The following is a 72089-nucleotide window of genomic DNA, read 5'->3' as shown; positions in this document are numbered from 1 at the left end:
CTTGGTAAGTTCTCGGTGAACGTAGGTGCTAAGTAAAAGAAGGGTAGCCGCCTGTTAGACACAGGGTCGGCCAGGCCCTAATCTTTTTAGCTAAGTATTGTGAGTAAAATACTCAATGGAGAGTAGCCGACTGTAAAGGTACAGACGGCATGCCCCTCTGAAGTTAGAGTGAAAAACTCAATGGAGAGTAGCCGACTGTAAAGGTACAGACGGCATGCCCCTCGTAATACAAATTTGAATAGTAAGTGCAAACTTTATTAAGTAGCTCTTTACTTTACATCATTCAGAAGAAATATTTTTTAAGGTTATCTACATTCCAAGTTCGAGGCAACGGTTGTTCGTCTGGTGTTTCCAGACGGTAGGTACCGTCCCTGACTTCCTCATAGATTCGGTAGGGTCCTTCCCAGTTGGGAGTTAGTTTGCCAGACTCATTAGCCCTACCAACTGCTTCCATTTTTCTAAGTACAAAGTCCCCTACTTTGAGTGGACGCCTGTGTACTTTTTTGTTGTATGATCTAGTCATTCTCAGGCGATAGATCTCATGGCGCAAAACAGCATTGCCCCTCTTTTCAGGAAGTGAGTCTAATGCCAGGCGCATGGCTTCCCAGTTTGCCTCTTCGTCATATAGCATTACTCGAAGAGTCGGCTCGTAGTGTTCTATTGGAAGAACAGCTTCCGCACCATAAGTTAGGAGGAATGGAGTTTCTCCAGTCGCCCCTTTTTCAGTCGTCCTAATGGCCCAGAGAACATGTGGTAGTTCATCCGCCCATAGGCCGCCTGCTCGTTCAATCTTTTTCTTGAGACCGTCCGAGATGATTTTATTAAAGGCTTCTACCTGGCCGTTTGCTTGTGGACGGCCGACAGATGCAAAGTAGTGTGCAATTCCTTGGTCTCCCAACCAGCTTTTGAGAACAGGCGTCTCAAATTGGGGACCATTATCAAAAACCATAGACATGGGAACCCCGAACCGAGTGATGACGTTTTTCCAAATGAATGAAATTACATCTTTCGTCTTGATTCCCTTTACAGCCTCCGCCTCTACCCATTTAGTGAAGTAGTCAACGGCAACAAGTATATACCTTCTGCCGCCTGTAGCAGGCATATATGGACCCAGAATGTCCATGCCCCACTTAGCAAACGGTAGTGGGCTGTGAATGGTAGTGAGGTCAGTAGCCGGACGGTGAATTAATTTGCCAAACCTTTGGCACTTGTCACATTTTTTCACCATCTCCATTGCATCTGCTTCCAAAGTAGGCCAAAAGTAGCCCTGCCGCCTTGCCCTTTGAGCAAGCATCCTACCACCTATATGAGAAGCACAGTAACCAGAGTGAAGATCATCTAGTATCTCTCGTCCCTTTTCAGGAGTAACACACTTTAAGAAGGGTTGAAGGTACCCCCTCTTGTGAAGTTCTCCCTGTATCATTTCAAAATAGGAGGCTCGTTTTTTCAGTGCTGCCGCCTGTTGAGGATCATACGGCAGTGTACCATTTGTCAGATATGCCCTGATTGAATCCATCCAGGTTGAGCTTCTGTCTAGGATTCCAATAGGGTTTTCCTCGATGCTTCTCTTCTCCATTACTTCCCAAAAAACAGTTCGAGGAGTATCGGAGGAGGCGGATGATGCTAATTTTGACAGTGCATCTGCCTGGTTGTTTTCTGATCTCGGCACTTGGATCAAATGGAAATCCTCAAGGGAGCCGACTGCTTGTCGGACCGCCTGTAAATACTTGATCATGGCCGGATGGGTTGCTTCGTATTCGCCATTGTACTGACTCACTATCAATTGTGAATCAGAACAGGCGTCTATTTTTCTTGCCCCTGCCGCCTTGCACATGCGGATCCCGGCTAGTAAAGCTTCATATTCTGCCTCATTGTTTGAAGCCTGAAAACTGAAGCGTAGAGCATACTCGAACCTGTCGCCCTCTGGAGATTGACATTCGACGCCTGCTCCACAACCATTTGAAGTAGAGCTTCCGTCCACATATACCTTCCAGACTTGGTCTGGAACTTGAGAGTCAGGAGGACGAGTCATCTCTACAATAAAGTCAGCAAAGGCTTGCCCCTTCACTGCTTTTCTAGGCTCGAAAGTAACTTCGAGGCTCTGTATTTCTATGGCCCATTTGATCATTCGTCCTGACGACTCCATGATGGTAAGGGGCCGCTTGATTGGTTGGTCGGTATACACGACGACTGCATGTGCCAAAAAGTAGGGCTTCAATTTTTTAACAGCCATAAAGAGTGCAAGACCAAATTTCTCCACTAGGGGATACCTCAACTCGGCATTTTTCAGTACGTGACTGACAAAGTAGACCGGGAGCTGACAGCCGTCCCTTTCAGCAAGGAGCACAACGCTTAACGCATGATCAGAGACGGCCAGGTACATGTAGAGATCCTCTTTGGGCAAAGGGCTGACCAGCCTCGGCAAGGAATGCAAGTGGACTTTTAATTTCTGGAAGGCGGCCTCAGCATCCGGCCCCCATTCAAACCTTGCCTTTTTCTTAATTGCCTGGAAAAAGTATAGGCATTTGTCGCCTGATCGGCTTAGGAATCTCCCCAAGGCCGCCAGACAACCTGTTAACTTCTGAACCTCTCGGATGGTACGAGGCGACTGCATGTCAATGACCGCCTGCACCTTCTCAGGGTTCGCCTCTATTCCTCTCTGATTGATAAGGAATCCGAGAAATTTCCCAGACTCAACTCCAAATACACATTTCTTGGGATTGAGCATGACATGGTGCCGCCTGAGTGTGGCGAAAGTTTCTCGGAGGTCCGTCAGATGATCTTTCTGAAGTTTAGTCTTGACAATCATATCATCAATATATGCCTCGACGTTTCTCCCAATCTGATCAAAGAACACTGTGTTTATCATTCGTTGGAAGGTAGCCGGGGCATTCTTAAGACCAAACGGCATGACCGTGTAACAGTATAACCCCTGATCAGTGACGAAGGCCGTCTTCTCCTGATCTTTATTCCATAAGGGAATTTGATGGAAACCAGAATAGGCGTCCATAAAACTCATCAAGGCATGACCCGCTGTTGAGTCGACCAGGTTATCAATTTTAGGCAGAGGGTAACTGTCTTTGGGGCACGCCTTGTTTAAGTCTGTGTAGTCTACACACATTCGCCAGGTGCCATTCGGCTTTTTAACAAGCACCACATTTGCAACCCAGTCTGGGAAGTAACATTGCCGAATGAACCCTGCATCAATTAATTTTTTAACTTCGGCGGCTGCTGCCTGACTTCTTTCTTCGCCATGGTTCCGCTTCTTTTGCCGTACCGGCTTCTTTTTTGGATCCACAGCGAGTTTATGTACTGCCAGATCAGGACTAATGCCTGGCATTTCATGGACTTCAAATGCAAAGATGTCCTTGTATTCTTTCAATAGGTTGTGAAAGTCGTCACCAAGGTTTCTCAGAGCAGTCGTCCCAACTTTGACTGTTCGGTCAGGACGTGAGTCGTCTAAGATCAGGTCCGCATGCTCACCAGCCGGCTGAGGGCGGAACTCATCCAGCCGCTCCTCTGCCAATGATTGCTATTTTCTTGCTTTTCTTGCGGACTCTGTCTGGGACGCCTTTCTCTTTTTGTCGCCTGTTTCTTGAACAGGCGCACTCTCCTTGACATTGTCAAGGTCTGTTTTTTCTCCACTTGACCCAGTGGCCATAACAGTGGGCTTGACATCCGAGAGATAGCACTCTCGGGCCATCCTCTGATCTCCCCTTAGGGAGCCGACTGTTCCATTATCCCTCTCAAACTTAAGCAGCATAAGAGACGGGATTATAACAGCCTTGGAATTATTCAGGGTTGGTCGACCCAGAATCATGTTGTAGGCCGAGAGTTCCTCTACTACTAGGAACCGGACTACCATGTGTCATCCTTCCCCTTTTTCGCCCAGGCGAATGGGTAAATCTACTCGTCCCAATGGGTGGACTCCTCCTCCTCCAAACCCTATTAAAGGGTGGGAGGCCGGATGTATGCAGTCCGTCTGATATTTCAGTTTTGACAGACATTTGCTGCTGATGAGACCTGAGGAGCTCCCGGTATCTATGAGGATTCGGCCAACTCTCTGGTTGGCCACTTTACATTCAATAACGAGAGGGTCGTCATGCGGCCCCCTTACCCCTCCTAGATCCTCTTCAGTGATGACAATCTCAGGAAATGTATATTTGGACCGCCGTTCTTGGTGAACGGAATTTACATCTAACCGCCTTATATTATCTTTGTTGCCCCTAATAGTGGGGCCGCCTCCTGAGAAGCCGCCTGCAATGGTGTAGACGACTGCATCATCTGTATCGGAACTGTCGGCCTGTTGATTCTTTTTGGCCGACTGCTTTTTTGAGGAAGTGTTCCCCGTAGATTTCTTGACATAAGTGTCAAGATCACCTTGCTCAGCCAAGCGGTCTAGGTACCGCATGAGACTGATGCAGTCATTGGTGTGATGACCAACGTCATCATGATAAGCACAGATTTTGTCTTGGTTCCGGTTGTTTGCAGAACCCTTCATGGGGACCGGCTTCTCAATTGAGAACCGTCCCTTTATTTCTTTTAGGATAAACTGGTTATCCTTGTTAAACACATACTTTGGGGAGTATGGTTTGAATTCTTTTTTCTTTTTCTGGGCCGGCTGTCTAGAGGAATCAACCGCGCAGACCTCTTTTCTTTTCTCATCTTTGTTAGACGACTGTTTCTGTCGTCCTTCTCTTTTGTCGAACCTTTTCCCGTCCGACTGTTTTATCGTACACAGATCAGTCGCCTGTATATAGGCTTCTGCTTCAATCAAGGCCTCTTGAAGAGTCGCCACCCTTTTTCGAACTAAATCAAATTTGAAGGTAGACCCGTCTTTGAGACCTCTAAAAAAGTCAGTATAAGCTACCTCATCCGGTAACCCTTGAATCTGTATTCTCATCAGGTTGAACCGCCTGATGTAAGAACGAAGCCCCTCCTTCTCGCCCTGCTGAATTGTTCCCAAATCAAGGGTCGTTTTCTTCGCAGGGATGTTCATGGCGAAGTTGGAGGCAAATAAGTAAGCAAGCGTCCTGAAGCTGTTTACACAACCAGTCGGCAGGTTGCCGAACCATTGCTGTGCGATTCCCTTGAGAGTCGCTGGGAAACACTTGCACCAAGTGGGATCATCCAACCCTTGAAGGTACATCAGGTTGGTGAATGCCATCAGATGGTCTTCTGGGTTAGTAGTGCCGTCATAGGCGCCTACTAGTACATTTTTTACTTTGGCCGGCTGAGCGGCTTCAGTAATTTCCTTGGAGAAGGCCGACGGCTGTTCACCAAGTCTAAGCAACCGTAGCTGCCAGTCCATAGGTTGGACGTTTTTTGCTGCAGGTCCACCAAATGGAGGTGGCTGCATAAAATACTGTTGTTGCGGCACAAATGGTAAGTTTGGTACCGCCTGGGCACTATGAAAGCCGGACTGACGGGAGGTGCCGCCCGACTGACTCTCATGGTACGACTGAGTATGCCTCATCGAGGCATTTCGCAAACTGTCTTGAAAATTTGAAGTAGAAGCCGACTCTGACAATCGGTCACTCTTCTTCTGCTCTAGCAGTAGCCGAGCATCTGTGAACGTTTGCTTTGACCCGTCCGCCTGAATATGACGAACCGGTTTCCTATTTCCCGTAGGATAACGGAATTTTGTGAAATCAAGAGCAGGTGGCTCCCGCTTCTTGGATTTAGGGTGAGGAGTCGCCTCTCGCCCTTGAACTGGCTTCCTCTTCAGTGAAGTGGAAGGTTTTTTGGCCGACTGCTCTTTGACTGAAGCAGGCGGCTTTTTGTTGATCAACTCTTGAATCTCTCCCTTGAAGTCCCTCATGAAGGTCATGAGTTCGTTCCTTGTGATGGGAGCAGACCCATCAGTCGGCTGTTGCCGAGCAGGCGGTGCGCCTGCTGGCTCGCTTCCTGTTTGAAGATGCTCCCGTTCCCTCCTTTCGGTATGACGGGTACGTCGGGCCCTTAGGGTCCCGTCTGGAGCTGTATGAGTTTCCACTTCAAATTCACTTTCGGTATCATGGTCCGACTGAACTTGAGGGTCGTTTAGGGGACGCCTCTCTTCAGGAGTCGGTACAGACTTGGATGCCATCTCTGAAGTACTCTCCCCACAGACGGCGCCAAATATTTCGGGGTTTTCTGATGTCCTGCGGGAGAGTTACAATTCCGAGACTGGAACCGGACGCCTGTACCTGCAAAATAACGGAGACTCCTGAGAGCTCCGCCTCCAACGGTCAAGTTAGTACCTGATTAAGGAGTAATTAATACGGAAATTAAAGTAACAAGACCTCTCTAGGTGAGAGTGTTTAATGTTGGTAATCTGCTTTGTTAGCGAGATTAGCCGGTTATTAGTGTTCCGTAATGTTTCTGTTCTTCTCTGTTCTTCAGGTGAGATTAATTGCTTGATCAATTGCCTCTCAATTGCTTGATTGCCTGATGTTTTCTTGACTGCTTAATTAATGAGGATTAATTAAGTATTTATAGTCTTGAGAAGCGTGCCACTCTCTAGGTTTAGGGTAAACCTAGGGCTGACCGGGCCTCTAGACAGGATTGGGCCTTGTTGGCCGATTTTCCCATTTGGCATGGGTGGACACGTGGCGTGCCTCGATTGGTCCGTAGAGGACGTATCTGTGATTGACACGTGGCAGGCTCCTATTGGCCTTCGTGAAGGACACGTGGCGGAACCTGGTTGGTCCACTTGTCAGACGGTGATTGGTGGATAAAAATCCCCTAATCACATAGTACTGTATTAAAAGTGTACACGTTGCAATATTTATAAAACAGAAATAATATATCATTTATATTTTTATATGATATATCTAGAATTTTTATTACTTGGTCTTGTATTTAAGGAAACCAACTTGAAAATGGGAGAGCAAAAGCTATTAGAATAAAAAGTACATATATTTACTTAGCCTTGAATTTCATTATTTTTTTGCAAATTGGGATGTAAGTGCTCCCCATCAAGACCATATGCATCCGCCATTAATTACTAGAGAGAATGATTAAAATTTTTGTGTATGGTAAAAGTGTTAAATTGAGGTAAAATTAATTATTTTTATACTCACTCACAATTTTGTATTAGTCTCATAAAATTCCACGCATCACCAAGTGATGCAAATAAAAAAAGAACAGAAGGAATAATAAGGATAAATATGTAATTTTAGGTTATTTTGCTAGCGTTAGTTGAAGATTCGAAGGCGACAGACGCGAGGTTTAGCTTTCCAGTTCTTAAACCCTATTCCTCCTGTCCACTTTCTATTCAACCATGAAATCAAATTAATAATCTCTCTAAACTTTCATATCCTACTCAAATTTCTCACTTGCATTCTTGCTACAGTCTCCCATTTCCAAAACTCCAATCAATCTCAAAAATGCTAAGAAAACGACTTCAATCACTCTTTTCCACTTCAATCCGCTCTTTCTCCAACCCCAATATCCCCTCTTTTCCTGCTAAATCCGCAATACCCATCTCAAATTTTATCTTGAAAAGCTCAAATTCTTCGAATATTTGCTCAAATGGAGCGTTTTGGGGAAATGGGTTTTCAACTACAAGGACATTTAGTAGTTTATTATTAAGCTTGAATGATCTGAGAGATAACCGCGGTGCAACAAAGCAGAAGAAGAGGAAAGGTCGTGGTATTGGGTCTGGTTTGGGGAAGACTGCTGGGCGTGGTCATAAGGGTCAGAAGGCTCGTGGGACGATGAAGTTTGGGTTCGAAGGTGGTCAAACCCCGTTGCGCCGCCGCCTTCCGAAGCGAGGGTTTAAGAACCCCTTTAGCCTTACTTTTCAGGTGATGTGAGTTTCAATCATTTCTTTAAATTTGTGTTCTAATTGGGTTTATTTGGTTATGCTAGATCTGGGGTTTTGCTTTCTTTTGAGTAATTGTTGAATCTTATTGTATTGCTTTTGTTTGGTTTGATAAATGAGAGGGAATTTTGGAATGTAAGTTAGAGATCAAGCATTTGTGAGGTTTGAATGATATTCGAGTTCAAATGTGATTGCGGCTTATGCTTGTTAAAATGTGTGTGAGCTGATTAGTTGCGATGGCATGGAAGCTATATATGATATGCCCTTGATTGCAGTGGAAAAATATTGAGCCATGTCTATAAAGTGGAATGTGGCTAGGACACCTTGTGTTTGGCCTGTGTGCAACTAATAATGTTAGTGGATTTCTGTTGTGATTCATTAAATTCCAATATTGAGTAGGACTATCCCAGTGCTGAATGTTCATCCAATTAATTTGAATTTTTGTTGCTGTTTTCATGTGAAAGCTATATATTGGCAATTAATAATGTAATATGATTTGTATGGCTGAATTGTCAATTTGTAATTTTTGTAATTTCTTGATACCTGTTAATGTTGAGATTTTCTTGTCGACTTGCTAATGTTTAGGATAGGGATTGGACCTTTAAAAGATAAAGGGAGGGCATTTTAATCAAGACATCAAGTAATGGGTTTTGTTAAGTCTTCGGATATAGAATACAACATTTCAATTAATAGTAAACAGAGGTTCGATAAATGTTTATATAGTAAAAACTAAGGTGGTGTAAATGCAAAACCAGTAAGAACTATGATTTTCTATGAAAATGGGGTCTTTGTGGGATTTTTTTACTCTACGTCAATTGGCTTTTTGAGAACATTAAAGAGCATTTGAGAGTAATGGGGTCTTTGAGGGATAGTTTTATTATACGTCAATTGGCTTTTGGAGAAAATTGAAGAACATTTGAGAGTACGATCAAAATAAATGACTATCGAGTTTGGTAGTTTTCATCATTGTTCATATTTTTTTACATTAGGAATCTTTTGGAGTACTCTTAAACTTGACACCTAGCCATTTTGAACCAGCAAAATATAGATCAATAGTCTGAAAATAGGGCTAAATATGCTGGTAATGGGCACTGTCACTGTCATTTTCTGTCAGTTAGGTGGTTGTAATGTTGTTATATGTTCTTTTGAATCAATCATGTAACATGATAACATAATTAAGCATTTCCATGTTCATTGATCTTTGATGAAGATTACTATGAAACACTTCTTATGGATTAGAACTAGCAGTTTGCATGGAAATTATGGTTTGTAGGATTATGGATGACATGAATTGATGTTGATTTTGCCCTGTTTTGTGAATGGCACCATCACACCAATGCTGAGTGTGTAGATCTAGAATTGTTCTTGAATATATAGGAAGAAATAGCTTTCAAGCGGGTTTCTTGAAGACTACCTTTCTTACTTATTATAGCTATCACTTTTAAGTATTTAAAGATACATTTTCCTTCAGAAATTATTTACGTTAAACAAACTTTTGAGACAGACATGTCTTAGGCATACCTTTATTTTCTCAAATGGGGATGTGCTTATGAAGATGTTTGCTTGGATGATTAAAAAATAATGAGGAGTTTTGGTTCTAATCATTGCCATATGCGGCTTGCCCCAATCAAAGTATCCATGTTTAGTCACTATCTCCAAATAATACATTTACAAAATGGGACAGTGAACAAGTTGGAAACAAAATCAATGAATGCACTTGTTGAATTTTTTAAAATTATTATTATCTTGTTATAATAACAGTTTATATGCAATTCAAAATTGAAATGGTAATTACATAAATTTATATAAAAAGATAATATTTGTAAGCAAAATGGAAAAAACAGAGGGACAGAGGAGTGGATTGTAGCAGACTAGCAGCTACATCCCTCCCTTTGTATTGTCAATTTTCTGGGCTTTATCAACTGGCCTGTTGCCAATCCAATTACTGGCCACTTGCCAACATAAGATGTGATGAAATTTGATGTCATAGCATCTGTTACTCTAGGGGGTTGATTTTGTGGTTGAGATGAGATGTGTATTGCTTCTAGTTGCTCTCAAAATTGAGATTGGTCAAGCAGAGACCATGTATGAGGAGAATTAAAAAAGAATTTAGAAATATGGAAGGTTGATGGTGGTTGTTGTATAGAGGGTTGGTGGTTGCCTGGTATACTTAGAATCATGTTATGAGAAAATTGAGAACTGGAATTGCTCATTCCCATGAAATGTGCCTCTATAGGTTAGCTGGATACAGCTTGTATAATAATGGACTAAAAATGTTTAAGAACCAGGTTAAATGTCTTGATAAAAATTTGTATATATATGGGTTTGTATATCTTGTGGATATTACTTTTTTGTCTGCTTGAATGTTCTATTATGAATTGCTTAATTTCTATCATATGATACTATGGGCCTTAGAAATCCACATTAACTGTAAATTTTATATGAAGCTGTAGATTTTTAATGTTTACTTTAATTAAAATATTTCTGGTGTCTTTGTGGCAGCCAGTCGGGTTGGGGAAGATTGCTAAGCTTATAAATATGGGAAAAATTGATTCATCTGAGTTGATCACAATGAAAACTCTCAAGGTTCGTACGCTCTATTCCTTTTCCCTACTGTTGATTCTCATTGTCTTTACATTTCAAGCATTTTCTTCCAATAGGAGGCTGGAGCTATAGGGAAGCAGGTAGAGGATGGAGTGAGACTGATGGGACGTGGTTCAGAACAAATAATATGGCCGATCCATCTTGAGGTAAATCATGCTCAAAGCATCTCTTCTATGTTGACAAATAATGCTGTTTCTGCAGTACTCTCTCCTATCTGCCTGGCCTTTCTGCATCATTCTTTGTGTCAGCTATATAGATTTACATGTTTATTAAGTTCATATTGAGAGGATCTTCATTTCTTAGCTAGCATGGTAATCCCTGTGTCTTGTCTTCTTTTTTTTTTTTTTTTTTTTTTTTTTTTTTTTTTTTTTTTTGTTCCACATTGACTCTTACACAAATGACTTGTCTTACGTCGACCATATATAGTATTCTATTATATAAGACCGAATATTATCTAATCTAATAAACTTGTAGCAAGATTATATCGAAGTGTTAAAGCACACCACCTAACTTTCATTCAAGAAAATTTAATAAAAAATAATTTTATTGATATTATTATGATAAATGATGTAGTTATAGCATATCGTAGTACCCATAATCAGCTATAACTTTATTTTATTTTTAACTTCTATATTTTTTTTTTGATGCGATAACTTCTATATCATTTTATCAATATTGAAAACTATGAAAAGTATTTTACAAGATCCATTTATGATATTGTATAAATTATTGTTACTATAGGTATTGTTTACAAAAAATCAATGCAAAACAATTTTAAATTAATAAGATATTAGAGTGTTGTATTTACATGTTATTAATACAACATAGTTGTGATATGTTACTTGGACTCTTCATTTCACCTTAAGTACCCCGGACACTCAGACATGGGTGTGTAATAAAATAGTAACATAATAGAGTTTAGGGTGCTAATAAGTTACTATTATTCTAAATAAACTTAACCAATTATGTAACTCCGTTAAAAAAAAAAATTTACCCACAATTTTTTTAATTCTACCACCTCAATTACAAATCTCTTTTATCTCAATCATATTTTGCTGTTTTTACATCCCTATCAAAATAATCGCAACAATTTTGACTTTTGTACTAAAAAATAAATAGCATTAACCACGTACCCCATAGATTAATGGAATGGTTTCAATTGTGCTTTTGTGAATTCCTATTATAAGTATGTAATTTAGTATAGGGAATTTTTTTTTTATTTTTTTTTTTTATTTTTTTTTTTTTGGCCAAAAGAATTCTAGGTGTTAACTGAGTACAAAATTGATATTACTCCATCCGTTAACGAAAGCTCAGCTCACTCTTCATTTTGAGGGGTTTCATTAAGTTCGATTTACTTGTATATATAAATTCAATTTTGGCAAACCCTTTACTACCCTATGCCTCTTACCCTACACTATTCTTACCTTTCCTCTTATTTTCTCTTACTTTATTTATCTCTTTCTTACACTTCTTCACTGATAAGCACTGCTGTAATAATACGTAAGCTATTCTGTTATTATGTGCCACGTCAGAATTCTATAACAGAATTCTGTTAGAAGATTCCCTGTACTTGTATATATACTTGGGAGTTGTAATAATTATTCAGATTTTGGAGATCAAATCATTAATTGAATTTCTCTCAGTTTTTCCCCAAGTTCTCTCTTCTTTTCTCTGCTTTCTGTTCTAATTGTTCTTCATTTTCAGAACTCGGATTTACTTGAGCTAATAGAATTCAGTTCTTGCAGCTGAATTCATACTTACCTTTGTTCTCACATTCCTGCAGCTTTTACTCTTTCTAGTTTATTCACTTATCTGACATCCACTCGCTTTTGACAAACTTTCCTTGAAACGAGATTCTATATTAATTGAGTCGAACTTTGACCATTTTAATTCAAATACCAAAATAAAAGTCAATGTATTTGGTGGCAGAGGTAGAATATTTAATAATAGCCTTTCGTCTTGCATATTGTAAAAATAAAAAAATATATAAAATATAAAAAATAAAAACTAAACCACCTTTGATGTCAACTGAAAATTACTATGCTAAAGTAACTTTTAGTTTTTATACCATTATGTTTGTTTAGAAAATACCTTAACATTGGATCAATAATGATAGTGATCAGTTTTCAATGTTATTAAGATATAGGCCAATATGAAATACAAATATGATACATTTTTTTATCAATCAATCAAAGCCTTAATCCCACAAGTGGGGTCGGTTATATGAACTAAAAGTGATTATTCCGTGTAGTCATCGACAATAATCTTCCTCCATCCCTTACGATCTAATGCCTCATCATCATGCAAATCCATTTACTTCATATTTTTCTAACTCCTTCCAACCAAGTCATTTTCGGTCTCCCTCTCCCTCATTTAACCCCTCCATGGCCCCATTCTTCCACTCTTCGTACTGGTGCACCCTCGGGTCTCCGTCTTACATGTCCAAACCAACATTGACGATTTTCCCTTAGTTTGTTTGCAATGCCTGCCACTTTCTTCGAATAACCTGATTTCTGATTCTATCTCTTAGAGTGTTCCCGCACATCCACCTTACCATGCGCATTTTTGTAACCTCCATCTTTTTAATGTGCTCCTTCTTAGAAGCCCAACATTCTGTACCATAGAGCAACATTGGTCTTATGCAGTCTTGTAGAACTTTTCCTTGTACTGAAAGGGAATGCTTCGGTCACATAACACTCCCGTGGCCGCTCTCCACTTAAGCCACCTCGACTTAATCATGTGGGCCACGACTTGATCAATGCCATTTTCTGGATGATTGACCCAAGGTATTTAAAACATTCACTCATGGTCAAGTCCTTTCCATCCGTACTCACCACATCATCACTTGTCCCCCACTCAGTACCAAAGCGGCATACCAAATATTCAGTCTTACTCCGACTTAGCTTAAACCCACTAGATTCCAACCTTTGTCTCCATTGCTCCAATTTGGCATTAACCCTATCTTTAGTTTCATCTACCAAAACAACATCATCCGCAAACTGCATACACCATGGAACCTCATCTTGAATTGGTCACCTTTGCAAAAAGAAAAGGGCTTTATGCAAGGGAATAAAAAAAAGAGGATTGTATAATCAATTTTGCAAATTTACTTTGTCGTTTCCAAAGGTCATAATTGTTGATTATGTAACAACTTAGGCATGTCCTGGCTGATAACTAGTTTAAAATTTTATTGTATTTGTCTTAATGTGTATATTCAAGCACTTAAGATGGTTAGATATGCTAATGTTCTAAGTTGTACTTGTACATTGACAAGTATGAAAGCCAATGTAATTATCAGATATTGAGCATTTCCCTTATGGATGTGCAGCAAACTACTAATGCACAATCAAACTAAATCAAGCTTGTTAACACTCTTTAAGATTTCACTCTTAAGTTAATACTTTGGTTGAATCTGCTGCTGCAGGTGTCTAGGGTGACAGTAAGAGCAAAGGCCGCTGTGGAGGCTGCTGGAGGCTCTGTGAGGAAAGTGCATTACAATAAGTTGGGCTTGAAAGCATTGCTTAAGCCTGAGTGGTTTGCCAAGAAAGGAAGGCTGCTCCCAAAAGCAGCTCGGCCTCCACCAAAACTTGCGGATAAAGTTGATAGTATAGGGCGTTTACCTGCCCCAACAAAGCCAATACCTTTTGTTGTCGATGAAAACGTGGCAGCTGCTCCCTCGCCTTGCTGAAGATCAAAGTCACAACCTGTATTTCTTTTGGTTCAGTTGAGAACAAGTTAGCAATTATAAATCGGTCAAAATATGATTCATGGTCCTGTTTTATTCTCTTCTAGCCATTTTTTTAGTTTTTACAGATGGTCTTTTTATGGACCATTAGTACTGTGTTAAATTGGCAGCTGATTTTTCTTTTACAAGTCAGAGTATCCCTTACAGAAGAATAAGTCTATTTGAAGTATACCTAGATAAAGAAGTGGAACGAGTTTATTCATAAATATTGGCATATCAGATACGGAACAATGCGACGGTCAATTTCTATTTGATTATGATTGTCCTTTAGTCGTTTGATCAACAAGTGTGGCATATAACCCATTTTTTAGAATCATGTGAGCTCAACCAAGGAGCACCAACAAAGATGATATATGGTCCTTCGAGCAGAGTAGGAATACCACACACATTAGCTCAAACTCCCCTAAATTAAATGTTGAGTTTAATGTCACAAGACGAGCGCAGATTGTCCTTGTAGCAACTAAATCCCGAGGCTTAATTCATGCCAGCCTTACCCATATGCACAACAAGCATTATGAGAGTGTAAAGTAGATAAAACAACATGCAATGACACCAGCTTGCACCAAGACACATGCATCAGTAAAGGCATCTATGTATAGGGTGGTTACCTTATATGGGAGTATGGGACATGCTGTACTGAGGCACTGGGGAAATTGTCAGCTATAAGGGTTAGGGGTGAAATATGTATTGAATGCTGGTTTGATAATGTACAATTAAATATTCAACTTTGCAAAATATTTCCTAAGGTTTCGTTGTTTCTATATTTATTTTGTAAATATTTTTTGTATTAATGAAGAATTATGTATCTAATACAGAGTAGTGTCGTATGACAATTTGTATAATTGTATGACTATTTGGATTGTATATTTGGATAATTATAGCTTTTCATTAGTAATTGTTAATGTGAATAGTTGTGTTATTTCATTAACTCTTCATTAGTTATAATGAATAGTAGTGTCATTTCATTACTTGCACCTTTTCATCCATGTTTCTTTTTCTATAAATACTTGTTGGTTGTTCTAATTCATGGATACTTGATGATTAATTTTAATTACTCTCTCTATATATACATGCATATAGTTGCGGTTACTCTAATCTAGTTTGTTCGCTGGTTTCTTATAATAACAATACCATTTTATAAGAAACGAAACCCGTTCTATTATAGGAGAGAATTGCTTAATAACCTTGGGTATCATAGACGGGGAAAAATTGTCTAGGACACAACGTGATTTGTTGGGCTCAGGTCATAATAATTTACCTTTTGAATCAATTATAAAGGTATGTGTTATGTTTTATTTATTTTATATATAATAGATATATAATTGTTTGATTTTTAATACTAATTTTCGTATAACTAAGATAACAATCATAAGAAAATTTTAGTAATAACATTGTACTTTGTTCCGTTTTATGTTTGATGCAACTTGTGATTTGCATGTGGTCAATTATAAAGAGTTTTGAAGTGTATGTTTTGTGCGTAAAACTTCATTTTATTACTCTGTTTCGTTTTATTGTTTCATTTTATAATTCTTTTGTGCGTAAAACTTCAACTATTATCTTGGTTAGGTGAAGTTTGTATTTTTTAATTAACTTTGTTATAGTGTGGTGCATGTGATTATCTATTTAATTATATTTTCTATTTTTGTGATAGAAATGGCTATAAACACCAATTTGGTTACTCCTTTGCCTACTGTCAACCATGGGGAAAAGCTAGAAAAATTCAATGGGATTGATTTTAAGAGATGTCAACAAAAAATGTAGTTTTATCTAACTACATTGAACTTGGCAAGGTTCCTCACAGAGGAAGCCCCCCTAAATTGAAGGATGGAGAGGCTGATAAAGACATGGTTTCCGCCATAGATGCTTGGAAGCATTCCGACCTTTTGTGTCGGAATTATGTACTTAATGGTCTTGATAACACACTTTATTATAGTATGTAGTCCGATAAAAACGACAAAAGAATTGTGGGAAAGTCTAGATCATAAGTACAAGATAGAAGATGCTGGTTCAAAGAAATTCATTGTTGGTAAATTTTTGGAGTTCAAGATGGTGGATAGTAAGACTGTAATGAGTCAAGTCCAAGAACTCTAATTAATTGTCCATGAAATACATGCTAAAAGTATGACTTTAAGTGAGTCTTTCCAAGTGGCTTCTTGTATAGAAAAAATTCCACCATCTTGGAAAGATTTTAAAAATTATCTTAAACATAAGAGAAAGGATATGTCACTTGAAGATCTTATTGTTCGGTTAAGAATCGAAGAGGGATAACCGATAAGCCGGTGGCAACACTATCATGTCTTCCAAGGCCAATGTGGTTGAAGGTTCTTCGAAAACCAAGAAAAGGAAGCTTACTGATGATGGCTCCAACCAAAGCCACAAAAAGAAGTTTAAGGGTAAATGTTATGGGTGTGGTAAACTTGGTCACAAGGCCAAAGATTGGAGAAATCCCAATAAGAAAAAGAAGAATGTCCAAGCTAGTTTTGTGGAGGTTGATAAGATCTCTGAAGAACTTGATGATGTACATCTTTCGGTAGTGATATCGGAGTGCAACATGGTAGGTAATCCAAAAGAATAGTGGATTGATACAGGTGCAACCTGTCATGTTTGTGCAAACAAGTCAATGTTCTCATCTTATACCCCTGCATCGGAAGGAGAAAAATTGTACATGGGAAATTCTTCAACTTCTATAGTTGAAGGAGTCGGAAAAATAGCATTAAAAATGACTTCTGGCAAGACGGTGACGCTAAATAATATGCTCCATGTGCCCGACCTTCGTAAGAATTTAATGTCTGGATCATTACTTAGTAGAAATGGTTTTAAATTGGTCTTTGTATATGATAAGTTTGTACTTTCTAAGAATGATATGTATGTAGGCAAAGGCTATCTTAGTGATGGCTTATTTAAATTAAATGTAATGACTATTGTATCAAAGGATGACAATATTAATAAGACTGCTACTTTTGTTTATTTGCTTGAGTCTTCTTATTTATGGCACTCAAGATTAGGCCATGTTAATTATAACTCATTAAAGAAATTAATTAGCATGGATGTATTACCATATTTTGATTGTTCAAAAAGGAAATGTCAAGTATGTATTGAATCTAAATTTACTAGACAACCTTTTCATTCAATTGATGGAAGAAATACCGAACCTTTAGATTTAATACATACTGATTTATGTGACATGAAATCACTGCCATCTAGAGGAGGTAAAAAGTATTTTGTAACCTTCATAGATGATTGCAGTAGATATTGTTATGTTTATCTTTTGAGTAGTAAAGATGAGGCTATTGGTGCCTTCAAAAACTACAAAAATGAAGTTGAAAATCAATTGGGTAAGAAGATTTAAATAATCAGAAGTGATAGGGGTGGTGAGTATGAATTTCCTTTTGAGGAAATTTGTTCAGAATTTGGTATTATACATCAAACCACTGCTCCTTATGCACTACAATCTAATGGAGTTGCGGAAAGAAAAAAATAGGACATTAAAAGAAATGATGAGTGCTATGTCCAATAGTTCTAGTTTACCAAAAAATTTGTGGGGGGAGGCTATTCTAACTGCAAATTATTTACTTAATAGAGCGCCTCATAAAAAGACACAACAAACACCCTATGAATTATGGAAAGGAAAGAAGCCATCCTTGAAATATTTTCGAGTGTGGGGGTGTTTAGCTAAAGTTTCGGTTCCTAAGCCTAAAAAGGTGAAAATAGGACTGAAAACTATAGATTGTGTTATTATTAGATATGCACTAAATAGTAGTGCATATCGGTTTTTGGTATACAAATCAGAAATAGAAGATATACACTCTAATACAATTATTGAGTCAAGGGATGCTGTGTTCTTTGAAGACATCTTTCCGTATAAAACAGAAAAGGGTGACAATAGTGATGAAGATGGGTCAAATAGGAAAAATAAAGACCTCGAGATATTAAGGGTCTCGAAATAAAGGAGCCTAGACGTAGTAAACAACAAAGGACTTCTACATCATTTGGTCCAGATTTTCTATCTTTCATGTTAGAAGATGAGCCTAAAACTTTTAAAGAGGCCATGTCGTCTCTAGAATCCTTTCATTGGAAAGAAGTTGTCAATAGTGAAATTGAATCCATAATGCACAATAATACTTGGGAATTAACAAATTTTCCATCTGGTATTAAGCCCTTGAGTTGTAAATGGATTTTTACGAAAAAGAGAAAAGTTAATGGATCTATTGACAAATACAAGGCAAGATTGGTTGTAAGGGGTAATAACCAACGAGAGGGACTTGATTATTTTGATACCTATTCTCCAGTTACCCGAATAACATCCATTAGAATGTTAATTGCTTTTGCGTCATTAAATGGCCTTGAAATACATTAAATGGATGTCAAAACTGCATTTTTTTGAATGGCGATCTAGAAGAAGAGATTTATATACAACAACTGGAAGGGTTTGTTGTTCCTGGAAAATAAAGTTTGTCGTCTTGTTAAATCTCTATGGTTTAAAACAAGCACCGAAACAATGGCATAAAAAGTTTGATGATGTAATGCTGTCAAATGGGTTTAAAATCAATGAGTGTGATAAATGTGTCTATATTAAGACTACTCATAATGGATATGTTATTGTGTGCTTGTATGTTGATGACATGCTTATAATAGGTAGTGATATTAATCATATTAATGTCACTAAGCGCATGTTAACTAATAGATTTGAAATGAAAGATATGGGTGTTGCAGATGTAATTTTAGGGATTAAAATTCATAGGAAATCTTATGGTTTAGCTCTTTCTCAATCTCATTACATTGAGAAAGTTTTGAGCAAGTTTAAGGGTTTAGGCATAAATCCTATGAGGACACCCGTAGTTATTAATTTACACCTTGCCAAGAACAACGGCCAAAGTGTATCTCAGAAAGAATTTGCTCGTATTTTAGGTAGTTTAATGTATATCATGAACTGTACTAGACCTGACATAGCTTTTGCTGTTAGCAAATTAAGCCGTTTTACGAGTAATCCAAATGGAGATCATTGGAAAGTGCTAAAACGTGTATTGGGTTATCTAAAGCAAACTCAAAATTTTGGTTTGCATTACGAGTAATCCAAATGGAGATCATTAGAAAGTGCTAAAACGTGTATTGGGTTATCTAAAGCAAACTCAAAATTTTGGTTTGCATTACACTAAATATCCTGCTGTACTTGAAGGTTATAGTGATGCAAATTGGACAACTTGCTCCAAGGATACGAAATCTACTTGTGGATATTTATTTACACTAGGTGGAGGGGCAGTGTCTTGGAAGTCATCTAAGAAAACTTGTATTGCTCGATCTACCATGGAGTTTGAATTTATTACTTTAGATAAAGCTGGTGAAGAAGCTGAAGCTGGTGAAGAAGCTGAGTGGCTTCAAAATTTTCTAGAAGATATTCCTAATTGGCCAAAACCTATGCCTGCTATTTGCATACATTGTGATAGTCAAGCAGTTATTGGAAGGGCAAGGAATGTCATGTATAATGGAAAGTCTAGACATATACATCGTAGGCATGATACCATTAGACAACTACTCTCTAGTGGAATTATCACGATGGACTTTGTAAGGTCAAAGGGTAATATTGCCGATCCGTTAACAAAAGGCTTAACTAGAGAGTTAGTGGATAAGTCATCACAGGGAATGGGGTTAAGACCTATCAATTAAGTTATTGTAGCGGCTACCCAACCTAGTTGAATGGAGATCCCAAGATCTAGGTTCGAAGGGACAAGTGGACAACCAAGTTATGGTAACTATAAAAGCACAATAGAGTACAAAACTCTAACCCATTCCTATATGTGACATTGATGCTTATACGAGAAAGGTTAAGTTTAAGCTTAATAATAAGCTTAGATTTTTAATGATTTCTATTGGAAGATATAGAAGTCACCTATGTGAGTGTGAAGACGGGCCGCCTCATTGAGAATTTTGAGGTCGAATTCTCTAGGGGTAGTTGTGTGATATAGAAGTCACCAAAATGGACACGAACATGAGAACAAACTACTTTAGAGAAATAGTTGTGTGATTTCTATTGTCTAAGCTTACATTTCAAAGTTAGCTGTTCAAAGTTGAAAAATACTACATATCGACTGAGTAAGCTCAATAGACTTCACTAGGGGTAGTTCAAAGTCTTTGACTACTAATCCCGATGCACATATTTTTTTTTGTTGAGTAACTGCAATTTGCTTAACATACAATGATGTTTCATAATGAGTCTTTCTCATTAATGTGGGGGATGATTGTTAGATTTCAATTGTTTGTGAATAAGAAATTCTTCATTAATGTGGGGGATTGTTGGATATTTATTTTGTAAATATATTTTGTATTAATGAAGAATTATGTATCTAATACAGAGTAGTGTCGTATGACAATTTGTATGACAATTTGAATTTTATATTTGGATAATTGTAACTTTTCATTAGGAATTGCTAATGTGAATAGTTGTGTTATTTCATTAACTCTTCATTAGTTATAATGAATAGTTTTGTCATTTCATTACTGGCACCTTTTCATCCATGTTTCTTTTTCTATAAATACTTGTTGGTTGTTCTGATTTATGGATACTTGATGATTAATTTTAATTACTCTCTCTAAATATACATGCATATAGTTGCGGTTACTCTAATCTAGTTTGTTCTCTAGTTTCTTATAATTACAATACCATTTTATAAGAAACAAAATCCATTCTATCATGGGAGACAATTGCTTAATAACCTTGGGTATCATAGAGGGAGCAAAATTGTCTTAAGGCCACAACTTGATTTGTTGGGCTCCGGGTCATAATAATTAAGTTTTGAATCAATAATAAAGGTATGTGTTATGTTTTATTTATTTTATATATAATAGATATATAATTGTTTGATTTTTAATACTAATTTTCGTATAACTAAGATAACAGTTTCTGCGGACAAACTTATTCATACGGAACGCATACAAAATATGGAGAGCAAACAGCTAAACACTTGCAAATATATTTTCAGTACATTAGAAATCTGTTGCACTTGAAACAGATAGCCTCTAGAGGCAACTACAGGCATCCCTATACATAATCAATTATTAAGGTATATATGATACACCATCTAACAACCACATCCCAATCTAAAAATCCCAGATAATAAGTGTTTGGGTCCAATTTACTTCAATTGAGCCGGTCACCAAATAACTCAAATAAAATCCCAAAGAAGGTTCAACCCTCCTAAAGCATGCTAAGTCAGTCAAAGGCCCAGTCAACATGGTAAGCCCATTTGGCTTCAAGGCCCATTTAATCTATTTGAGCAAGGTATAAAAGCCTTCACTTCTCTCTCTCTACATTGATTCACATTAAGCCTCAAGCAATTAATTCTCTTGCATAGCTTTCTATCTCTAGAAACACTGTACTGACTTCGGCATCGGAGGGGCCTTCCTCGGCACAACCCCCTAGGCCAGTTTACGTGTGTTTGCTGTGCAAGAAACCCACATCCATGTCATCACTTGGGCGTAGTCTAGTCTTCAGCCCACAAGAAAGGTCCAGACGAAAGACCCATTGTTTTAACACGAAACAATTTGGCACCGTCTGTGGGGAAGACAATAAAAAACAAGTCAAAAATTAATCATCTTAGCAACTTGACTAAGAGCGCGAAGAAAACTAACCCTTCTTCCTCGAAGAAAGGTCCTTCTTCATCTACATCTTTGGAGGCCGCCTCATCTGAGAAAGCCACGCCGGAGAGACCATCTCACAACTCTGGTCAACCGTCAAGCTCTCGTCGGCCGAGCCAGTCAAACACTAAGAGTCCAACTCCTAGCCGTCATTCCCAATCTCATCCAAGGGGGACGCCCCAAATGGGTCCCACTACGGAGGAGATGGCAAGAGCCCTTGCAGTGTTCATGGACTTCATGAAGGCCCAAGCGACCCAGCAACTCCCACCTCCTGTTCCCACGATGCACGCTGACACCAGTGAGCAGCCGAGAATCTAGAGAAGGAGGATCGACCAAGGAGAGGGAGAACGAGTTCCATCCCATAGGGAACTCGGAGAAAATTGGGAGGAGGATACATGGAGAACTGAACGGGAAAGAAAATGAAACCCCCACTTCTTCGAGGAGTCTGAGCCCCGAAGTTTCAAAAGCGGCAACACCGCTTCCACGCGGCAAGAAACTGCTTGCCGAAACGTTCACGATTGTATCGGCTCAAGGGAAGTGAGCATCCACAACTGCCTCACCTACCCTGACGGAACTCAACCCTACGCTTCACGGTCCTAGCCGAGGACAAAAACCACTTCCGCCTCTCACAGGGGAGGAAACGAGGTCCCAACGGCCGAGACCAAAGGGAAGGCCGTGATGGTTCCCTCCAGTTCCCCATTCCAAAAATGGATTCTGGAAGAAAGAGTGCCAACAATGAAAATTCCGGCACACATCACATACGACAGAACTTCGGACCCGAAGGACCATATTGCCTCATACGAGGGGCACATGTATCTGAACCCCAGGTTCGAAGTAACTTGGTGCAAATATTTCCCAACCACCCTGAAAGGTGTCGCGCAAGCATGTATCACTAAGGGGGTGAAGGAAGGCTCGATAACCGGTTGGAAAGACCTCTCCAACAAGTTCAAGATTAAATTTTCCACGGCAAACCGCCGAGAGAGCACAACTGTAGAGCTCATGGGTCTGCAGCAAGGGGAGGACGAAAGCCTCCGAGACTACCTGACCCGCTTTAGCAACGAGTCCTCCAGAACCACAATTCTAGACCAAGGGCTGGCCGTTTTCGGGCTGCTGAACGGGCTGCAAGCTGGAAAATTCCTTAACTTCTTGGTCATGCACACCCCGCAGACCTTAGAGAAAGCCCTCGACGCTTCAGATAAGTACATTCAAGCCGAGGAATGGAACAAGTGTAATACCCCGTATTTTTATACGTATTTTAATTCAAATAAGTATTTCTTAAAGTATTTAAATAATTCGAAATGAATTATTTATGGTGTTTCATTAATTTAAAAAGAATTATTTAATTAAAAGTTTAATTATTTAACAATCTTGAAAATATTTTTATTTCATGATTTGGAAACTTTGGGGCATATTATTTTATAAAAGGAAATTTTAAAGTCAACAAGTTTTTAAGGAAAGTTGAAATACTAGCTTGAATAGGAAAGGGATCATTATGGGTATAAAGGGAATTTAAGTCTAGGAGGGTTTTAGAAAGGGAGTATAAATATCCATTACATGGGCAAATTAAACTTTGCCCAAGGTGGAGAATACCCAAGGTAACACTCTCTTTCTCTCTCCTCTTATTTTCTCTCTTTTTCTCTTATTTTCCCCTTCCCCTTTATTTTATTTTGTTTCATCACCACCCACACACACCACCACCGACCGGCACCACCACAACCACCACCAACCGGTGGCCACCACCACCAGCACTCGCCGGCAGTAGCCCGACGTTGTGGTCGTGCGCCGATGGTCGAACACAAAAAAAAATTCTTTCTTTTTGATTTTTAATTAAATCCACCGTTGATCTAATTATTGTTTTTGGGTTTTGTGATGATTTTTATGATGTTTGATAATAAGTATTTTGTATATAAATTTTCAGATTTGGTTTTGAATTAAAAAGCCTCCAAATTATAAACCCTAGGTTTCTAAGTTTATGTATATTGATAGAAATTGTTTATGGGTGATTTAAATTATTGAAATAAGTGTTCTAAAACACAATTACAGCAATTTTAGATGATTTAATAAAGTTGGAATTTTTATATATAAGCTATAATTATATTCTTGAAAGGATTTTTAATTACCCATTAATTGGGAATAATAGTAAGGTTTTAAATTAAATTTTAGCTTGTTTTAAAGGATTTATGAGTGATTTAAGGAGTGTATATATTGCTGGAAATTTATATTGAATAGGTATTAATGCCTCTTTGTAATTTTGGTTGTAGGAGGTTTCCAAGTGAGTAATTTTATTTAGTCGTGGCAATTTTGAGATAGTATTCAAGGTACGTTCGCGTACTTGGTAATTATTTGAATATGTAGAAGCATGCTAGGCTTTGATAAATTAATTCCAAGTAGTATCATGATAGGTGTTAATTGGAATATGTTGATTGGATTGATGTTGGTAAATGATTTGTGATGCGTGAATTATTTATGATAAATTGGTGGTTGGAATTAATTATGTTGGCATGTTAATTATGAACTACACTTTTATTATTGACATGATAAAGGGCATGTTTAATTAAACTAAATGTTTAATTTGGTTTGGAATATGAAAAGGAAATTTTATTATGGTTCATATAATTTTTTTTGATGCTACAAGCATGAGGAAGGAGCTATTTAAGTGTCTATGTACATGAGGATTAAATTATATTTTGGTGCCTAAGTCCACTTAAGGTGTTCGGTGCCTAAGTCCACTTAAGGTGTTCTAAACACCGAGGGATATGATTTGTGGTGTTTTATACGCTTAAGGTGTTATTTAACACCGAGGTAGTTTAAAAAGGATTCAACATTAAATTTATGTGGTCACTAATTATTCAAGAATTAAATTGGTATGTTTGATTGCTTGAATGAATTATAATGTTTGATTGTGTTATGGTTCGAGAGTCATCGCCAAGTATAATAATATGTAAAGCAACGTAAAGTGAAAGAGATTACACACCAAAACTCTTGGAACGTATATACCTTGAGTATGAACATATGGGGGGAGTTATGCGACTTTAAATTTGACCATAACTTCTACTGGGAGTACAGGACGCTATATATTCCTTTTTATTATGCGTAGGAATTCCGCCACTTACGAGTGGTTCTTTTATACTGGCACAATTAGCTCCCGTGTTAGTACCCCTTTATTGGGGTAGGTTAAGGGGAAACCCGTTCGATGCGTAATCAAATTAAATGGACATTGGTATTTTCTAGTTAAGTGTTGAATGTCTTGTATGCTTGTTTATAGGTGCAACAAGGTAAGTTGTGTGATGATAGGATGAAAGCATGATAGTGTGTTTTATTACGCTTATGTACTTAGCATTGCTGATTGTGTGTTGTATATTTGTTTGGCCTTGTCTTTACCTTGGCCCTACTACGACCCATTTCTAATGGCGAGTAGTGGGGGCAAGTAGAGAGAAGTTTTTTAGGTGATGAAGCATTTTCATGACGGGCATGAGTGAAGAGAGAATCATGCTTAGTTTCCATAGGAATATGATGTGTTTAAATTGCTTTGAATATTATTTATTTTATTATGCTCACGAGACTAACGTAAAGGTTTTTAGTATTGTTTGGTTTTAAGGGCCTACAATGGTTCCAAGTTGTAGGTTGACTTTGTTTGACTTTACTTTCGTTTGGTTTGACTTTTAAGTTAACTTGTTTTGAATGGATTAAAGGAAAGTCTTCCGCTGTGTGTCTTTGATATTTGCCTTAGCCGTTTTCACGGTGGCGGTAATGTCTTAGATTTTCCAATTTCGTATTTTAAAAACGGCAAAACAAGTATTTTAAAGGAAAAGAATTTCTAGGGTGTTACAACAAGACCAAGTCTTAATCTCAAACTGGGACTGGTAAGGCAAAAGGACAACCGTCCGAAGGCTAGAGCCAAAGGAAAGGGAAGGCAAAAGTCTCATAACCCACTTCGACCGTTGAGCCGAAGAAAGAAAAGACCTCATTCGTAGGGAAATACGAATCCTACACTCCTCTTGCTCTTCCACGTGATAAAATCTACAGCATAACGAAGAACGATGAGAAGTGGAAAAAACCGAGGGCGCTACCTTTGTGGCACCAAAATAAAAATAAAGACAAATGGTGTGAGTTCCATGAGTCTCCTGGACATCACAGCGAAGACTGTATCCAGCTAAAGGACCAGATCAAGGATATAGTCCTAAAAGGATACCTACAAAAATATCTAGCGGACCGCCGCGAGGAAAAAAAAGTCGAGCTAGACTGTCGGCAGCATATAGACTTCAACCGAAAGAAAGACAAGTTGCAAGATAAGGAGAATCCTAACATTCTTGTCATATCCGGGGGGACGAGCTCCCGCAACGCTCGCAAATGCCACTTGAGGAGTTTAACCCATCAAGTCAACCATGCCTCCATCCGAGGTCCAAAATCTTCGGTGCCAAATATCACGTTCAAAGCCGAAGACTCACGGGGGGTGGCATACCCCCATGACGACCCCCTGGTGATCATCACGGGGATTGCAAACCACAACGTCTGGCGAACCCTCGTCGACGGTGACAGCGGGGCAAACATCCTATTCCGGGATGCCTATGACCAGCTGAAGCTATAAACTAAGGACCTGAGTCCGGTACAGTAGGGAGTATTTCAAACATCAACTTTGAGCCCCACCGTGATCATGCACTTAAGCATGGTGGCGTCCAAAGGGAAAGATGCGAGAGCAAAAGAGTCGCCAAAAAGTTTTAGGAACTTGTAAACCGTCCACGGGTGTGAAGGTTACACCCCATTCACGATCAAGGAGATCGCTAACTCCATAGTGGTCCGGATCCATGACTGGATATTCGGGGATGATGGTACGAATCCAACCTAAAAGAGATTGAACCCGCCCTAAATCGGCCTCTACTTAATTCTTATGATATTCACGTGCGCTTTTCGATCAACATACATGCAACAAATTAATCCTAAACCTGTTTAATCTACGTTGGTTGATTATTAATGCACCAATAAATCTATTATTGGCAATCACTTGAGTTAAATTCATATTAGCCTAAAACAAATTATTAATTATTGTATTAGGCGTGATTTCAAGTACAAATTCCCTTTAAACCTGCAAAAAAGGCGTGATCAAGCAATAACAATAATAAAAATAATCAAGCAACATATAATTATTGACACAACATTCATCATCATAATAATAAAGTAATATCTCTAAAAAACTATTAGCAAGATCCTAGGTATGATACTAAACGAATTAATAACAAAGATCAAAGCATTAGCCTAAACATGACACTAGAAAGCATGATATTAGGAGTATTAATTAACACCCTAAACAAGATACTAGGAAGCATTATATTAGAAATATATGAACATCCTAACATGATAATAGGAATTAAAATAATATTCTAATCATGATTTCTATATCAAAAGCAAGGAATAAAGATAGATCTATTCACTTTGATGCCCCGTATCTCTTTTTATCAAAACAATACACACGTTAGTAAGTTCAAGAAGGATATAAATCAACAAAGTAAATAAATCAAATAATTGAAATAGAGATTAGGGACAAAACCCTCAGAATTATCAACCTTTCACGTCGAGGGCGAAGGAAACTTCGAGCTTGGCTAGGTGTATTAGAGTCTCGCAAAGGACGTATGGTGTGTGTTTGTGATGTGTTTAGGCTAAGGTTAAGAAAATCAAGGGAGAAAGAGAAAGAATAAGCTTTAGCTTAGAGAGAGAGAAGGATGTTTATTGTTGGTGAAAGAAAACAGAGGAAATATTCCCCTATTTACAGAGAAAAAACGACCGAAAAGATCAGAAAACGATCCAAATTCTATCCGGAATAAAACGGTTTCGTCGCGTGGCGATGGATTCATCGCGTCGCGATATTTTCATCGCTGTGCGATGGATCCATTGCTGCGCGATGCTTTCAGAAGATAAGACTCGTACAGAATCCAACTTCCAATAAGATTGGGTTAGTCGAATATCCGTACTTATCCTTATTTTATCAGAATTAAATCTATTAAAAACACTCGTTTTATTCGAAATAAAATCCTTAATCATTATCTTTTCTAAATAGGATACATAGAATCTAAAACAATTTTCTAGAAGATTCTAGAAGATTAAGATAAATCCTAATGGTTTTAGAAATATAATGGACCCTCTACATGATCATTGGGTCCGCATATAAAGCTCGGTTTGGGCCCAATTTAGTATTTTGGCCATAACTTCCTCGTTATAATTCAGATTAGGGCTTATAATATATCGTTCGAAAGCTCTTTTAAACCCCATCCAACTACAGAATTATTGGACCCAGATTATGGACCAAACTAAACTGGAATGGACGTTTTTCATAAATAGGATACGAAATGAACAATTTTGGAAATACGAAATGAATTAAAACATTTTAGAAAAGAGATTAGAAAAGGAGAAATTCACGGGACTCTTCAACATTTCACCTTACTCGATAATCAAAGTCGTGAAAGATACTCATCACTAGGTTTGGTTTTTGTGGAGATACAAACAGGTGTCTACAGGTACCCTACCCGGTATCTGGATTCATCGATTCTGCAACATATCCAGATGGGAAGATCACCCTTCCCGTCACCATCGGCAGAGACTTAGCAGCTTGGAACGTTATGGCCGATTTTTTGGTCATGGACGTTCCAACTATTTACAATGTGATCATGGGGAGACCCATGATTCACCAAATCCAAGGAGTGGTCTTCACGTATCATCAAATGATGATATATGTGTCAGACGAAGGCCGCTCGGAAAGAATTCAAGGGAGCCAACAAGCTGCCCACGAATGCAACTACCTCAAGCCATCTAAGTCTCGTCGTGAAGACAAGGATGATGAGGAGAATGAAAGAAAGAAGGACCGAAGCACCAAGAAGCAGAAAGGCTTAAGTGCTTCAGCCTAGAGGACCCCCTCCCAAGAAAAAACAAAGGGGAAAGGAAAGGCTAGCTCCTCATCCGAAGCAACAGATTCGGGAGACCAACCAAAGTCTAGGAAGCCCGCTGACATCAATAGCAATCCGGATAATGAAGAATCTGGTTCCAAATCAATGGAGCTAGACCAACAGACTGAATCGATTGAGTTGACCAAAGGAAACCTAGAAAATTGTGTGAGCATCGGGCTCAGACTTGATCCGAATATACGAGTGGAGCTTATCCAACTCCTTCGGGACAACCAAGATGTGTTCTCTTTCTCAGCCGCAGACATGTCTGGGATTGACCCGAACCTCATCTCTCATAAGCTGAACGTCAACCCCACCTATCCACCTGTCAAGCAAAAGAAGCGGAGTTAATCTGCCAGTAAGAACCGCGACATCGCAACCAAAGTAAATTTTTTTTTAAAATGCAGGCTTTGTTGAACCCATATCCGGAATGGCTGGCTAATGTGGTGATGGTTCAGAAGGCTAATGGCACCTGGAGAATGTGCGCTGAATTCATGATCCTAAATAGGGCCTGTCCAAAGAACTTTTATCCCTTGCCGAGGATTGATCAGCTAGTCAACTCGACAAATTGCCATGCTCTACTTAGTTTCATAGACGTATTCTCGGGGTATCATCAGATCTTCATGCACCCCGACAACCGAGAAAAAACGGCATTGGTTACGAATGCCGAGGTGTACAATTATAAAATAATGCCCTTCAGATTGAAAAATGTTGGGGCAACATATCAAAGGCGGGTCGACCAAGTCTTCAACGAGCAGAAAGCCCGCAACATTGAAGTCTATGTTGATGATTCTATCGTCAAAAGCAAAGAGGACAAAGACCATGTTATGGACCTGGCCGAGACATTCGCCACTTTATAGAAACATCAAATGAAGCTAAATCCGAAGAAGTGTGTTTTCGGCATGAATTCAGGCAAGTTTCTGGGCTTCATGGTCAGCAAGAGGAGGATTGATGCCAATCCCGCCAAAGTACAAGCTCTGCTCGATCTTGCCGAACCGAAAACAAAGAGAGATGTACAGCGGCTGACTAGGAGAATGGCAGCCTTGTCCAGATTCATCTCCAGAGCTTCGGACAAGTGCTTACCATTCTTCAAGGCCCTAAAGCTGCCCAAAACGAAGGAACTCATCTAGGAAGACGAGCAAAAAGAGGCCTTCAAGCAGCTCCATGAGCACCTGACTCAACTCCCAACGTTGGCACGACCAGCCGAAGGGGAAACCTTATAATTATACGTGGTAGTGGGCCTTTGAGCAAAGTGGAAAAATTCGGTAGGCTGGCAAAGTGGGCCTTTGAGCTCACCGAATTCAGCATAAGCTATCAGCCGAGGACAGCCATCAAGGCTCAAGCTTTATTAGACTTCCTGGCCGAATGTTCGTATTAGGAAACGTTAGACAATGAGAAAAAGACCTGGACCGTTTTTACAGATGGATCATCCACCATAAATGGTTCGAGGGCAGGGGTAGTACTTACCTTGATGGAAGGAAAATCCTTTGAATATGCACTTAAATTTTCATTTCGTGCTTCGAACAACGCAGAATATGAGTCATAGCAATTGCTTGCCTAGAATTGTGCATATTACTGGAGGCCGAACATGTCTGTTTGAAGACAGACTCTCATCTCGTTGCAAATCAGATCCGAGGAGAGTACGAGGCAAAAGAGCCCTCGATGATTGCTTTCCTCGCAAAAATCAAAACGAGAATTGCGAAGCTGAGAACTTTTGAAGTCGAGCTGATCCCAAGGGGTCAGAACGCGCAAGCCGATGTACATACTCTCCAACCTTGCAAGTTCAACTCTAACCGAGCTAAATCGATCCGTTTATGTGGAGGTGCGGCAAGAAAGAAGTGTTTATGAAGCACCTGAAATCTGTTGCATCACACTTGAGCCTAGCTTGATGGACCCTATCCTAGCTTACAAGCTACGGGGAGAAATCCCAAAGACAGAAACTTAGCCTCCAAGCTGAAGAGAATACTCTCAAGATTCATCATCTTTAGAGGAGAGCTATTGAAAAAATCATTCTCAGCCCCACTGCTGAAGTATGTGGGACCAACAAATGCAGACTATATCCTTCGGGAAATCCACCTCAGAATCTTTGAAAACCACATCGGGGGAAGAACTTTGGACCACAAGGCATTAAGGGCGGGATACTATTGGACCACCATGGTCCTTGACACAAAGGAACGGGTCAGAAAATGCGAAAAATGCCAAAAATTCGCACCAGTTATCCATCAGCCAGCCCGAGATCTCTAGCCGATTCTCAATCCTCTTCCATTTGCTCAATGGGGGATGGATATCTAGGGGCCATTTCTAAATGCTCCGTACCAAAAAAGATGGTTGATAGTCGACATTGACTATTTCAGCAAATGGATCGAGGCCGAGGCAGCCTCGAACATGACTAAGTAAACTGTCAGGATGTTCATCTGGCATAATATTATCACTCGCTTCGGAATCCCGAAGGTTTTTGTCTTTAATCATGGAAGGCAATTTGACTATCTGCCACTAAGGCGATACACTGATCAGTTCGGAATCAAGCCGGCCTATTCTGCTGTCTGCCATTCGCATAGCAACGGTCAAGCCAAAGCAGCAAACAAACAGATCCTCAACGCACTCAAGAAAAGGGTGGAGGACCAAAAGTCCAAGTGGATAGAGGAGCTTCCTGGTACCCTCTGGTCACTTCGGACAATTGAAAAAGAGGCTACGGGACATTCTCTATTTGAGCTGCTTTATGGATCCGAAGCCGTTCTTCTAATGGAAATAGGCACTGAAAGTCTACGAGTGCACCACTTCTCAGCCGAAGAAAATGAACATCTTATGAAAGAGTCTCTCGATTTTCTGGACGAGGTCAGAGATTCGGCTCGAGACAAAATGATTGCATACAACCAAAGAATCAGCAAGTTCTATAATCGAAGGATTTTCTAAAAGACCACTCAAAATTGGGGACTTGGTTCTTCGAAATGCTGCAGCAGTACAGAAAGGCCGCATTCATGGGAAACTCTCAGCCACTTAGGAGGGACCCTACGAAATTTATGACGAACTTTAACCTAGAACCTACCAACTTTGTCAGTTGGATGGAACCAAGCTGAAGAACCAATGGAACGCTAATGTACTGAAAAAATTTCATGTATGATCCCTTCACGGAAGAACAATCTATGTAAGTGCATCTTCTGAAATTAATGAAAGGCCTTTGAGCCACCATTCTTGTTAATTTTGCAAGTTTCTATTTTATGTTTTTTATGTTTTTAAAGGGTTTTTCTTCGGCACTGTCCGAGTATAGCCGAGCAGTGGCATTGTACTTCGGATTGCCTCTAAACCCGCCCAACAAGTAACTATGATTTAACAACCGAAGTATAGCCATATGAAGGCACGGTACTTCGGATAAATCAGTTCCTTGGGCCAAAGGGGCCGTGGACGAATCTGAAGCATAGCCAAACGCCGGCATCGTGTTTCAGAGAAGTTATATTCGAGGCATTGCCAACCTCCGGCATTGTGCTTCAAATAGTCATTCCCCCGAAAAATTTTCATGGATTGAGAGAATACTGCTCTCGGGGCCCAAGGCTTCTGAGCAGCAAACTCATAGATTCCTCAAAAAAAAAAAAAAAAAAGACCAGATTCTTCAAAACTTTTGGTAAGTGGTACAAAGCAGGGCGAAGCAGGATTTTGTTTGCACAAGTAAAACCAAGCAAACACCTTAGAAATCCGAAGAATGATACTTCATATTTCTAGGGGGCAAGAAGCACTCCAGCAGATAGCTCAGGCCTACTCTACTAACAAAATGGGACCAAACAGGTCCAAGCCAAAGCTCAACACTTAGAAAAAAAATTGCTGCAAAACAAACAAAAAGCAAGCTGCAAGACTAAGTAAAGGGGGTAAGGCAGTTGGGAAAGAAAGTAGTGCATTGAAAACAGTAAGTTATGCTCGAGTCACCGAGCTACACCAAACCAAGTTTGAAGAAATAAAAGACAACACATTCTAATCGGCAATCGTCCACAAGACGAATAAAAGCAGCTGCCGAATTAAGTACAACTACTTAAAAGTCAAAAACAAAGTAAAGTTTGTATAAGAGGTAAGCTGAAGCAAAAGATCAAGGCAAAAGCAGAAACGCGGCATATTCTAACTTGAACTCTGAGATGACCCGCATGATTCTTTAGACGGTTGCCCGAGTCCCTATGCTTCGACATCGGATGGATCAAGCTGGAACGCAGCTACATCTGAAGATTCAGCACCAGCTGAGGATGAGGCAGGTTGAGTAAGAGCCTTCTCTCTCCTTCCTTACAGCTTCTTCCTTCTCTCGAGCCTCAGTTTCTGCCTGACGATTCAAGAAGTAAATTTCAGCTTGGCTAGCATTCCTCAGATGAACATCCTGGTCATCCGAGGCCCAAGCCTCCACTTGATCCCAATTATTATTATAATCGGCATGGAAGGCTAGCCGCCGAGCTACGTTGAACCCGTTCTCGTAACCCTCATCATACTCTGCCTAGGTGTAGATCCGCACCTTCAGCAGCTCTTGAGCCTTCTTGAACTCGGCCTGAGTCTTGGAGGATTCTTCATGTTGTGCCTTCAGTTCGTCTTGGAGCCGCTTAATCTCATTCTGCAAATTGGTTTGTTTCTTCAGCGGCTCCTCCTCGGCAGCAAGAGACCTCTGCCAAAAATCCTCGGCCATCATTTGTTTTTCCTCCTGCATCTCTTCCATCCAAGCCTCAAGGCCAGGGATATTTTCAACCTCATACTTCCTCAACAATTCGTACCCCTGATCCATTACAGGAAATACATATTTTTCCAAATTCTTGAGGACTGTCTCTGAATCACCTTGGATGCGGCAACCTCTTCCTCGACAGCTTTGGCCTTTGAGTCCCACAAGGTTGGCCCGAGCCTCAGCATCCTCATACTTGAACCGAAGCTCATCATTCATCCCAACGACAAGGCATGATTCTGCACAGCCTACAAGGGTTGATAATGGAAAAAAAAACTTAAGTATAAACGCTTAAGTGTCAGAAATTTTACCAACATCAACAGCTTCTTGTTCTTCGGCGTTCAAAAGGAAGAACGGGGCCTCGCTTTTCCCACCAAGGTTTCAGCTGCTAGTACTTGGCAGCGCTGACTATTTCAAACCTTTTAGCGTGTTAAAAGATCGGTCGATCCTTCGAATTGGTGATTGGATCCCTCTCTTGAGTGATTGGATCCCTCTCTTGAGTGATTGGATCCCTCTCTTGAGTGATCCCAAGCACCTCGTACTTAATGCCCGAGTTCTCTTTAAACAACACTGAAAAGGAAAAACGACGATTATCCTCGCTAGAGAAAGAAGACAGTGAAAAAAAAGAAGAAAATAAATGAAGTCCTCGGCCCTAGCCGATCTCTTTACCGCCTTGGTACTTTCGGCTGAGGCCGAGGACAACAAGCATCTTCTTGTTGAAGATGTAGTGGCAACAAAGCAGCAAAGTAGTGGGAACAGTCGCGTTTCGGCCCGTGGCTCCAACCACCTTAGACCAGCCGAAGTGGCTCATTTGCTTTCGGTCTACGGGAGTGAATTCATCAGGACCGATGCTAGACATGTTAACATCAGGCTGCCTCAGGTACCTTGGCGCTCCGAAGTAGTTTAAGTGTTCTGGATCCTGGGGCACCCTTACCTAGATCCATTTCCCCCTCTAGTCCTTGTCGGAGGTATCATTTGACCAGACTGTAAGGTAGCCCTTCTCATCTTAAATTTGCCACCAGCCGGGGCCATTATGCTTGTTCACTTGAACATTAGGAACCAGTTTGTGGATACAACGGAAGAAATAAACATTGGGCGTAAATCCGAAAAACAGACACACCCAAAGGTATTTCATCAACCTTCGGATGCTCACCGGCGTCAACTGGCACAACGAGATGTCGTCAACGTGGGTTATAAAGGAATGGAGTGGGAACCGAAGCCCGTACTGCAACTGACAGACATAAACTTCGATATAAACTGGTGGAGGGCGATGAATTCCGATCATCCAAAGTGGGCATTCGGCACCAATATCCATCTTCTTCCATAATTCCATAGCAAATCTCAATTTGTCTGGCAAAATTGTACTCGGCGTCATTCCCAACCCAACAATCATACAGGGGGAAATTCATGATTCCCGCATTCGCAGCCTCATCCAGCTATTCCCTTTCCTCAGGAGCCAACAGCCTAGATGATAAAGCTCCGCTTTGGCCAGAAGTGCTAACTAAACCTGAGGCCCTGGGTGTCAGGCCGCTAATTGGGACGACATTAATGGTAGAGCTGCTAGGAGCGACGGCGGAACCAGTCCTAACCCTAGGATTCTGGTCGCTGAGAGGTGGCATCAACGCCAAAGTATGGTTCCATCGCAGAGTCAACTGCGAAACCTCATCCTCCTCTTCTACACTCAGCTCGGCCTCAACCTTTCTCTTTCCACGGTCGTCGGCCATTATCGGAGGTGGTTGCGTGAATGAACGAAAAAGGGGGGTACTTGAAAAAACAAGAAAAACGAAGGGATTTCGAAGAAAATTACCTTGTCCAGATGCGGAACTCGCCGATCTATAGGTTCGGAGCAACGAATTTCAATTCTCGGCTTCGGATTGCTGAATGCAAGCGAAAAAGGAAAAGAGTTTAAGGGTGGTGATTAGTGAAAAGCGATTGGAAATTAACAAAAGTTGAAATGAGGAGAGAGAGTGGGACGAGTAGTGTATATACCTGCCAACTCAGGAATTCTGGGAATTCGCGCCACTAAAGCCCCCACTAACTCCACTTCAATGCTCTACCTTTCTGTTTGCTTCTCACATTAACCTCCCAGTAAACTCTCCAAATTCCCTATTAACTTCAACAGCCGTTATTACCTCAATAACTCCAAAAATTCAAATGATAATTAAGTCATTTGCTTCTCTCCAATTTGCAAGTCAAAACGCGATTCATCTAATTTCCTAACCGGGTCTGGAGGGCAAGTTGTTTGGGTCCATTTGCTCCAATTGGGCCGGTCACCAAATAACTCATATAAAATCCCAAAGAAGGTTCAACCCTCCTAAAGCATGCTAAGTCAGTCAAAGGCCCAGTCAACATGGCAAGTCATTTGGCTTCAAGGCCCATTTAATCTATTTGAGCAAGGTATAAAAGCTTTCACTTCTCTTTCTCTACATTGATTCACATTAAGCCTCAAACAATTAATTCTCTTGCATAGCTTTCTCTCTCTAGAAACACTGTACTGACTTCGGCATCGAAGGGGTCTTCCTCGGCACAACCCCCGAGGCCAGTTAACGTGTGTTTGTTGTGCAGGATACCCTCATCCCATTCATCACTTGGGCCGAGTCTAGTTTTTAACCCACAAGAAAGGTCCAGACGAAGGACCCATTGTTTTCACCAAAAACAATAAGAAACCAACTAGTTGATATAATTCTCATTGCTGTTAGCAACTTGAATAATACAATGATGTCAAGCTTGACACATTCAATGAAGCCATGACTAAACTATTCAACAGCCTGTGAGATAGATCTATTGAATCAACTCATTGTAAACTTGTCATTCGATCATTTTTATTTATGGATATCATTAATTAGTCTTCCCTGAAATCATAATTCAAGCAAGTTTTTAGAGTTGATAGCATATCAGAAAATGTTACAGTTTCTAATGAAATGCACAAGTCCATACAATCTACACTTTCTTTAACAGTGTTGATTTGCTATAACATCATTTGCAAGCAGAGCTATAGAAAATGATCTGACCCAAAACTGACCTAAACCGGCAATTTCCCAAATGCGAATAGCACCCAAACAATTGGTGGTACTAGACTACTAGTAACCCATACCCAAACCAAATCTGAAATTAATCGAGAACTGGTTAGATTTGTTATTCAAAGACCTAAACTCGAACCTCAACGGACTAGAAATTAACCAGGGAAAAAAAAAAAAAAAAAAAATCTGTTTAACGGACTAGAAACTAACTGACAACAGTTTAACTTGACTTGACAATGAATAAAACCCAAACTAGCACATTACCACAAAAAAGAGCCCAGTCCGATGTGGATTGGAATTTGTTTGGACCGGTCTCCAGTGCATACAAATTCACAGTTCCGTTCTACAATCCCTTTTTGAACAGCTACACCCGTATAATTTAAGTACCAATCTTGAAATCAGCGAATATTAAAGAGCAATTTGTTTCATTACCTATTTGGTGAACTCCAATCTTTCTTATTCAATAAGAAAATTATACTAAGTATGAGAAAAAAGGATCATTTGGGTTTTTGGTACAAAAACTACAAACAGGAACAAATGTCAATATTTCAGTAGTCTAGTAAACAATCAAAATACGATAAAGATGTCAGATATCAGATGTCAGTAGTAATTTTCATGGTACACATCAAAACTAGTACTCATTCCAAAAAAAACAATGTACACAGTACACTACAAAACAGAAGGCTTACAAATTTAGCCTTGCAAGTCTCAACAGGAACTCTCTATACACGAAGCCAAAGCACAATTTTCAGCTCCATACTGAAGATACCCCTCTCAAATCCCGAAGAATGCAATGGTCACAGACTAGTGACATATATGTATATAATTTACAACATCTAAAACACAGCACAATGTTTGATGCCTCACCCACAGTTAAGGAACTACGAGTCACAAGCATCAAAGAAAACCTCAATCTTTCCACAAACGAAAAGAATATCACAAAAAACCCAGCTACAACAAAGCAGGGATAACAATGAACCTGCTACTCACCAAAAACGAAGCCGCCCAAATTAACTTAAACAAACACTAATAACCAGCCAAATAGGCTCTTAGAAAATTGTAGGCATTCAAAATTATATTTGGAAGCAAAATGTTGGTTATAGCCACACTCACCGAACGCACCTCGTACAATATTAATCTTCAACAGAATCACTTGAACTAGAAGCTGGAGGAGCTTGAATTATGAGACTAGCTGGATTTTTCCTCTTCAACTTGCGAAGAAAAGTTTTCAGCAGCATTCTTGTCATGTCCTTGACCACCGACTTCATTTTTGATTGATTGAATGTCAGTGGTTGATGAGTCAACAATGAGCCCTCTTGAATCATCCATATTTGACAAATCAACTTCACGTTCCTGCTGAGAAACTGGGTGATGATCCTGCAAAGCCTGAACCTCAACAACTTCCATCGGTGAATTGATTTCCATTTGATCTTTGAACTGAACAGCAGATGCACAATTGTTGTGTAGAAAAGGAGGCTCTTGAATCTCTTCAAAATCACCATCCATTTGCAATGATTCAGATTCCACAAAGCTGACCTTTTCTAGTTGACCTGACTCATTTTCAGGTGCAATTTTTTCTTCAACAGCAGGTAATTCTTGCAACTCCCCAACATTTCTATTAATCAGTAACAGTCTAGATTCCCCAGAATCAACTGTAAGTATTTGATCAGAAGACTCGGGAACAAAAAAACTGGCTTGTGCAGTAGGAGACTCTGGCACATCTTTAATATCTGTTTCTGTTTGAATTGGCTTGGATTCCATAGGAGCTATTCCTTCAACAACATGCCAATCGCGTAATTCTTCCGCAATATTGTCGCTTTGCAGTGGCTCAGAATTGTCGGAACCAACCACTTCCCTTTCTTCAGGCTGGAGAGCAGATGGAATACTTGCTTCAATAGCAGGAGATTCTTGTACCTCCTGAATGTCTCTATCCAAGTGCAATGGCTCAGATTCCTCGGAACCAACCACTTCCCTTTCTTCAGGATGAAGAGCAGATGGAATTCTTTCTTCAACAGCAGGAAATTCTTGTACCTCATGAATGTCTCTATCCAACTGCAATGGCTCGGACTCCTCAACCACTTCCGTCTCTTCAGGTTGAAGAGCAGATGGAATACTTTCTTCAACAGCAGGAGATTCTTGTACCTCATGAATATCTCTATGCAACTGCAATGGCTCAGATTCCTTATAACCAACCACTTCCCTCTCTTCAGGCTGAAGACCAGATGGAATATTTGCTTCAACAGCAGGAGATTCTTGTACAATATCCCTATCCAACTGCAATGGCTCAGATGAACTAATTTTATCTCTCTGATCGTCAGACTCAGAAGCAGGAGCGATACTTCCTTCATGAGCCAGCAATTCCTCTGTCTCTTCTACCTCTTCATCTATATGCAATGACTCAGATCTTGTGGAATTAAACTTTTCCATTTGATCTTCAGTGTCAAGAGCAGATCCGACACTAACTCCAACAAGAAGTGATTCTTTTAACTCTTTATCTTCTTTCCCCAGTAGCAATGGCTCATGTGTTTTTCTGTCAGTTTGAATTTCAGATTTAACTGCAGGTGCAATACTAGCTCCAAGAACATGCATCTCTGGTGCCTTATCCTCAAACTCATGAACAAGTGAATCACTTTCATCAAGTACTAATGGTTCTTGTATCTCTTTGATGTCTCTATCTATTAATGATGACTCAGATTCCATAGAACCAATACTTTCTGTTTGATCTATAGGCTCAAGATCTGGTGCAGTACTTGCCTCAATAACAGATGAGTCATCTATCTCTTTAATGTCTCTATGTATTTGCAATGGCATGGATTCCAGAGAATCAACTCCTGTTTCACTTACTTTTGGTAAAGCTTCAACATAATCAGATTTATCAATGATTTCTTCTTCAACTTTCTCAACATCTGCAGCAGATTGTTTGATAATCTTAGCATCCACGATTGGCAGTCCTGAAATAGTTTCATTCCAGTGAGGATCCAGATCATGGCCCTCCAGAAAAGCAAGGTCAGATTCAATTCTTTCTGAAACTGATTCCCTGCTATTAAAGGCATTATCAGCAGTGTTTGTTACTACTTCAGAAGTACTTCCCCGTGGTTCTGTATCTCCTAACAATAGATCAGTTTCTGGAAAAAGACCATCCACCTCTCCCATGAATTCAGCCTGGACAGACTCAGCAACCACAGACTTGTGAACTTCGTCACTCGCTTTCGCAAATACAGCATCGGTATCCTCAACAGAGTGAGCTTCCAGGTTTAGCAAATCAGTATTTAAATTAACTGTCTGTGAATCTAAGTTTGATTCCTTAATCCTGGAAGGATTGATTTCTACATGAGTGCTATCTCCAAGCAATGTTTCATGGCCAATTGGCATTTCAGTACTTGTATATACTTCATCAAAAGCTTCTACAGGTAAATTAGAGTCAATTGCTGCATTGAGATCTATCATACTATTCTCCAAGATTGATACAGTGTTTGACACTCCGAAGTCACCAACTGCATCCAGCTCAGAAAGCAACTCATCATCCATCTCATTGACATCGTTTTTCTTTGCATATGTGATATGCTCATCAGCTATTGGTTCTTCATATCCTTCAAAGACCTCATGGTTTTCCTCTACCGTATATGTAAGTCCAGTGCCAGGTAAATCTTGAACATGCTTCTTAAATGATAATTCTGCAACTGTTGTTTCAGAATCCTCAGGCTGGGAAGAAGATACATTGCTTTGACTTGGATCAGAAGATATCTCGTGTTGAGGCTCTTTAACCAAGAGAACATTAGCAGGGTCATCAATTTTGTTTGCCTGATCAACCTCAAGCTTTCTTAGAATGACGGATCGTTCCTGTGTACATATTTAGTAGTATCAGTATTATATAATTTGCAGTCCAGGGCTCCAGACCATTTTGTGTTCACCTCATTCAATTAGACAATCATATGTCAGTGACAGCCAAAAAAATAAGTTCAACTTATACACAGCATAAGATGTGAATATTTCCACAGAAATGATATTGTCATGGGGAATTTGAAGCAATCAGGCCATAGAAACAGGAAAAAATAATGCTTAATGAAAGTCCCACTAATTGTTTTCACATGCATATTTGAAGTTGCTTAAAATTGAAGATGTTTGACTCTATTCAAAATATACACATATCTCATTTCATAGCCTTCGATGGTGAAGTTCTTGTGGGAACTTTTGTCCCACATAGATAGAAATAAGGAAGTAGAATCATTTTATATATCAACTTGTGCTTAGTTGGTTAAATTAAATTGCTCTTAGTTATGTGCATGAGCATACTAGAACTATAAGCTCAAATAAAATTATTAATAATTCAGCCAATAAGATCACAAAATTCTCGGTATAACGTCACTAGAATTTCACTTATCCTATTGGTCATGATTATAACCAGCAAATTAACTCAAGGTACTTGTTTATACTTCTAAATCTATTAGTATGGCCAAAGACCTTGACATACAAAGATAATGTCATTAGAAATTCGAAGGCATATGAATAAGCAACATGATTTACCTGATCAGCGGAATCAGCCCAGGGGTCGCTGATGTCAGAATTATGTGGAAAGAAATGATTTTCATCCAGTGAAAATTCCAGCGTTTCATTCCCATCGTTTTCACGACTTTTCAAACTGGAATAGGACACCTGAAACTGCTGGCTTATATTCACTTCCTCCTGATTTTCATCCTTTGACTCGACCTGTGAAGAAGACAATGTGGAGTGGACAGGCGAATAATTGTCTGCCAATGTAGTAACTTCTTTTTTCTCTTGAGCTAAGATAGAATCTTCTGCAAACTTGTGTCTATCAGCAGAAGGCATATCATCTAGCTTGTTTTCAATATGTATTTCAGAACCATCTTTCTGTGCAAAAAAATTCTCTACTTCATGAGGAGCAACTTCATCACCTGATATTTTGTCCTTCGCCAAATGAACCTCACCTTCTGCCACTACAGATGTTAGTGAATTACTGGGGAGTTGATTAAACTCTGAGAAGTCAGTGCCGTAAACTCCACTTTGTTCACCAATATCGTTCATTGTCAAGTCATCTCCATCTGCATCTTTTTTAGTTTGCTGGGAAATGAACTCTACATCTTGATTGTGAACGTTTGTTTCATCAACCACAAATAAATCACTTGATAAATGGTATAAATCAATCCCTGATGTCTCTCTCTGCATATCCGAAGAAGAGGAGGACAAGGAATGGTTCTTCTTGAGTGGGCTGAAGTCATAAATGGGTTCCCTTGGATGATTATCATCCACCTCAGCTGCATGACTGTATTCTGATGTCTCTAGTGACAACCCAGATGTTACACCTGACGATGAGGGCTCTAGTGAACACTTCTCTGAAATGTGAACATTAAAAAGATTGTTGAGTTGGCGTTTCTCCTTGTTTGCCAAACCTCTGTCAACATCTTCCATCGTCCCGTCATTAAAAACTTTTGATACAGATAATGGGCGAGAGGTAATATTGTGATTCACTTCGATTAATTCTGTCACTGGTTGGATGTCACTATGGCTAACTTTGCTATGAGATAGCAACGGATCTACTGCAGGACTAATTTCCCTGTAATCAATTCTATTATCAGCTGATTCGATAGTTTCAGATGTGTAGGAAGCTGCAGCAGAAGAAGACTTTGCCCTACCCAACTCAACTTCAAGCACACTGAGAACAAAATCTTTCCGATCTATTTCATCATCTGACAATGAATCCAAATCTTCAGAAGATTGGCTTCCATGCTCCAAAAGGGCAGAAGCATGATCAATCTCAAAACGGGCTTCAACTTCTTGAGCAGAGTTGTATTCCATTATCTTTTCTTCAAGGTCTGCTCCTGCAGAAGTTGATTCTTTTTCAGCAGCAGTACTTTCTTTGGACTCACTATATTCACTTAGTTGTCTTTGAAGAGAAGGATATCCCATCACATCAGAATCAACAGTAGGAGAAGACCTTTCCCTACCTAGCTCAACTTCAAGCTCACGGGGAACAAAATCTTTCTTCTCCTGTTCTTCACCTAACAATGAATCCAAATCTGCAGAAGACTGACTTCCATGTTCAACAAGGACCGAAGCATAATCAACCTCAGAGCTGGGTTCAACTTCTTGAGCAGAGTCGTGTTCTATTAGCTTCTTTTCTTCCTGGTCTGCTCCTGCAGAAGTTGACTCCGTTTCAGAAACAGAACTTGCCTTGGACTCGCTAAGCTCACTTACCTGTCTTGAAAGAGAAGAATAGCTCATCATATCAGAATCTGTCCTTTCTGGCACAAAATAAGGTCTAAATCTACTAGGTCTTCCTAAATCAAAACCAGTAGATCCCATATTGAATGTCTCGTTTCTTCGAAATAATGCCTCCCTCTGAGTAACTTCAGTAAATTCCTGCTGGAAAGTATCTTTTGATAGATCAGGCTTTTCTTCACTAGAGTCATAAGGAAGATCAAAAGGATTTCGCCTAGACAGCATAATAGATGGTGCAGAGCCAGGAATTGGTGGTAGCCCCAAGTCAGCATAAGAGTTGTCCTGAGGTAGATCAAAAGGATTGTTTCTTCTCGTTGAAATAGGTGCAACTGGAAAAGGTAGATCCATCCCATCCAAGTCAATCAAATTCCTATCTCCTGTTATCTTTCTTGCTCTTCTCCTAGCAATAAGGCTCTCCAGGCGCTGGTTCCTTTCTAATTCAGATGTCCCTAGATCCATAAGATTCTTCTGGTCATCTTCTGTCCACGTGATCGCAGACTTTGCAGAATCTTCTTTACCAACTTGAGTTTCCTCTTCGTTGTCATCATCATTATCACTTTTACCTTCATCAGCTTTGTGATCCTTATGATCACTTTCATCATCAGAATGAATGCTGCTATCTGGCGAAACCACAGACTCATCCATCGTTGCAGCAGAGCTTTGATGGGATAGGTTACTAGCCTGTAAAATTTCATCGTCTAGAAGTGGATCAAGTTCATCAAGCATAGGGATAATGTCCGCCATTGAAGCATCTGGAGAGGAACTCTCTGCTCCATCAGACCCAGAATCAGACTCACCATGTTCATCATGATCAGAACCCATTTGTCTCCATGATCTCATAGATGATTCTAAATAATCTCTCAATTGAGCCTCTGATGATCCTTCTGCTATATTATAACCCTCAAATCTCTTCTCTTGAACTTCTAGAGCAGTGGATAACCGATCATCAAGAGAATCAAACTGTTTCCATGATGCCAGTGAAGGTTCTAATTGATCCCCTAACTGAACATCAACTGATCCTTCTGCAGACTTATAATCCTCAAAATTCTCATGTTGAACTTCCTTAGCTGATAATATACTATCAGCTAGAACTTCATTCAATTGTTTCTGCGATTCCAAGGAAGACACTAAATATTCCCCCATCTGAGCATCAATTGATCCTTCTGCTGAAATATAATCCTCAAAATGCTCACCCTGTACCTTCTCAACTGAAGAAAACCTGGTTTCCAGAATTTCGCCATCACTAAAACCGACTATGATTCCCATCTTGAACATTTGATCACCCAAGTCCACAGCCTGCTCAATCTCAGCATTTCCTTGCTCACTCTTTGGTTCATCAATCCATCCTTTCTCAAAGATGACCTCCGTCGAATTATGATCAGTAGATATTGTACTATAAGCAACATCATCATCATCACGATCTATTTCCAATTTATCTAATCTATCAGTATTATCTAGCAAAGGTTCTTCATCAGTTGTCTTTACAAACTCTCTGCTCAATTCAGTGTACCTACTATCTTTACCAAAACACTCATCTTCCTCAACAACTGTGGTGCTCTCAAACCCACCCGTTTTCGACTGCACAACTTCGTGAGCCGGTTTCTCTTCTTCCTCACACTCAGGGACAACATTTTGTTCACCAAAACTCAAAAGGGTTCCAAGTAAAACAGCAGTACCAACAAGTACAGGAGAAGTAGACACCAATATAGAAAACAAAAATGGGTATGACCTATGCAAATATAACAAGAACAACAATAAACCCACAACAAATGGATGATTACAAACTGATCTATAACACAATTTTATTGTTATGATCACAAATTTCCTGATTTGAATACCAACTTTTAACCCATCATTACCCATCTCAACAAATGTTCAAACAAATCAAGCTCAAATCTGTATAAAACTACAAACCCAGAAAAATTTAAACAAAACCCATTTCGATTTACAGCAATTCAATCAATTCCCAGTACTCAGAACTCAAAAAAGGTCCAAAATTCACCAAAAAAAATTGGCACAAATAATTAAAAAATAGGTGGGTTTACTTACATGTAGTTGAATAGGTAGAAGATGATGATCAAACAACTTAAAGAAATGTTGATAGTAAACAAGAAGATAAAAGAGGAAGTAGGAAGAAAGTGGGAACTTGACTGACTAGTTTGAAGGTGGAAAAATGCGCAAAATTACAGATCTAAATCCCAATAAATCAAAAGAAAAAAGGTGGCTGTGAGACCAAAAAGCATAATTAAGCTGATAATTTAAAATGTAAAAAATGGTACTTTTAATTCCCCTGCTTTTTAGCAAACCAAATATCCTGATTTTGAGAAATTGGCGCAATGACAGCTTAATTTATTAGCTGTTGCTGTCCTTCCGTTATTTTTACTAATATTCCATTCGAATGTCGCCCTCACAAACCATGCTGGTAAAAAGGCAAGTGCACATTAACAAAATTTGAGCTTTTTTTTTTTTTTTTTTTTTTTTTTTTTTTTAAGATTTTTGCTCATGTTATGATTTTTTAGTATAGACATATACTAATGGAGCTAAAAGAAAAAAAGAAAAATAAAATAAAAATTACATTAAACTCTAGATACACCCGAGTGCATGCAATAATTTTTTTATACATCAAATGAATTAAAATTAGTTTGAATCCTATGTGATTTACGGATTTTTTTTCTCTATTTTAAAAATCTACTTGTATTCAACGCTTCAACCTAAGAAGCGCAAGACATACAATTTTTTTTTTAGTAACATGACCTTCTTATATCTTCAAACTATGAAATTTATTAATAAAAGTCTATGCAAGGAAAACGTCAAAGTTGAAAAGTAATTAGGATAATGATGATGGTGACGAATGTTTTCTAGTAAAACAATACAAGAATGATAAGTATGATTGTATTTAGATGCTATATGGATTATGGACTTACAGAGTACTTTGTACTACGGAGTAACTGATATTCACTATTTTTCCTTTATTTTTAATAGTAAAATCAATTTATTAATAAATAGTCCTACGACTTTTACAAAAAATATTTAATAAGTACATAACATATTGAATTAAATAAAGAATTTCGTCATATAAATTACAATCGTCGAGTAGATCTTGCACTATAAAATATCTCCCACTTACATCGCTGAAATTTACAACCTTTTTAAGAGACAATCTAGATGGAATTACCTCAAGACTTCATTAGCCCACATTTGGATGGACGAAGAGGTAAACATAAAATTATACAACTAGCCCACCAAGTTACATCATTTTGTGATAGTCTTTGTATAGTCTTGAACTAGCTAAGTACACTGAAATTGGGATATATAGAGTGAGGGACTAAAATGAGGAATTTATAATATAAATTATAGTTGATGGTATATACTCCATAGTATAAAAAATAATAGTGAGTTTTTTATGGAGTATCAAATAAAGAAGTATTACAATTAATAAAAAAAAATGAAAAAGAAAGTGTTGCAATTAATCAGTAAGAGAGAGAGTAGGGTGTAATATAGGAGCAATGAGAAGGAATATAAATATAAAACTAGATAATATTGAATAAGGTTTGATGGAAAAAAACAACGCACAAAGAAGCAACATATTTAATTCTTGAAATAATTTTTTTGTATATACTATACTTATATATAAGTGTTAGTGTGACTCGTAATCAAGTAACTTCGCGAACACAAAAAGTTAACGCAAAAAAAGAGGCATTCGTTCGAGGAGACCATCTTGCTCGTACAATTGACCTTGACTGATGCACAAAATACTATTTTTCACGTGCCCCGATTTTCGATTTCACATCTTTGCGGCATGGTTTATGGAATATTTGCTAAGTTTATATTTCTCCACATGACGGCTACTAAGAATTTACTTTAGGAATAATTTATAGTTAATTTATGATTAATTTATATTTTTTAAAAAAAAAATTAAAAAAAAAACAAACAAAAAATCAAAAAAAACCATTGGGTGATCGTTTGGATTAAGCCTTTAAGCCATCATGATTCTATTCCTCTTTCCCCCATTGTAGGAAATAGACTCTCTTAAATGCTCCACCTAATTGATCAAACCACGTAAACCCTTGTGTTGTTTGATTATCTTCATTATTATTTTCTTGCTTTTATTATTTTGTTGACTATTGCTCCAGAATAATCAAATACAACACCTATTTCTCAACAATATATATGCCATGCAATATGTACTAATTATTCAAAAAAAGAAAAAAAAAATGTAAAACAACAACCATTTCAAAGTGATAGAATATAAATCAATTATGGTGTAAGAAGGCCAACTCAACTAGAATATTAGGCTAATGATCGAAACTAAGGATTGGTTTTTATACTCTAATTTATCACGCCCCCTTATATAAGTGTAACACTCCAATAATTCTCTCTTAAAAACCTGTAAATACCTTTATCAATTTGCAAGAGAATTACTGACGTGCTACCGCCACGTGTTCAAACGTTAAGGCTAGTTCAGAATTTAGCAGCGGAAAAACTAACTCGGTTATCAATAAGTTTCAAAACCAGAAATCAAAACCAAATTTAGTCTTACAAGTTGGAACCATTAAGGCCCTTATTCAAAACCCAATAAAAGTAGTAAATAAATCAAACCAGAGTTAAAATAAATCCAAACTTATGAAATGAAATATACTGTGGAAACATCTAACACTCCACTCAAAATCCCACCACCTTGATGCAAGTTCTGATTATGTATAAACCTGTGATTAATCTGCTCTCCAATATTATAAGTGTAAAAATTGGATCATTATAGGGTCATTGAAAGGCGAAGGCCATGACCAAGAAAAGACACACGAAAGCATGTAGTCAGCAAGGCTGAGTACATACAAGCTACGAAATATAATAAAGAATCCTTAACATGTTACTAAAATCAATCAGCACACACAATCTAATTATTGACTCAAACACACACGCCTCAGCCGTTAACATTACTAAGACCTCACTAATTACTAACAATAATTCATTTCATTCATTGGTTGGATTAAGCAGTAGACCAGCTTGTCTCCCCATGCTCCAATTCGGAACATCAATAAAAGAAAAATCCTATGCCTCCTTTCGGAAACATTAATAAACATCCAATGGCAGACGGGCGCGACTCCGTGGCCATAGCTAGTATGAGATCTCATCTAACTCCTTATAGTTTTAAAAAGCATTTGTAAACAAGAGACTCGTAGATCAGACGGCCTCTAGAAAGTACACGACTAATACCCCATGAACCCCAACCCCTGATTGTCAATCTCCAGATGTGCACAAATCCAGAGTTTTATTACTCATCCTTCTTGCACTTTACGTGATTTACCAGTTTAAACTTGGTGATGACTCAATGCAAAACAATACAACCATTCATACATCAATCATTCAAACAATTCAAATTTCCAATTCAATTCTTGATTTATTAGTGACAAACAATATTTAGTATTGAATCCTTTAACTACCTCGGTGTATAAACACCTTAAGTGCATAAGGCACCTTAATCCTCAACCTCGTCTTATAAGACTTTAATTCTCCCTTACTTGTTCCACTTTAATAATCATGAACGAGTAATAAAATAATTCATTCCCCATATTCACGTACCTTTGCCTCTAAGCTCATCTTGCAAGTTAATGCATAAATAATACTTACAAGATAAATTAATACGCAATTCTCATACATGAAACAAAACCAATCATCACATTATTCACCAATCAAACTTACTACCATACAATTCCTACCAATCCACAAGTGTAACACCCCAATTATTCTCTCTTTAAAACCTGTACTAACCTGTAGTAACCTGTAAATACTTTTAATAACCTGTGAGAGAATTACTGGCGTGCTACCGCCACGTGTTCAAACGTAAAGGCTAGTTTCAAATATCAGCAACGGAAAACTAATTTAGTTTTAAAAGAAAATGTAAGTTTCAAAACTAATAATCAAAACCAAATTTAGACTTACAAGTTGGAACCATAACGGCCCTTATTCAAAACCCAGTAAAATAGGAAGCGAGTAGAGTTAGAGTCAAAATAACATCAATTTATGAAATGAAATAAGCTAAGTGATTAACCAACGCTCCACTCAAATCCCATCACCCTGATTCAAGTTCAGTTTATGCAAAAACCTGTGATTAGTCTGCTCTCCAATATTACAAGTGTAAGAATTGGATCATTACAGGGTCATTGAAGGGCGAAGGCCATGACCAAGAGAAAACACACAAAAGCACGCAATCAGCAACACTGAGTACATATAAGCTACGAAATATAGTAAAGAACCTTAGCATGATACTAACAAGCATTCTATACACACACAATATAATCATTGACTTGAACACATGACTCAATTGTCGATCATTACTAAGTTTTCACTAAATAGCATTGATCATTTCATTAATTTGATCGGATTAAGCAATTGACCGGGTTGTCCCCCTATGCCCCATTTCGGAACATTAATAAAAGAAAACCCTATGCCTCCTTTCAGAAGACATTAATAAACATCCAATGGCAGACGGGCGCGACTCCGTGGCCATAGCTAATATGAGATCTCATCTAACTCATTATAATTTTAAAAGTATTTGAAAACAAGAGACTCGTAGATCAGACGGCCTCTGAAAAGTACACGGCTAATATCCCGTGAACCCCAACCCCTGTTTGTCATTACTCTAGATGTGCACAAATCCAGAGTTTTATTGCTCATCCTTCTTGCACTTTACGTGATTTACCAGTTTTAACTTGGTGATGACTCAAATGCAAAACAATACAACCAATCATACATCGATCATTCAAACCATTCAAGTTTCCAATTCAATTCTTAATTTATTAGTGACAAACAACATTTATTATTGAATCTTTTAACTACCTCGGTGTATAAACACCTTAAGTGCATAAGGCACCTCAAATCCTATCCCTCAGTGTTAGAAACACCTTAAGTACACATAGGCACCGCAATATAATTTATCCATGTGTACTAAGACACTTAAATAGCTCCTTTATCATGTTTATAGCATCAATAAAAATTATATGAACCATAATAAAATTCATTTTTCATATTCCAAACCAAGTTAAACATCTAGTTTAATCAAGCATGCTCTCTAACATGCCAATAATAAAAGTATGGTTCATAATCAACATGTCAATATAATTAATTCCAATCACCAATTCACCATAAATAATTCATTCATCACAAATCATTCTCCAATATCAATCCAATCAACAAATTCCATCCAATACCTATCATGATATTACTTGGAATTAATTTAACAAAGCCTAGCATGCTTCTATACACTTAAGCATTACCAAGTACGCGAACATACTTCAAATCATCTTTCCAACTAGCCACAATTGCTAGAAATTACTCAACTTAAAGTCTCCTATAATACCAAATACATAAACTCAATTACTTCCTTGATTACACAAATTTCCAGCAACTTTAACACTTTAAACCTTCTCTAATAAGCTGAAATTTTGGCTTAAAACCTTTAAAACTCTTTCTTTAAGTGGGTAATTAAAACCACAAAATAAAACCTCATTCATGGTGTTTATATAAAATTTCAGCACACTTTTTAAGATTTAAATCCCTCAAATAAATCTGAAAATTATATTAGAACCAATTAAAACCTCCCCTACTTATGGGTAATCAACCCCTTTTTATTAAAACACAAAAGTAGTGCTTAAAATAAAATTCCAGCAATATTAATTTATTAAAAACTCATTAATACTCCATAAAAATGTAGTCTTTAAGCTTTATTATTATTTACAATCAATAGGTATATAAAACCCCTAAATCAATTGTAAGTTAGAACCCTAAAAATCAATACTTTAATAATTAAAACCCTAACTTTTAATACTTTATAAAATCATAATTTAAAACCATACAAAATCTGAAATTTATACTCTTTCAAAAAAAAAAAAAAAAAAGGATAAGGAAAAGGAAAAAGAAAGAAAAGAAAAGGAAAAATAAGGTAAAAAGAAAAGTTACTTACCCCCAAAATCTGATTTTTGATCTCTTGTGTGGGAAATTTTTGGGGTTTAGAGGAATATTTATAGAGTAAAGAGTAGGGATTATATTTGGGCTTAATAAATAAATGGACTTTAGTCATGAAATATTTGACCTACAAGGGTTCAAATAAAAGAATTGGGCTTACTTAAATAAAATGGCTAGGTCCACTAGGAGTATGTAAGAATTGTTTAATACTATTATTTAAATGAGCCCAAACGATTAATAAACGTTTAGCCCAAAATAAATTATACTTTTATAAAACTCAATAATTTAAATACTTTAGCCATTTAAATATTTAATTAAAATACTTGAGTACTTTAAAAATATATTTTATAATTAATTAAATAATTTATAAAATACATAAAAACACGGAGTATTACAACAAGTTTCCTAACATGATTCTAAGTCTTCCAAGTCCTTAAACATGCTTCTAGAGTCAAGGTTTTCGTATCCTTGTACGTACCTTGAGTAAACGAGTTGGTTGCTCACTTTAGGAACTAAAAATCGTCTTCTACAAAGTCCTCTCCTATACCAAACAATAATAATTCAATCAATACCCAAGCAATATAATTTACAGTAATACTAACTTACTGTAAAACCCCTTAAACCATTGAAATAATGCTTTTAAATTACTAACAATAGTCAAAGTTAATAATTTAATAGTTCAACTATAAGTTTATAGGTTAAAATCATGAAAATATAGCTTATAACATAAAATTCCAGCAACTTTAAAGTAAGGATTATAATCTGAAAATTTAGTTTAAGATTATAAAACAACCTCATAAACATCTCTACTTGAAATAATCATTATATAGTAGGTTAGTATGTTAAAAACCTAAAAATCCATCATAAAACCATGATTTAAAACCTTTAAAACCAAGATTAAAAATCTGAAAATTTAATTTAATAGTAGAATGTATGAATTCAACAATCTAAACTTGAAATATATAATTAGAATTCAATTAGTTTCATAAAAACTCAATCAAACCTTCAAAATTCAATTAAACAACACTTTAAATTCTTCCTTTTTGCTAGAATTAAAAGCTTATATATTATTCTTAAAATTTCCTACATAAAAACATTATAATACATACTTATTCATAAAATTACAGCAAGTTTAGAGCTTTATAAAAATCTGGAAATTTATTTTAAACATTAAACCTTCGTTAAAAATAAAAGGAAAAATTCATGGCAATAATCCGACCTTTAGCCCATTCTTTTTTAATAATCCGACCTTATGATTATTATTTAATAATCCGACCTTTGGGGGTCTATAACAGGTTACATGACATGTGGCGGCCTGTGATTGGTCAAAAAAAATTTAAAAAAAATAAAAAAAAACAAACAAAAAAAAAAAAAACAAAAAAACAGAAAAAAAAAAAACAGTCAGCCACCAGCCAAGGCCAGCCCCCTGCCGCCGGTACCTGCTCCAGCAGACGCGCCGGCAGCCGCCGGCCTACCTCCCCTTCCCTCTCCTTCCTCCCCTTTCCTCTCCCCTGCTCTTGCCCTACCATCACCAGCAAACCGAACCACCCCCGCCCCCGCATCTCCCTCACTGCCCCACAGCAGCCCATTTGGTGGTGTTAAGTGGGGGAATAGGGTTTATGGGGGCCGGAAAACTTGGTAAGGGGTGGTTTCGGGGCTGCGGTGGTCGGGAAGGGGTGGAATATGATGTTCGTGAAGGTGGAGGTTGCTAAGGGTTTTGCGGGCAGGGGAAGGGTTGGGTGGGGTTCGTCGACCAAGAGTGGTGACTAGGTGGGGTTTTTCTGGCAGGGGTGGGTCTAGCTAGGCCGGGTTCGCCAGGAAGGGTGGAGCTGCGTGAACGGGAGGAGGAGAGGGAATGGTGGCAGGGGTGGTGGGGAAGGTGGTGGCAAAGGTGATGGTTTTTTTTTTTTTTTAATTTTGGACAAATCAAATTGTGACACGTGTAAATTAAACCAAAAAAAAAATTTACCTCTTCAACCGGTTTCTAGTCAAATGGGACCAATAAAAATTAAAGACCCCCAAAGGTCGGATTATTAAAAAAGAATGGGCTAAAGGTCGGATTATTGCCATGAATTTTTCCAAAATAAAAAAAAAAACTGCCCGATTTAGAGGCTGAATTTGGCCACGAGAGGGTGGTGCTTATTACCAAAGGTAGTGAGTTTTGATTAAAACGTTGTTTACACATGAAAAACACTATTTTTTGTAAAAATCGGACGAGTTAGAATCTAAACGTGATTAAAAACATATAAGTTACATATTTTCATTAAAAAAGGCTGTAATATTACAATTTTCGTCCAAAAAAAAAATTAAATAATCCAGACTTATCTCTGAGTACCTTTCTTGCATTTCATTAAATAATCCAGACTTATCTCTGTGTTTCTACTCTGATGGTTGTGGCTGTGTTTCTGCTCTGATGGCTGTGGCTGTGTTTCTACTCTGATGGTTGTGGCTGTTCTGCTTCTGTGGCTGTGTTTCTGCTCTGTTCAAGTTGGCTGGGTGATTGGTTTTGCTTCTGTTCAGGCTGTCTTGTGCTGGTGGTGCTCTGCTGGCTGATGTGTTGTTGTGTGTTCAGGCTGACCTACTGCTCTGCTGTTTGCTGTGCTGCTGTTTCTGTTCTGCTGCGCTGCTGTGCCTCTGTCCTGTTCAGGCTGGCTGGGCATCTGTTAAATACCTTCTTCATCTCATACTGGTATTCCAAAATTTTAGGTTCGGTAACAGTCTGGAGTAATTTAACTAGAAAGCCATGCTTCACTGATGAGTTGGTATCTACAAATATTGCGATTTTCTTGTAGTCTATGACATCTTCAAAAGGCAATTCAATATGGTCACTGATTATAACTGGAATGCACAGGCTTACAATGGCATCAAAGAGACGACAAGCGAATGGAGTATCGCCGGCAGGATGCAAGCAAAACCTTGATGTGTGCATTCCTTGTTTAGCTGCACGTCGACTCTCTCTAGATTGTGCACCATGCTTTATAACAACATCGTCTTCATTCTCAAGAATTTCAAAAAGCACATCACGAATCTTTCCACCCTGAAAGCAAGATCAGATGAAACACATAAATTCACAGGGACTAAAAGAACATAAAACCTCATCCCTTCATCGTCCATCCACTCCTGAAAGGGCTGAAACATATATACATCAATAAAAGAACAGGTCACAGCCCTGCTGACTGCTGAGTTGTCTGAAACCCAATCAAAATGATTAGCTATCGAATGTGCTCAGCTCAACACTCTCCTTCCAACCTTTTTTCATCACTTCATAGGAAAAATCTATGCATACATAGTTAATGATTAAATGATAAAGATTTCTATCATTCTCTCTTTCCATCACATGGACCTTTCCATATCCTCATTATCTCTCTCTACCTCACTGTAATAGATTCAAACCAAGCACGGACAAAAATAGAGAAATGCAATAGAACAGTAAAATAGAGAAGAAAGATTGAGGCTTTAATTAACAGAACAACAATTTACACAATCGATAGATTTAGCCTATCAAGCTCCACAGAGTATTTAGCTCACAACTCTTCAAATAGTGAAGGATTCACTCCCAAAATCTGCCTACCTTTTCCTTTCCCATCCCTCTCTATTTACACTAAAACTAAGACTAATAACCTGATGATACTAGACTACCCATATTGCCCCTTTAGTTAGTTTATTAAACTCTCAAAGTTCTCCTTATTAATTTGAGCCATACCTCTATGTCGCAAATACTCATTCCATTGCAACACTGTTTTTTATGGAAGCATCATATTGATGCAACTTTTCTTTATTTGCATATGATTTCTCACTATCTCGTTCCTGTCACATGGGTCCCTCATTTTATTTCTTTCTATCTCTCCTCATCAGGGGAGTTCCTTAAACTCCACACACCCCTTAGATATTGCAATAATAAAGTAATGGAGTTTGAGTTCAGACGGAGTACTAGTTATCAATTTCACTCCTAATGGTTTTAGTATGCTAATATAGCATCACAAATCATTAAACATTAGGCCATTGGTTCCTAATTCTAACATAACCCTTCACCAGGAGTGGCAACTTCTCATAGAGCCTTTACACATAAATAATAAAAATTAAAAGAATGAAATACTCTATCTTGTTCTAGAGATAATAGAAATTAAAAGAATGAAATACTTTAGAAAGGGGACAAAGTGATTATCATTCTTGTATGATTACATCATATAATCATAGGCTTATAGCCTGTATGATGTGTGGCTCCCTTTGTTGCACTCAAACTCCATCATGTAGTCTCTAGTCAAACTCAGTCACTCACCTTAACCCATCATCTCACTTACTTCAACAACAGCACACCTCACAGTGATATTTTGTTGGCAGGAAATGGGCATGGAAGTGATTCTGGGCTCTTTCTTGTAGTTGAGAATAAATACGAAGTATAATTTTATCAGCTGTTTATCGGGGAAAAAGAAAACATACGAATTATAACTTTTTGTAAGTACACTCTTTCCACAAAGTTAATTTCAAATAAGGTCCCTGCTTGACTTACACAACCAAATCAAGAAAGAAATGAAGAAAAGAAAATGACAAGCACTAAGATTCCGTCACTAAATGCACCAAGAGATGCATCAAATGACGACATGTAATTCCTCTAGGCTCCAAGGAAAAAAGAGAACAATGAACAATGTCCAATTGTCCAGCAATGACACTATTATAAAACAGATCCAACACCTACAAGGCTACAACTATGGCCTACCAAGTAAATTAATATAAGATGTTGCAGGCTAACTTCATCCTAACCCTGAAGATAGAAGGAAAAAGCAAAAACTATAAAAATACTAAGTAAATCCAGTTAGAATAATCGATCCGTCTTCCATAATCGGGTAAGAGAACTACAAGCATCAAAATTCAACAAGCTTACTACACATGACTCATCAAATGTCCTACAGACACAAATTAATCAGCCAGTGAAACTCGTCATAATTCACAATGAATATTGACATGGGTAAGAGAGGTAAAACAGTCCAATTCTAAAGCTCCTATTTGATCTAAGTAGACATCATGAAGCTAATATGTTATGTGTGTATCAAAAAGATTCGAAAACTACAAAGCTAATCAATCAGATTAACTAAACAACACAGACCAATCTAAGCCATCAATTAAATAAATCCAAATAAGGAATTGTGTTACAAATTAACCATAAGTAAAACAACAACAAGTCAGGGATGCATCACTTGAGTACACATTAAGTATACTCTAGAAGTCTAAAGCACCAATTAGTCACCTAACAACAAATATAACTTAATCCTTTAAGCAACCTGAATGCAAAAACAATAACACAGAGCTGCAACTTATCCCCTAGTAAGCTATCCACAAGAAAAATTGTTTAGAAGTATTTTGCACATCCTCTATCAACTTTAAGAAAACCATTGAAATTGATAGATGAACTAAATTGCTAGGATAACACTTACCATCACTGGGATTTGTTGACCCATAGGCAAAATGCAGCAGAAAAACGAACACAAAAACAAAGGAAACTTCAGCCCAGATTTTTACACCTGGGCAGTTCATCAATACGTATCTTCCAACCCATTCATCCAATGCTCAACCTCTTTGATAACCCACCTCAATCCCTCAAATCTACAAATCTAAGTAAAATGCAGCAACAACTTTTAATCTGTAAATTCAAGGTAACACAATAAGCATAAAACACTACCTCAACTGTAATAATTTCAGCAAATTAAATTCTAACTTTAACCTGATAAAGCATCAAATTAATACACCTAAATTTATCAGTAAATTATCAAATTCAACAACCCCACAAAATTAATTTAGTAATTCTCTAATTCATAAGCACAAACAAAGAGCCCCAGTAATCACTGAACTTAAATAAAATAACTAATTGAATAGATCTCTAATTCAAATCGGTCACAAAACTAATTCAATAAAAAAAAACCCACAAAACTGATCACGACAGATCTTCATAATTATCAAAGTAACACTAGAAAAACACAAAATTAACAAGAATTACAAACACCCAGATCAATCATTTCCATCAATCAGCTTCAAGATTATCAAAAATGATATGAATAAAAAATAAAATGATATGCATGCTTCAGAAATTGGCCGATAAAAAATGAAATGAAAACCCAGATAAGAGTAATAAACCCTAATATCTTAGAAAACGACAGAAATTGATCGAAATTACAGAAATTAAAAAACCGATAAGTACTTTAATTAGGAGAGTAACATAGAGTGAAAGATCGAGCAAGATGAAGAAACCTCGAGAAAGAAGAAGTGTAGCCTACTGATATTAGTTTGCCTCTTTGTGTTCAACAACATCAATTTAATCACCACCAACTACAACCTCCAATTATTGCAGCATCATTGTAATTTGAAACCCTAGAAATTAGAGAGAGGTGATTGGATATGAGATTGAGATTTAGAGGTATAACAAGGGCGATAAACCCTAGAAAACGATTGATAGGGTAAAAGGAGGCTAGAGGAGAGAGCACGAAAAGAAAAGGGGAGAGAGAATCTGTGAGCGGTGCATGGTGGTTGCGGTTGCGGCTGCGGCTGCGGCTGAAGGTTTGGTTGAGGTGAGAGAGGAGAGCATATGAGGAGAGAGAAGAGAGAGAATGGAAATGGAAAAAGAACAGGAAAGAGAATGAAGAAGCAGAGTAACGCATACCCCGTTTTTTTTTTTTTTTTTTTTGTTTTTTTTGTCTTTTTTAATTGGCACCGGTTTGAACCGGTGCTAATTACCATAGTTGGCACCGGTTTAAGGTGAACCGGTGCTAAATCCGAATTTTTCAATCCCGCCAATTTTTTTTGGCATCAGTTTTCAAGAACCGGTGCTAAGGGGGGGTGCCTATTTCATTTTTTCTACTAGTGTTCATTCCAAGCTTGTAATTCAATAACTTAGCTTAAGCTTCAATGGTTTAAGGTCACTTTAAAAGTAGAACACTCAAGCAATATTCGATACTTGTGAAGATAATGAGTTGCTAAGTTTAACTACGATAACATGAACTCTTAGGTAGAATTGGAATCTCGTATTCCTTTCCAATGTTCCTTGTCCTATATTTCTTATCATACATCATCTCATAACTTTTAAGAACCATTTCTTTAAGTGTTTTAACTTTTATACTTTGTTAGGCATAATCACTACTACAAAAACATGAAAAGAAACCCACTAAAATTGGCCTAAGAAACCTCAATAGAGGGGGTCTTAAGCTTAGTGGTCTCTTAAGTTAAGAAACCACCTTTTTTAGGGGGTTTGTTTGCTCAACTTAAGAAAGCCCTTTTTGGAAGAAGGGGTTTCTTAAATGCTTCTGAACTGATTTAATAAAAGAATTAAAGGAACCCTTTTTCCAGAAAAGGGGTTTCTTATATTATACTCAAGAAACCACTTTCTAAGAAGGGGGTGTCTTTGTTATGTTCGTGATTAAAAAAAATTATACTATAACTATCAAATACATATTGTTTCGTATATATGATGATTATACTATAATTAAATTATACAGTATTTCTCTATTTCATGCCCTTTTGTATGAACAATTCAGTTAAAATCCACATGATTAATACTACAACGTCAAATAAAAAATTTCATATACTTGACATTATTGGTATATAATTTACTATAAAATTATACATATAATCAAATTTTTTACTATAACTAATTATCTAAAACCTCTATACAAATTACGATTGTCTCCAAACAAAAATTGAAATACTTCCATCGTGCTGTTAGATTCTTCAAATGCTTAATTCCTTTGTTGATTATTTGTTTCCACCTACAAAACACAAAAATTAAACAAATTAATAAATTAAAGGTTAAAACAAGAACAAAGAAATAAAATACGAACTTATATTAATTAAAATTTTTGGAATGGAATATCAAAAACAAGATATAGAGAGTAGTAGAGTAGTATGAACAACTTTGAAAAATATAAAAAGTGAAAATTAGACTCAAACTAAAAATTGAAAATAATGTTAAAAACAAAATCAATAATCTCAAAACAAAATTACATAGCAGATTAAATCCGAATATATATTAAAGTCGAATATAAAAAAAACGAAAACAAACAATGAAAAATGCAAATTATAAATTGGAAACACTTAGGCATAACCGTTCCTAGTGGTTTGACCCTTGACTTACCTCTATACTTGGATATAGGTTTGTTAAGGGATTATAAATTTTGTTTGGCTCTAGGGAGGATTAGTCAACGACCTAGTTCACCCTACGTCAAAATGGCGCCATTGCCGGGGAACGATGTCTATGTTTGAGTATTTTTTATTGCTTGAGTCTTGGTCTTTGTATTTACTTTTCTTTTATTTGATTTTTGTTTGTTTTGTGAAAAAAAATAAAAAAAATGGCAAGAACCTCGTTTCCTCAATTTAAGAATGAGCCATTTTGGGTGTGTTTTAATAGGTTAGAGGACTTCATTAGTTACCATGGTTGTGAACTTCGAGAGGCTTGTGAGATTTGTTATCATGAGTTGAATGAGCAAACTAGAGACATTATTGAACGCATGTTTAATGGTAGATTTCGAGCATTGTCAATCAATGATGCTTGGGATTTTTATGTGTGGTTAGCTAGGGATACTTATGAAGAGATAAAAAAATGTAAACGAAAATAAATTACCAAGATCAAAAGTAAATTCAATGAAATTCGAAAGTAAATTCGTTAGAAATGATGATTAAACACAAAATTAAACGGAAAAAAAAGGTAGAGTACTAGATTTAGGAAAATATAAATGACAATAAAAACAACTTATAAAAATAATTGATAACTCTTACCTTTGATTGCTCCCTTGAATTCTAGACCAAAAAGAGAAAGCACTAGATCTATGCGCTTGAATAGAGAGATAAGTTAGAGTAGGCTAGGCTTCAATGGAGGAATGGTATGTAGTGATTGTTTAGAAAGGGGGGACGAAAGAGAGAGAAAGAAGAGAAGAATAGAAGGTGGCGGCTAGGTATATGGGATATAACTAGGGTTAGTCATCAAAAGGAGGGAGCCAAATTAATTTAATATTATATGAAAATACAAGAAACCCCCTTTTATAAACGGTGGTTCCTTAAATAGTAGTAATTCCGTAGAAAAACTAAGGAACCATTTTTCTTTAAAAGAGGTTTCTTATAATCATTTATAAGAGACCCCTTGTTTGAAAAAATAGGTTTTTCCATTAAGAAACCCCTTAATTGATAAAAGGGGTTTCTTTTTAGTGATTCTTTTGGCCAATTTTGTAGTAGTGAATTAAGAATCTAATGCGCCGTAAAACAAAGTTTCATCTTTTCCTTTAATTCATACTTGAATTACTTGAATTAGAGTATGAAGCGAAAAGATATGTTGGTTGTCAACTATTGACAATTTGAGTTTTTCAACTCAATACTTCATGTTTATCAAAACTACCTAGTATTTTGAATACATTATGTACAACCGTCCTTTCGGACTTGAGCCACAAAAGTCATTTATGAGAAGTTGTATTTTAGAAATGCCTCTTTTTTCCCTGAGAACGATTATCAAAAGATTTCCTTTTACCAATAGTTGGAAACATTATAATTTGATTTAGAATTCTACAAAAATAAGTGCAAAGTATAACCATTTATCAAGATAATAACATAAAAAATAAGCTTTGAAATACATGCAAACTAGGAATTTCAATTAACTTATTAACGTTCTATTCAGACATTTATAAATTTGTCCCAATTAGGCGAGAATAAAACGATTCCGAGACCCCAAAAATCAAAACGTGATTAAGCATGCTTTGGCTTGTCTTAACACTTAATATTTTATGGTAAGCAATCTAATTGCTAATAGCTCTAAGCTACTCTTGGTTCGATAAATCGTCGCATCCAATGCTTCCTTAACGATTATCTCCTTTGCCACAACATCTAAGGACTCCTTACTAATATCGTTGAGTTTAACCAAAACTAATGTGTATATGATGTATTTCTTTAGCAAGCACACCAACATACCTTACTTCCCTAGGAAATTAGTCATGCCTTGCTTTGGCATAGCCCATTACTATTCTCATTAGTTCCATAAGTGTCATTTCGGAATGGCATATTTAACTAAATATTCTTTGGGACTTAGGGTTTCTATGTTGGTTGATTTAAGTGAACTAAATTAATCATTCAACATTCGAAATCCTAAACATGCATCTAATATGGCAATTAGATATATAAGCAAAATATATAAGGCATAAATAAAGATGCATTTGGCAAACTAGCATCACCCCTAAAAGCTTGAATCTTCAAATCTTCATGGGTGATAAGTGTCATTTATGACACATTTTAGGGTGTTTTACTCCCTTAGGTCTAGGTTTATTTTTGTCTATCGTGGCTATTTCTAGTCCTTTTAGTCTTGTTTTAGTTAAGTTTATCTTAGTTTATGTTTTTGGGCCTTAGTTGTGAATAATGTGCTTTTTGCTCAATTTCTACCTTGATTTGCGTGCTTTTCTATGTGATCTTTCATTCTTTTCTCTCTTGTTCAAATGCTAGGTACTTGGCACTTTCCTCGATGTTTACGACCCGAGTAAAGGCCGGAAAATTCAATAGAAGAAGCTAAGAAGTTGAGCAATTGCAGCGATTAAGGCTAGAACCCCCCCTCCCACGAGCATCCCTCCAAGCGGTAGCACAGGCCATCGCGGGCGCAGCTGCTACGTGTTTCCAGTTTTGTCCATCTTCCTGTAGATGCCCTGGAGATGCCCCACCGCAGGCGCGGCCATGTGGTACGCGGGCGCGGTGTTCAAGGTTATTTTCGCGCTTAATCTTTGATTTTTCTCCTTTTTTTTCTTGTAATATAAATAGTGTACGACCCTATTTTGTAAGGGGAGACTTCTTTTAGCAGATTTTTACACTATTTCTCTCCTCTAATTAGGATTAGGCTTAGATTAGGAGTTTCTCTCTCTAGTTTAGGAGTAGTTTTAGAGAGAGAAAGCTTGGGATTTCAATGGAGATTTGAGAACTTGAAGAAGTTTTTATGTGGATTCTCTTCTTAATTATTCAATGAGACTTTCTAACTTTCTCTCGCCTTTATTGCTTTCTTTAATTGTGTTTTTTTTGCTTATTTCTTTGTTGATTAGAGTAGATAATTAGATTACTTGTTTGATTCTTGCTTTAATTCTTGTTTTACCTTGTTTTCCATGTTTTTCTTCATTATGATTGCTTAGATTTTTTTCTAGGGAAATGGATGAAGGTTATGATTGATGAATTGAATGATTGATTGTGATTAGTATGCAATTAATTCTTAATTATTGTGTATGGATAATGCTTACATTGCCTTGAGTCTTTTTAACTAATTGATTCTAGGTTTCTAATTGTGCTTTTAATCAATTGTGCGGAAGTGAGTTGATTGATAGTCTAGATCCTTCCATAACCTATGCTAGGCTAGTTGCGCGGGAGTGAATTAGCTTAGTAGGACAATTAACATGCTTAATTGCGTGGGACTGAGTTGAGTGTGTTGATCGTTCCTAATTGAGATCATGATCATCTAATTGCAATTTATTATTGAATTCATTAAAGTAATTGGATTCCACTTTCCCTAATATTTTGTTGACCATTTAAAGTAGAGTTTTAGTTGTCCCTCTCTCTACCTCATATCCTTCCTACTGGTTTAATTAGCTCAAATTAATACACTTAGTCCTTGTGGTTTGACCCTAGCTTGCCACTATCTTGTGTAAACTTGGTAGAGTAAGATTAGGAATATAGGATAGTAGACCACGACCTATAATCCGGCGATCAAATTTTTTGCGCCGTTGCCGGGGACTAAGGCGTTCATTAGTTTATGTTGATTAGATTAACTAGGTTTTTGTGTATAGTTTGATTTTTGTTTGCTTTTCTTTGTTTTGTGTTGAAAAAATGGCATGTCTATCATTTCCTCAATATGATAATGAGCCTTTTTGTGAATATTTCAATAGACTTGAGGGATTTTCGACTATAATTGTTTTATTCTTTGGTAGGCATGTGAGATTTGTTATTTTAATTTTAATGAGCAAACAAGGGATGAGGTTGAATGCATGCATAATGGGCGAATTTCGAGCATTGTCATTTGATGATGCTTGGGATTTTTATGTTTGGTTTGCTTGGGATGTCCGTAATAGGGGTAATCATGATTCTAATATTGATGTGCATTGTCTTGATTTTTATGATATTAGCATGAATTCCCATGAATTGTCTTATGATCCCATGATTGAACCTAGAACGAATGATTTCAACTCTATTTCCCCTATTGTTCATGATGATGAAGTACATGCTCAAGTTGATGCTATTGGTGTGTTTTAATATTCTCCATTATTTACCATGCCTTCTTGTGATGTGATTCATTCCCTCAATGATGAATCTTATGTGTTTAATTGTTCCCCCTCTCCCCAATTGAGGAAAATGCTCATGTTTATAGTGTTGATGATACTACCCTTGGTTCTGACTCTTATTTCACTCTTGTTCCTCAACCCTCTTCACCCTTTCATTCTCTAAACTCTTATAATAAGTCTCTAGTCCCATATAACCAAATGGATGAATCTTTGAGGGAGTTGGAGATGAATCCTAATCTTTTGCTCCTTGAGAGACAAATGATGGAAACTTTGAGTAGCCAATTGGAGATGTTTAGAGAGTAAGGAGAGCTTCTTATGGAAGAGTTGAAAAGAAAAGAAAAGTTAGATAGTCAATTGTCATCTTTGATGCTTGTTTATGAAAACTGTGAATCCAATGTTTGCGTTGAGGATAATGACAAATTTACGCAACCTAAGGTGTATGAGGATCCCATTAGTGAGCATTTGAGTGATGGAGGAGTTGACAATGAAGAAATTGTTGATTTTGAGAATCCTAACCCCCTTCCCCATCTTGATGAGTCTACCTTGCATGTTTGTGACCCCTCTATCCATGAGTATTTGGACTCATTTGAGGTTTTGTCTAGAGTGTTCATTGAAGGTGTAACAAAACATCATAGCCTTTTGAGAGAGCTCATTGGCAATGCTTCATGGGAAAGGGATGTGTTTGAAAGAAACCTTCATCCTTTCATGCATGGTTTTGAGACATTAGGCTTTGAGGATGTTGAGGGAGTGGTTATTCATCGTTGCGATTGAGAGGAAGATGTGGTTTCTCTTAGAGGTTGGATGTTTGAGGGAGATGGAGATCATGAGTGTTCTTCTTATGAGGACTCTATGATTGATTTCCATACTCTTGTTGGTGATTTTAGGAATGGTAGTGAGGAAGAGTTCATTAGTGAGACCATTGCTCCTATTCCTTTTTCTCATGTCCCTTTTTCAAGAAAATTTAACCATATTCCCTACTATCCTATGTCCCTCCCTTCCGTTGTCAATGAGCCTATTGGGGATCCTCCTTCTATTAGTGATATTCAAGCCCCTCTCTCATTGATTATTGAGGAAAAGGGTGATTTTGCCACCCAAGAACATTTTGAGGAGAGTTCTTCTTCTTCTTTTCTTCTTTTGATTTTTCTTCTTTCTTTTGGCTCTTTTGGCATCTCCCTCCTCACTTGCATGCAATAATCTTGTTGCACGTCCTTTCCCGTCATTTGCCTACCGTTTATCTTATGAAATGTTTAGTAGTGCATTTGACAAGCTCTTGAGATCATTGAATTATTATTTCCTAGAGCGGTCTCGCTTGGACGTTAAACAAGCCTTTTTAGGGAAGTAACCCATGTTTTATTTATTCCTTTTTCTTTTCTTTTTGTATATATTTTCTCTCATGGACGTGTTTGTGTTTCTTGCTAGGTACACAACTCGATATACTCTTGTGCATTTGCTTGGGTCAAGAATCAAGGAAGATCTACCCCTTCTTTCCTAGCATGTGGATTTCAAGACATAATTTTGGAGATTGTGGCTCATATGTGGATAGTTCGTGTCTTTTTGAATGCTTTTGAATTTTTTTCTTAAATCCGATAATATCCTTTTTTTTCCCTCTCTCTAACTTTTTGTGGCTTGGTTGGTGGACATGTGTTGGTTTGTTGGATTCATCTCTTTCTTTTCCCCTCCCATGGATTTTATGATTTATGATTTGAGTGTATTGTCTCATTCAAGCTTGGGGGAGGGTATTCTATCATGTTTGGGTAGAATGTTGGTCCATTTATGTCATGCACATGAGTATATGAATTTCCATGTGTTTTCTTATATTTTGAAAACTCCAAAAAGATTTTTGTTTCTTTCAAGGAAAATTTGCATTGTGTTTGTTTTGTTCTTGCTTTGGACATAATACTTTTGGACTTGTATAGTTGAATGCTCTTCTTCTTAAATGGTATGCTATGGTAGTGAGTTTTGAACTTTAGCATCATGAAGCCCTAGTCTACTTGCTTGTGGTAAGAAGGTGTTGCTTCCTATAGTGAATTTGAAGCCAATAGTGAGTTTTTGCTACAACCATGCGAGGTTTCATTTCTCTAGCCTTCTACCTATTTTGCATGAGTGGCACATGGATCCTTGACTATTGCTTACTTTATCTAGAACTTGACTTTTATCTCCTGAGATTGCGACCGAACCATTTAGGAAGGACAAAGGCATCTTTTCGGGGTGGTTATTTTTGCATTTCTAGGTTTCAATTTTATATTTTTGGTTTTGGGTTTACATTTGTCTCCTTGCTAGCCATTTGAGCCTTATACCTTCTTTTCTAGCTATATTACTAGACTTCTTACCATTTGTTTCATTCTTTTCATCTTTGGTTTTTGTGAAGCTAGTGGTGATGAGTTTGTTTAGTGAATATAAGTGCAATAGTTTGAAGTTATGAGCTCATTTTGTTGCAAATATGTATTGTGTATAAGTTTGTGAATAAAAGCAAATGTAAAGTTGAAAAATCCGTCCATAGTCAAAAGATGAAAGGACAAAGCAATAAAATAAAAAAAATAAAAAAAATAAAAAAAAAAGAAGAAGAAGAAAAAATGAAAAGCGCAAAAATATTTTGACGTAGTCGTTATCTCCCTAGTTTTGAGCATTGAGGACAATGCTCCATTTAAGCTTGGGGGAATTAAGCGTGTCTACGCTTTTTGTATATATGTTCGTGATTTTGCTTTGAATAAGCTTGGGGGTGTTGGTATTTTTGTTTGAGTTTTTGGTGATAACTTGGTTATGGTGTTGAGAATTGGCCATTCTTATGCTTCATAATTAGGTATACCACTGATTTTCAAATTTTTAGCCTACCTTTACCCTTTTTGTCCATACGTTACAACCCTTAAAAGACCTTTTGACCTTTGTGGTTGAGTCACAAGTCGGTGGAGGGAGATGGAAGTCAAGCTTATGGAGCGATTTGCATAGTCAAGATGTCAAGTAGCCCTAAAATCTTTTCTTTTCCGGTTCCTTAGAGGAATCATTGAGATGCTCACTAGAGGTGGATTTGAAACTAGTAGGGAGAACGCGATAAGATCGTTTGGGACGAAAGGTGAATTGAGTTCTACAGTTCTCTATGCTTAGCATTTCTTATGTTTCAATCAACCTTGGATATCTTAAAACGTGCACCCCTTTACTTATTTAGAAAGTTTGGCATTCATTTGTGCTTGTTCATTTGCAAAAGTCCATTCATGAACATTTGTTTTCCTTCCTTTTCTTTTGATTTTCTTTTTATGCTTTGCCTTGTTTTGTTTGGTTTGTGAGAGTTGTGAGTTAAACTCTTAGGAAACCTTCACGAGACCTGACTCGTCCTCATAGGCGACTTTGGGGTTTTAAGGGCTTGTTGTAGCTAAAAACAACCGTGATTCCAACGAAAGTGAGGTAGTGTACATTCTTATCTCCTTTAGTGTGCAAGTCTTGCTTGAATAGATCTTTCTCCTTTTCTCTTTTGTTTTTGTCTTGCTCGAGGACGAGTAAGAGTTAAGCTTGGGGGAATTTGATAAGTGTCATTTATGACACATTTTAGGGTGCTTTTCTCCCTTAGTTCTAGGTTTATTTTGGTCTATCTTGGCTATTTCTAGTCCTTTTAGTCCTGTTTTATTTGTCTTAATTTTTTTTTAGGCCTTAGTTGTAAATAATGTGCTTTTGCTCGGTTTCTAGCTTGATTTGTGTGCTTTTCTATGTGATCTTTCACTCTTTTCTCTCTTGTTCTATTTTTCTAGGTCCTTGGCACTTTCCTCGATGTTTACGACCTGAGTGAAGGCCGGAAAGTTCAATAGAAGAAGCCTTGAAGCTAAGAAGAAGCTAAGAAGTTGAGCAATTGCAGCGATTAAGGCTGGAACCCCCCCCCCCACGAGCATCCCTCCAAGCAGCAGCACAAGCGGCAGCAAGCAGCACAGGCCACCGCGGGCACGGCTGCTCTGTGTTTCCAGTTTTGGCCAGCTTCCTGTAGATGCCCCACCGCAAGCGCGGCAAGGTCCACCGTAGGAGCGGCCATGTGGTACGCGGGCGCGGTGTTCAAGGTTATTTTCGCACTTAATCTTCGATTTTTCTCCTTTTTCTTCTTGTAATATAAATAGTGTACGACCTTATTTTGTAAGGGGAGACTTCTTATAGCAGATTTTTACACTTTCTCTCTCCTCTAATTAGTATTAGGCTTAGATTAGGATTTTCTCTCTCTAGTTTAGGAGTAGTTTTAGAGAGAGAAAGCTTGGGATTTCAATGGAGATTTGAGATCTTGAAGAAGCTTTTATGTGGATTCTCTTCTTAATTATTCAATGAGATTTTCTAAATTTCTCTCACCTTTATTGCTTTCTTTAATTGTTTTTTTTTGGCTTATTTCTTTGTTGATTAGAGTAGATAATTAGATTACTTGTTTGATTCTTGCTTTAATTCTTGTTTTACCTTGTTTTCCATGTTTTTCTTCATTATGATTGCTTAGATTTTGTTCTAGGGAAATGATGAAGATTCTGATTGATGAATTGAATGATTGATTGTGATAAGTATGCAATTGATTCTTGATTATTGTGTATGAATAATGCTTACATTGCCTTAAGTCTTTTAGCTAATTGATTTTAGGTTTCTAATTGTGCTTTCAACCAATTGTGCAGAAGTGAGTTGATTGATAGTCTAGATCCTTCCATACCTATGCTAGGCTAGTTGCGCTGGAGTGAATTAGCCTACTAGGATAATTAACATGCTTAATTGCGCGGCAGTGAGTTGAGTGTGTTGATCGTTCCTAATTGAGATCATGATCATCTAATTGCAATTTCTTGTTGAATTTATTAATGTAATTGGATTCCATTTTCCCTAATATTTTGTTGACCGTTTAAAGTAGTGTTTTAGTTGTTCCTCTCTCTACCTTACATCCTTCCTACTAGTTTAATTAGCTCAAATTAATACACTTAGTCCTTCTGGTTCGACCCTTGCTTGCCACTATCTTGTGTAAACTTGGTAGAGTAAGATTAGGAATATAAATTGTTGATTTGATCTAGGATAGTAGACCACGACTTATTATCCGCCGATCAAGGCCCCACAACCATACGTGGGTGCTGCTTGCACAAGCACAGCAGCGTCAAGCGACCTGCTAGTCGCTGACAGCGTCGCATCATGCGTTACGCTGGCGCTAGCAGCGTGCTTGCACGCATGCTTGTGCTGGCCCTAGGCTACGCTGTGCGAGCTGCACACTTCCTAGCAGCAGAAACCCTGCACCAGACGCATGCACATCTCCTCACCAAGCTGCTGCTACTCAGCTCGCATGCACACACGCACCAGCACGGTGCACTCCCTCGGCAGCCACATGTAGGCTGCGTAAGCAGCCCAGCTAGCCGAGGGTTGTGCTCGAGGCTTGGTGCATCGATTTACGTGCTTGTGCTTCGGAATTTTATTCCGATTTTGTGTGTGACATTAAAATTAATTCTAAATTATTTTTAGAACTAATATTGAGCAATATGAAAATAAAACAAGTCCAACTTAAATAAATTAAATTTTCTTAGTGCACAAACCAAAATTAATTCAAAACCATTCTTTGAATTATTTTTGGCTCAACTTGATGCTACAAAAATTAAATGCTATTCTCACAATTAATTTAACCAACATAAATTAATAATGAGATTTGACAAAATAGTTGAATAAATAATCATTCATCTAATGAAAATTTTTATCCAACACTCGCTTGTGCACATTTGAATATTGTAATCTTCCAATATGAAGAACAATAATATTTCAACCACAAGTATGAACATTTAAGATTTTAACTAACTTAAAATGATTAAAACCAAAAATTAGTTCATTATGGATTTTAGCAAGTTAAGATTCAACCAAAATAAACCATTAAAGGTTGAATCTTTAACACTTTAGGGGCTTCAAAATGCATATTCACCATATCATTCACACTCCATGCAATTAATTTGCAAAAATGTGAAATTGCAAGTTTAGGTGAAAATAAGAGCTAACCAAATTAAGCACCAATTATGACTTCATAAACATGCTTAATAAAGGTTAAAACTGCTGAAGATTAATGGTATAATCAAACACATAATCCAACAATTGCATGCAATAATTAATCAAGGTTTAAAGATTTAAAAAATTTCATCAAAAACGAAAAACTGCTCGAAAAACCACTTCCTAGGTGGATTTAGGCTTCTGGAAGGTCATTTTTAAACACTTTGTGGGTAAAGAATGATTTAGAACGTTGATTCCACCCAAAATTCACTAATTCTGAGTCAAAATCGAACTTTGTAAGCCAAAATAGCATAAATACGATTTTATTCCAATTAAAAACAAGCTCCTAATCTAACTAGGAAGCAAAACCAGAAATTTAAATCCATTTTAAATCACCTTAATTAATTTTTAGCTGTAAAAATTAAATGCAAGAGGCTCTTATACCGCTGTTGGGTTTTGCGGTGTCCGACACCGCACAGAAAGAAAACCCGATACCACGATCGCATGCATAATAATTACAACATAAATAAAAGCATGCAAATTAACATAAACATAAGAGAAGAGAGAGAAAGAATGCTCACCCTTGTAGCGTGCTTCGCTCAACCATTGAGCTCGGACTTGAAAGCTTCAAGTTCCGCAAGTGCGAGAATGTCCAACGGCTCACACCCTCGCTACCGAACCATAATCGGTCCCTACCTCGAAGCTAAGTCACGGCTAGACCAAAACAACTTAGAGTTTACGAACAAAGGTTTTCTCTCTTTTGAAGATCCCTTAAAATTCACCAACTCAAGTGAAATTCCCAATACCCAATGATGGGTATAAATAGGGAAATGTCCCCAAGAATTCCCGTCATCTTTCAATGTGGGATAGTTGGTAAAAAGCCAAAATAAGATTTAATTTAATTCCAAATTAAATTAAAAAGCCAAAACAATCATCAAATGACAAGTGGCGCAAGGAGAGCAAGGGAGTAGGTGAGGACCACAAAGGGGAGGACCACCTTCCCCTTGCTCCCCAAGCAAGCCCACCAAACCGGTTCTCACTCACACCAACCATGGCGCGGCAGCTGGCGCCTGGCCTGGGCACCAAGGCATGCCAAGCTGGTGGCCTGGTGCTCGCGTGGCCTGGCATGCATGTGTGTGTGACCCAGCAAGCCTTACGTGCTTCTAGGCTACTTGGCGTATGGTTCTAGCAACAGCTAGCGAGGCCCAGCATTGCTTGCTAGCTGCTAGCGAGCTGGCGCTGCTAGTATGCCCAGCGATGCGCTGCTGGCCTCGCCTTGCCCGGAAGGCTTGCTTGGCTAGCATGCCTGGCCATGCGATGCATGCTGGGCTAGCGACAAGGGCTTTGGCTAGCCCTGCTAGCCCACCTAGCCCTCTATTGGCTAGGCCATTTCGAGGCTAGGATTTTCACGCGCGTTGACTTATTGTTTGACTGATTTTTCCTTCTCGTCGAATCCTAAATTCGACTCGACTTACGACGCTCTAAGCTCGGAATCCGACGTCTTAGTTTGTAAAATCTCTATCGACTCATTTAATCTTTCGGATTAATTCGTCGCTTCGGTTTTACACGATTGGGTGGTTCGGTCAAGATTAAGTTGTAATATTAATTATTCATTAATATTACTGATCGGAAGTGTTTCAGGTGTTTTTAGTCCCTCGGGAGAGTTACAATACTGAGTATGAGCGCCTGACTTCTGTACCTGCAAAACCACGAAACTCCGGTTAGGTGGAGTTCCGCCTCCGAAGATCAAGTTAGTATGATTCCGGATGAATAAACGGGCGGAAAGTAAATGTGTATTTCTCCCCGATTCAGAGAGATTTCGCAATTAATATTGCTCGGTTTTTTGTGTATGTATTTATGAATGCCAATAAATGAGGATGATTCCTCTATTTATAGCAGATGAAAATCTGTTCCCCCATTGGGGGTTCAATGCCACGTGGCATCCTCTGATAGGATCCCTTTGAGCCTGTAATAGGGTGACACGTGTCAGGCCCTTATTGGGCCACGTGGCAGGGGTAATTTTTACCCCAAACATTTGCCCCTCACAGGTGTGACGTGGCTTGCCACGTGGCACCTGTGACACTTGTCACCATGCGGGAGGGCGACGGTTCACCTCCTTCCCTCCATTTTTTGAATTTGAAACTAAAGGGGGGGGGGGGGAAGGTGACGGTTCACCTTCTGGGATCTCCTATAAATAGGAAACCCCCTCCTCTTATTCCTCACTTTGCCAAACTTGAGAGAGAAATTTTTTGAGAGAAAAAAGAGCTCCTGATCCCGCCTGCTTTTTCGTGCAAACAACCTTCAACCTCAAGTCATCCGGATACCGGTCGAGCTTTTCTTGCCCGCCTCATTAAGATATCCGTCTGGCCTTTGCTATTTTCTTCAATCTTGATTTTTGATAAAGCTGCAGCCGGTCTCATACCGTCTGGAGCCCCTTTAAGCAATCTTATGATGAATTGCACCCAATAGACCCTTAGCCGGTTTACACCGCCTGAGGTATCTTGAAGCAATCTCACTGTGAGTTGCATTCAATAGACCCTCAGCCGATTATTCTCCGTCTGGGGTATCTTTAAGCAATCTCATTGTGAGTTGCATTCAATAGACCCTCAGCCGGTTATTCACCGTCTAGGGTATCTTCAAGCAATCTCATTGAGTTGCATTCAATAGACCCTCAGCCGGTTATTCACCGTCTGGGGTATCTTCAAGAAATCTCATTGTGAGTTGCATTCAATAGACCCTCAGCTGGTTATTCACCGTCTGGGGTATCTTTAATAAAACTTTCTTTTTGAATTGCTTCACAGTTCCCTCAGCCGGTCTCACACCGTCTGGGGTATGTGCAAGCAATTCTCTTCTGAGCTGCTTTGTTGACATCCCAACCGGCCTTATACCGTCTGGGGTATTCGCGAACAACCTCTTGATTTATTGTTTTAACGGATGCCCAACCAGCTTTCGGCCGCCTGTGGTAGTTCCGTACAATTTTCTTCATGAGTTATCTATAATGGTCTTCAGCCGGTTTATACCGTCTGGGGTGTCTTTGGACAACCTTTCATAAAATCTCCAGACTACTTGCTCTGTATGTCTAACACAGTCGGCTTTTTTCGCCTGCGGTGTCTTTGGGCAACATTGGTAATTAACCTTGCTTTCTTTCGCCAATTTGCAGCGTCAAAGTGATATCGTCTGGGGTATCTTTGGTCAACATTCTCAACTTCTTTTATCAGCTCCTTTCATCT

At 38.0% G+C, this 72089-nt stretch overlaps 3 protein-coding genes across 4 annotated transcripts; 1 reads left to right on the top strand and 2 right to left on the bottom strand.

Annotated features, from left to right (window-relative positions):
• The first annotated feature begins 7250 nt into the window (after positions 1-7250).
• On the top strand, positions 7251-14426 carry LOC110699492 (50S ribosomal protein L15-like). Its single transcript, XM_021876983.1, has 4 exons — positions 7251-7790; positions 10310-10393; positions 10468-10557; positions 13836-14426. Exons 1-4 carry the CDS (start codon positions 7371-7373, stop codon positions 14097-14099), a joined length of 858 nt encoding a protein of 285 aa, XP_021732675.1. The 5' UTR covers positions 7251-7370; the 3' UTR covers positions 14100-14426.
• Positions 14427-36981: 22555 nt separating this feature from the next.
• Positions 36982-44977, bottom strand: LOC110699490. The gene is made up of 2 exons (XM_021876982.1): positions 40949-44977; positions 36982-40264 (listed from the first exon to the last, which is right to left on the bottom strand). Exons 1-2 carry the CDS (start codon positions 44522-44524, stop codon positions 37613-37615), a joined length of 6228 nt encoding a protein of 2075 aa, XP_021732674.1. The 5' UTR covers positions 44525-44977; the 3' UTR covers positions 36982-37612.
• A 7939-nt stretch (positions 44978-52916) lies between these two features.
• LOC110699489 (probable arabinosyltransferase ARAD1) lies at positions 52917-57617 on the bottom strand. 2 transcript variants are annotated; one of them, XM_021876981.1, is made up of 3 exons: positions 56867-57617; positions 56056-56261; positions 52917-53660 (listed from the first exon to the last, which is right to left on the bottom strand). In XM_021876981.1, the coding sequence occupies exons 2-3, from the start codon at positions 56077-56079 to the stop codon at positions 53202-53204; spliced, it is 483 nt and encodes a 160-aa protein (XP_021732673.1). In that variant the 5' UTR covers positions 56080-56261; positions 56867-57617; the 3' UTR covers positions 52917-53201. The 2 variants fall into 2 exon arrangements, with proteins under 2 accessions (XP_021732673.1, XP_021732672.1); XM_021876980.1 differs by lacking the exon at positions 56056-56261 and having other exon boundaries at positions 56867-57615.
• Between the last annotated feature and the right edge of the window lie 14472 nt (positions 57618-72089).

Source organism: Chenopodium quinoa, unplaced genomic scaffold (genome assembly GCF_001683475.1).
Source record: "Chenopodium quinoa cultivar QQ74 unplaced genomic scaffold, ASM168347v1, whole genome shotgun sequence".
NCBI classification, from domain to species: Eukaryota; Viridiplantae; Streptophyta; class Magnoliopsida; order Caryophyllales; family Amaranthaceae; genus Chenopodium; species Chenopodium quinoa.
Note: the sequence above shows the minus strand (reverse complement) of the source record. Positions and strands in the feature narration are given on the sequence as shown.

Coding starts and splice junctions, on each gene's coding strand:
- LOC110699489 (XM_021876980.1), bottom strand. CDS start 56,926: ATGTTGTTGAACACAAAGAGGCAAACTAATATCAGTAGGCTACACTTC. Junction 53,661..56,866: donor TACACTTCTTCTTTCTCGAG/GTTTCTTCATCT, acceptor TCTTGCTTTCAG/GGTGGAAAGATTCGTGATGT.
- LOC110699492 (XM_021876983.1), top strand. CDS start 7,371: ATGCTAAGAAAACGACTTCAATCACTCTTTTCCACTTCAATCCGCTCT. Junction 7,791..10,309: donor CCTTTAGCCTTACTTTTCAG/GTGATGTGAGTT, acceptor TCTTTGTGGCAG/CCAGTCGGGTTGGGGAAGAT. Junction 10,394..10,467: donor TCACAATGAAAACTCTCAAG/GTTCGTACGCTC, acceptor TTCTTCCAATAG/GAGGCTGGAGCTATAGGGAA.
- LOC110699490 (XM_021876982.1), bottom strand. CDS start 44,524: ATGGGTAATGATGGGTTAAAAGTTGGTATTCAAATCAGGAAATTTGTG. Junction 40,265..40,948: donor GGGCTGATTCCGCTGATCAG/GTAAATCATGTT, acceptor ATATGTACACAG/GAACGATCCGTCATTCTAAG.